The sequence below is a fragment of the Budorcas taxicolor genome, chromosome 11 (genome assembly GCF_023091745.1).
Source record: "Budorcas taxicolor isolate Tak-1 chromosome 11, Takin1.1, whole genome shotgun sequence".
In the NCBI taxonomy this organism is placed as follows: Eukaryota; Metazoa; Chordata; class Mammalia; order Artiodactyla; family Bovidae; genus Budorcas; species Budorcas taxicolor.
The window spans coordinates 104,335,655-104,407,743 of record NC_068920.1 but is presented as its reverse complement, the minus strand read 5'-3'; the positions used below and the strand labels follow the sequence as shown (position 1 = coordinate 104,407,743).

The 72,089-nt window shown below is 41.9% G+C and overlaps 1 protein-coding gene and 1 non-coding gene across 2 annotated transcripts; one reads left to right on the top strand and one right to left on the bottom strand.

Moving 5' to 3' along the window:
- Nucleotides 1-32,093: 32,093 nt before the first annotated feature.
- LOC128057025 (U6 spliceosomal RNA) lies at nucleotides 32,094-32,199 on the bottom strand. The gene has a single exon (XR_008200221.1). It is a non-coding gene; the product is annotated as a U6 spliceosomal RNA (small nuclear RNA).
- A 21,627-nt stretch (nucleotides 32,200-53,826) lies between these two features.
- Nucleotides 53,827-54,319, top strand: LOC128056249 (60S ribosomal protein L21-like). The gene has a single exon (XM_052648963.1). The coding sequence runs from the start codon at nucleotides 53,828-53,830 to the stop codon at nucleotides 54,293-54,295; it is 468 nt and encodes a 155-aa protein (XP_052504923.1). The 5' UTR covers nucleotide 53,827; the 3' UTR covers nucleotides 54,296-54,319.
- The last annotated feature ends 17,770 nt before the right edge of the window (nucleotides 54,320-72,089 follow it).

The following is a 72,089-nucleotide window of genomic DNA, read 5'->3' as shown; positions in this document are numbered from 1 at the left end:
ACACCATATTAGCAAATTTAAAGATTAAAGCCATATGATAATCTCAATAGATGTAGAAAAAGCCTTTGACAAAATACAGCACCCATTTATGATTAAAACTCTTCAAAAAATGGGAATAGAAGGAACCTACGTCAACACAGTAAAGGCCATATATGATAAGCCTACAGCAAACATTATTCTCAATGGTGAAAAACTGAAAGCATTCCCCCTAAGATCAGGAACAAGGCAAGGGTGTCCACTTTCACCACTATTATTCAACATAGTTCTGGAAGTCCTAGCTATAGCAATCAGAGAGGAAAAAGAAATAAAAGGAATCCAGATTGGAAAGAGAAAATAAAGCTCTCACTCTTTGAAGATGACATGATACTGTACATAGAAAACCCTAAAGATAGTATCAGAAATTTACTAGAGCTAATCAGTGAATTTAGCAAAGTTGCAGGATACAAAATCAATACACAGAAATCACTTGCATTTCTATATAATAACAATGAAAAATAAGAAAGAGTAATTAAGAAATCAATCCCATTCACCATTGCAACAAAAAGAATTAAATATCTAGGAATAAACTTACCTAAGGAGACAAAAGAACTGTACACGAAAAATTATAAGACACTAATGAAAGAAATCAAAGACAACATAAACAAATGGAGAGATAGTCCACATTCCTGGATAGGAAGAATCAATATTGTGAAAATGACTATACTACCAAATGCAATCTATAGATTCAATGCAATCCCTATCAAATTACCAATGGCATTTTTCAAAAAACTAGAACAAAAAATTTCACAGTTCATATGGAAACACAAAAGACCCTGAATAGCCAAAGCAGTCTTGAGAAAGAAGAATGGAACTGGTGAAATCAACCTTCCTGACTTCAGATTATACAACAAAGCTACAGTCAACAAGACAGTATGGTACTGGCACAAAAACAGAAATATAGACAAATGGAACAAGATACAAGGACCAGAAATAAACCCATGCACCTATGGGTACCTTATTTTTGACAAAGGAGGTAAGAATATATAATGGGGCAAAAACAGCCTCTTCAATAAATGGTGCTGGGAAAACTGGACAACTACATGTAAAAGAATGAAATTAGAACACTTCCTAACACCATACACAAAGATAAACTCAAAATGGATTAAAGACCTAAATGTAAGACCATAACTATAAAACTCTTAGAGGAAATCATAGGCAGAACACTCAATGACATAAATCAAAGCAAGATCCTCTATGACCCACTTCCTAGAGTAATGGAAACAAAAACAAAAGTAAAGAAGTGGGACCTGATTAAACTTAAAAGCTTTTGCACAGCAAAGGAAACAATAAGCAAGGTGAAAAGACAGCCCTCAGAATGGGAGAAATAATAGCAAAGGAAACAACTGACAAAAGATTAATTTCCAAAATATACAAGCAGCTCATACAACTCAATACCAGAAAAACAAACAACCCAATCAAAAAGTGGGGAAAAGACTTAAACAGACATTTCTCCAAAGAAGACATACAGATGGCTAGCAAACACATGAAAAGATGCTCAACATCACTCATTATCCAGTTCAATTCAGTTGCTCACCAACTCCTGGAGTCTACTCAAACTCATCTCCATTGAGTTGGTGATGCCATCCAAATATCTCATCCTCTGTTGTCCCCTTCTCCTCCTGCCTTCAATCTTTCCCAGCATCAGGGTCTTTTCAAATGAGTCAACTCTTCATATCAGGTGGCCAAAGTATTGGAGCTTCAGCTTCAACATCAGTCCTTCCAATGAACACCCAGGACTGATCTCCTTTAGGATGGACTGGTTGGATCTCCTTGCAGTCCAAGGGACTCTCAAGAGTCTTCTCCAATACCACAGTTCAAAAGCATCAATTCTTCAGCACTCAGCTTTCTTTATAGTCCAACTCTCACATCCATACATGACTGCTGGAAAAACCATAGCCTTGACGAGATGGACCTTTGTTGGCAAAGTAATGTCTCTGCTTTTTAATATGCTGTCTAAGTTGGTCATAACTTTCCTTCCAAGGAGTAAGTGTTTTTTAATTTCATGGCTTCAGTCACCATCTGCAGTGATTTGGGAGCCCCAAAAAATAGTCAGCCACTATTTTCCCATCTATTTGCCATGAAGTGATGGGACCAGATGCCATGATCTTCGTTTTCTGAATGTTGAGCTTTAAGCGAACTTTTCATTCTCCTCTTTCACTTTCATCAAGAGGCTCTTTAGTTCTTCTTCACTTTCTGCCATAGGGTGGTGTCATCTGCATATATGAGGTTATTGATTAGAGAAATGCAAATTAAAACTACAGTGAGATATCACCTCACACCAGTCAGAATGGCCATCAGCAAAAAGTCTACAAACAATAAATGCTGGTGAGGGTGTGGAGAAAACGGAGCGCTCTTGCACTGTTGGTGGGAATGTAAACTGATACAGCCACTATGGAAGATGATATGGAGATTCCTTTAAAAGCTAGGAATAAAACCACCATCCCAGCAATCCCACTCCTAGGCATATTCCTTGCAGAAACCAAAATTGAAAAAGATACATGTATCCCATTTTTCATTGCAGCACTATTTACAATAGCTAGAATATGGAAGCAACCTAGATGTCCATCGACAGATGAATGGATAAAGAAGTTGCGGTACATATATACAATGGAATAATACTCAGCCATAAAAAGGAATGCATTTGAGTCAGTTCTAATGAGATGGATGAACCTAGAACCTATTATACAGAGTGAAGTAAGTCAGAAAGAGAAAGATAAATATTGTATTCTAAGGCATATATACAGAATCTAGAAAAATGGTACTGAAAAATTTATCTACAGAACAGCAATGGAAAAACAGACATAGAGAATAAACTTATGGACCTGGAGAGAGGGGAGGAAAGGGTGAAATGTATGGAAAGAGTAACATAAAAACTTACATTACCATATGTAAATAAATAGCCAACAGGAATTGGCTGTATGGCTCAGGAAACTCAAATAGGGGCTCTGTATCAACCTAGAGGGGTGGGATGGGGAAGGAGATGAGAGGGAGGTAGAAAAGGGAGGGGATATATGTATACCTATGGCTGATTCATGTGGAGGTTTGATCGAAAACAACAAAATTATGTAAAGCAATTATCCTTTAATTTAAAAAAATAAATTAAAAAAAGAGTAAATGCACAACCTAAAAATAAAGAATTATGTGGTATCTGGTAGGAAATTTTAGGACTTTAAGCCTGAGAGGCAACATCTCAAGCAGCCCTGAGAGAATACTCTGAGCCAAAGTACATAGAAGTTTTACAAGAAACAGCAGGTGGTTTGAACCTCAAAAGATGATTGTTAATTAAAGAAAACTAGATAGCCCAAGTTAAGGAATTTTGCACTTTTCTATGTATGAGAAGATGCAAGAGTCTGGACTCACTGAAATCATTTCTTTGATATACATCTCAGCTATCTGGGGCCAGTATCCTGTGTGTTCACACCCTGAGTTTCCTCGGGGCTCACCTTGGGAGAGGCTGCAGTCTGGCGGCTGCTAGAAAGCAGGTATTCTTTCCTTTCCTTCTTGAGCTCCCTTGGGGCTCATCAGTTCACCATTGGTTGTGGCTGCAATCACTGATGACTAGGACATCCTTGTTTACTGATATGGCAGGAAATAGTCCATTTCTCAGTTGATTTGATCATTAGTTGATTAGAATAATTATCTTTTTGCCTGAAATATAACAGAAATTAATGTCAAAAGATGACTTAAGATCACTCACTGCAATATCCTCATCCTAAGCTGGCAATGGCACAGACCCTGAGCACATATGTAGCAGATGGCAGGTCAGTTTGGGGTTACCTGGGGCTTCAGTTATGTATCCAATGGGCAGGACACAAGGATAGAAGTGTCCTCATCATTTGCCACAAGCCTGTTTTCAAAAATCTGAATTTCTAAAAATCATTTCCTTCTGAAATTCTCACCAGTTTATGTTGTTGAATACACTATTCATCCTGATAGGGTTTCCCTGGTGGCTTAGTGGTAAAGAATCCATCTGCAATACAGGAGCCACAGAAGACACAGTTTCAGTCTCTGGGTCAGGAAGATCTCTTGAAGAAGGAAATGGCAATCCAGTATTCTTGCTTGGAGAATCTCATGGACAGACGGGCCTGGCAGGCTACAGTCTATGGGGTCACAAAGAGTATAACATAACTGAGTGACTAAACAAAAACAACATCTCATTCTTATTTTGTTATTTGATATTTATAATCTATAGCATGAGGCCAAGTTAACTGTTCCAGAAGAGGGAATACACTCAGAAATTACAAATCCAGGGAGTGATGAAATGTACTTATTCTGAGCCCATGGTTAAGAAGTATGTGATGTTGTGTATCTAGGAATGACTAGAGCAACTAAGTTCAGTTCAGTCACTCAGTCGTGTCTGACTCTTTGCGACCGCATGAATCGCAGCACGCCAGGCCTCCCTGTCCATCACTAACTCCCGGAGTTCACTCAGACTCGTGTCCATCGAGTCCGTGATGCCATCCAGCACTCTCATCCTCAGTCGTCCCCTTCTTCTCATCCCCCCAATCCCTCCCAGCATCAAAGTCTTTTCCAATGAGTCAACTCTTCGCATGAGGTGGCCAAAGTATTGGAGTTTTAACTTTAGCATCATTCCTTCCAAAGAAATCCCAGGGCTGATCTCCTTCAGAATGGACTGGTTGGATCTCCTTGCAGTCCAAGGGACTCTCAAGAGTCTTCTGCAACACCACGGTTCAAAATCATCAATTCTTCGGCACTCAGCCTTCTTCACAATCCAACTCACATCCATACATGACCACAGGAAAAACCATAGCCTTGACTAGACAGACCTTAGTCGGCAAAGTAATGTCTCTGTTTTTGAATATGCTATCTAGGTTGGTCATAACTTTTCTTTCAAGGAGTAAGCATCTTTTAATTTCATGGCTGCAGTCACCATCTGCAGTGGTTTTGGAGCCCAAAAAATAAAGTCTGACACTGTTTCCACTGTTTCCCCATCTATTTCCCATGGAGTGATGGGACCGGATGCCATGATCTTCGTTTTCTGAATGTTGAACTTTAAGCCAACTTTTTCACTCTCCTCTTTCACTTTCATCAACAGGCTTTTTAGTTCCTCTTCACTTTCTGCCATAAGGGTGGTGTCATCTGCCTATCTGAGTTTATTGATATTTCTCCCGGCAATCTTGATTCCAGCTTGTGTTTCTGCCAGTCCAGCGTTTCTCATGATGTACTCTGCATATAAGCTAAATAAGCAGGGTGACAATATACAGCCTTGACATACTCTCTTTCCTATTTGGAACCAGTCTCTTGTTCCATGTCCAGTTCTAACTGTTGCTTCCTGGCCTGCATACAGATTTCTCAAGAGGCAGGTCAGGTGATCTGGTATTCCCATCTCTTTCAGAATTTTCCACAGTTTATTGTGATCGACACAGTCAAAGGCTTTGGCATAGTCAATAAAGCAGAAATAGATGTTTTTCTGGAACTCTCTTGCTTTTCCAATGATCCAGCAGATGTTGGCAATTTGCTCTCTGGTTCCTCTGCCTTTTCTAAAACCAGCTTGAACATCAGGAAGTTCACGGTTCACATATTGCTGAAGCCTGGCTTGGAGAATTTTGAGCATTACTTTGCTAGCGTGTGAGATGAGTGCAATTGTGCAGTAGTTTGAGCATTCTTTGGCATTGCTTTTCTTTGGGATTGGAATGAAAACTGACCTTTTCCAGTCCTGTGGCATATTGAGTGCAGCACTTTCACAGCATTATTTTTCAGGATTTGAAATAGCTCAACTGGAATTCCATCACCTCCACTAGCTTTGTTCATAATGATGCTTTCTAAGGCCCTCTTGACTTCACATTCCAAGATGTCTGGTTCTAGATGAGTGATCACACCATCGTGATTATCTGGGTCATGAAGATCCTTTTTATACAGTTCTTCTGTGTATTCTTGCCATCTCTTCTTAATATCTTCTGCTTCTGTTAGGTCCATACCATTTCTGTCCTTTATCGAATATGAAAAGGCAAATGATAGGATACCGAAAGAGGTACTCCCCAGGTCAGTAGGTGCCCAATATGCTATTGGAAGTCAGTGGAGAAATAAACCCAGAAAGAATGAAGGGATGGAGCCAAAGAAAAAACAATACCCCACTGTGGATGTGACTGGTGATAGAAGCAAGGTCCAATGTTGTAAAGAGCAATATTGCATAGGAACCTGGAATGTCAGGTCTATGAATCAAGGCAAATTGGAAGTGGTTAAACAGGAGATGGCAAGAGTGAATGTCGACATTCTAGGAATCAGTGAACTAAAATGGACTGGAATGGGTAAATTTAACTCAGATGACCATTATATCTACTACTGTGGGCAGGAATCCCTCAGAAGAAATGGAGTAGCCATCATGGTCAACAGAAGAGTCCGAAATGCAGTACTTGGATGCAATCTCAAAAATGACAGAATGATCTCTGTTCGTTCCAAGGCAAACCATTCAATATCACAGTAATCCAAGTCTATGCCCCAACCAGCAACAATGAAGAAGCTGAGGTTGAACAGTTCTATGAAGACCTACAAGACCTTTTAGAACTAACACCCTAAAAAGATGTCCTTTTCATTATAGGGGATTGGAATGCAAAAGTAGGAAGTCAAGAAACACCTGGAGTAACAGGTAAATTTGGCCTTGGAAAGCGGAATGAAGCAGGGCAGACTAATAGAGTTTTGCCAAGAAAATGCACTGGTCATAGCAAACACCCTCTTCCAACAACACAAGAGAAGACTCTACACATGGACATCACCAGATGGTCAACACCAAAATCAGACTGATTATATTCTCTGCAGCAAAAGATGGAGAAGCTCTATACAGCCAACAAAAACAAGACCAGGAGCTGACTGTGGCTCAGATCATGAACTCCTTATTACTAAATTCAGACTTAAACTGAAGAAAGTAGGGAAAACCGCTAGACCATTCAGGTATGACCTAAATCAAATCCCTTATGATTATAGAGTGGAAGTGAGAAAGAGATTTAAGGGCCTAGATCTGATAGATAGAGTACCTGATGAATTATGGAATGAGGTTCATGACATTGTACAGGAGACAGGGATCAAGACCATCCCCATGGAAAAGAAATGCAAAAAAGCAAAATGGCTGTCTGGGGAAGACTTACAAATAGCTGTGAAAAGAAGAGAAGCGAAAAGCCAAGGAGAAAAGGAGAGATATAAGCATCTGAATGCAGAGTTCCAAAGAATAGCAAGAAGAGATAAGAAAGCCTTCTTCAGTGATCAATGCAAAGAAATAGAGGATAACAACAGAATGGGAAAGATTAGAGATCTCTTTAAGAAAATTAGAGATACCAAGGGAACATTTCATGCAAAGATGGGCTCGATAAAGGACAGAAACGGTATGGACCTAACAGAAGCAGAAGATATTAAGAAGACATGGCAAGAATACACAGAAGAGCAACTAAACAGATCAATAATGTTACTGAGATGCAAGGAAGACATTGCTGTTTACTAAGACAGGGTGACTCCAAGATCATGCAACACAGTCATTTGCCTCACTGGCTGGTGATTCTTGGTGGACACAGTGTTGGTTACTGCATGTTAAATAGTGATCCTTAAAGTTTCTATCACTTGGACTTTATACTAACTCGGGCTTGCAGTCTGCCCCACTTCGTCCAAATGCACAAGCCTTTGTTGCTGTGATAATCGGATCACCCAGCTAGAGCTGTGGACTGAATGTTTCTGCCCCAAACAAGTCTTAGTCCACAAGGTGATGGTGTCTGTGTAAGGGGTCTTCGAAGGTAATTGGGCCACGATGGTGAGACCCTCACAATGGGGCTAGTGCCTTTATAAGAATGGTGGCCCCAGAACGAAACCTGCCTGCCAAACTATGACTTTCAACCTCCCAGTCTGCAGTACTGGGACACAGTTGTGCTGTAGAAGCCATCCAGTCTGTGGTCTTGTGCTCAGTCACCAGAGCTGACTGATGCACAGGGTCAACAGTGACGGGAGGCAAACAGGCTAGAGGGGACCCAGGAGAGCTATCTGTAGTCAGCTCCCCTACCCAAGCCAGAGCCGCCCAGCGGAATTAATAGACATGATTACTTGTGGGTGGATGCACTGTTGCCCAACCTAAATTACAAACATAACTTTAATTAACATTGGTCATATATTACTTGTACATACTCCTACCTAGAAGAGACTGTTGTAATGCAGGGCAGTGAGGAGTGGAGAAGAAGGCTTTTGCTAATAGCCCCACGCTTTTCAGAGAGTTAGCAATTAATCACCCACCCCTGCTGTTTACTAAAGGGCCAGCCATCCATCTAAGGTGGGACAATAATTATAGACCTTAATAAACAGAACTTCTGCGGATGACAACACACTTCTGGCAGAAAGCAAAGAACTAAGAGCCTCTTGATGAAAGTGAAAGAGGAGAGTGAAAAAGTTGGCTTAAAGCTCAACATTCAAGAAAACGAAGATCATAGCATCAGGTCCCATCACTTCATGGGATATAGATGGGGAAACAAAGGAAAGAATGACACACTTTATTATTTTGAGCCCCAAAACCACTGCAGACGGTGACTGCAGCCATGAAGTAAAAAGACACTTACTCCTTGGAAGAAAAGTTATGAATAACCTAGACAGCATACTAAAAAGCAGAGACATTACTTTGCCAACAAAGGTCCACCTAGTCAAAGCTATGGTTTTTCATGTATGGATGTGAGAGTTGGACTATAAAGAAAGCTGAGCACTGAAGAATTAATGCTTTTGAACTGTGGTGTTGGAGAAGACTCTTGAGAGTCCCTTGGACTGCAAGGAGATCCAACCAGTCCATCCTAAAGGAAATCAACCCTGAATATTCACTGGGAGGACTGATGCTGAAGCTGAAGCTCCAATACTTTGGCCACCTGATTCGAAGAAATGACGCATTGAAATGACCCATTGAAATGACCCTGATGCTGGGAAAGATTGAAGGCGGGAGGAGAAGGGGACAGCAGAGGATGAGATGGTTGGATGGTATCATTGACTCAATGGACATGAGTTTGAGTAAACTGCAGGAGCTGGTGATGGACAAGGAGGCCTGCAGTGCTGCAGTCCATGGGGTCGCAATGAGTCAGACACGACTGAGCAACTGAATTGAACTGAACTGAAGGATGAGGTGCATAACTTTATAACACAGGCATCCAAGAAGCTCTCCTTTTCTTTCTTTCTTCCTTTTCTTTCTGTCTGTCTGTCTCTCTTCCTTCCTTCTTCCCTTTCTTCCTTCCTTTCTATATTGAAGTATAGTTGATTTACAGTATTATAATAGTTTCAGGTGGACAAAATAATGATTCAATATTTTATGGATTATACTCTACTTGAAGTTATGAAATGATGACAGTATCTTTGGTGCTTTTATACATAGTAGTTTGTCTCTCTTAGTCACCTATCCTTATCTTGCTCCTTGCCACACCCCTCTCCCCACTGGTAACTACTACTGTATTCTCTACATCTGTTAATATGTTTTCAACACTTTACTCTCGCTTTTCTCTTCCTAGGACTTCTATAACACAAATATTGATATACTTGATGGTGTCTAAGAGGACCCTTAAACTATTCTCATCTTTCAGAATTTGTCTTTCTTTTCGGTATTTTGATTTGTGATTTCCATTATTCTGCCTTCCAGATCACTTTAAGGGGGGTTCTTCTGTATCACCCAGTTTGCTATCAGTTCCTTCTAGGGCATTTTTCATTTCAATTATTGTATAGTTCAGAGGGCTGGGGAGAATCTTCAGGTGAAGATTCCACTAAGAAATGAAAAGTTCCCAAGAGTCATATGTATGACCTTAAAAATCACAAGAAAATACAGAGCTCAGCATCAGATAAACCTTGCAGTATGACCATGGGTTAGATCCAAAATTTTGGCCACCCAATGCGAAGAGCTAATCACTGGAAAAGACTCTAATTCTGGGAAAGACTGAGGGCAGGAGGAGAAGGGGACAACAGAGGATGAGATGGTGGCACGGCATCACAGACTTATTGGACATGAGTTTGAGCAAACTCCGGGAGATAGTGAAGGACAGGGAATCCTGGCGTGCTGCGGTCCATGGGGTCGCAGAGATGAACATGACTTAGCAACTGAACAAAACAAATGGCCATGGGCAGTTTGACTTCTTTGAGCCTTGGTTTCCTTATCCATAAGATTGTGTATCATAATATCAACTTTTCAGGGCTTATGTCCAAAGCAAAGGAAAGGAAATATAAGAAAATGTTGAACTGTGTCTGGAACAATAAAAGAAAAACTGTTTATTTCAACCTCTGCTACCCATCACCTTTGCATCTTCTGCAGGCTGTACCTGCAGGCACCTGAGGCAGGTGATGAAATGGGTTTATTAGACAGTAAATCAGGAAAGTCAGGGGAGGACAAAGAGCCCAGTCACTGAGCTTCCTGCACAAGCCAGTCACCTTGAAAATAACTTGCGGGTGTTTCCAGGAATCACAGAGCCTCCCATGGAACAGGGCCTGCGGGGTCATCTGGCAAGAAATAAAAACTGGCAAGATCTCCTTGCCCTCATTCTCTGACACTGACTAGTGGCATCAAAGAAGGGCCCCTCCGGGACTGCCAATGTCTTCCCTGCAGAAAGAGATGCTTCATCAGAGTCACCTCCAAAACAGTGCAGGTAAGAAGGAAAAACACTGCAGTGCCTGAGCTGGGTTCAGTTTATATTCATAATGTCTCCCTTTCTGCCTGAGCTTCATGACTTGGCAGTGAGAGTCATTTCAACACAAGGTCCTTAATAACATCGGTGTTCATTCCAGACTATCCGATACACCCAATTAATATGTTCTGTGGATGATCTGTCACCCTGCGAAGCTGCTAAATGAATCAAATTCATTACGTGCTCTTCTTTTATTAATAGCACAAGTGGCATCTCTGCAGAAAAGTAGTCGGCAGGGCTGCTTTCTGGTTCTCAATGGAACCCATCATACAGAAAGGAAACGAATCAAGATAACCAGAGGCTGTCTGTCAGCCTGGAACAACCAACTCGGCGCTGGGTGTGGGGGCAGCTGACATGCTGTATCAGCTCCCAGGAAACAGCGTCCAAGGGGGATTCCTGCTGCAGCAGAGCCTGTCCACACGTATGTCAGCCCGAAAAACCATTATTTAAAAACCTCTCCCTAACAACAGAAAGCAAAGAACCAGATTATTACATTAGGAGTGACCCCAAAGGTCATCTAGCCCAGTGGTCCTCGCCTGTTACTGTAAATAACAATCATCTGAAATCTTTTTAGAAGTATCAACCTTCAGTAAAGAGGGTACAGCAAATCCCAAAGGACTAAACGGGCAGAGTCCACTCTGTGACCACAGGTGAATTAAATTTAAAAGAGGGACCAGAAAAGTCCCAAACATTTAGAAATTGTGCAACAGATTTTCAAGTCATCCATTGGTCAAAGAACAAATTATAAGTAAATTTATAAAATGTTTTGAATTGAATGATAATGGACACACAACATATTAATATTTGTGGGATGCAGCAAAAATAGTCCTTAAATGTAAGTTTATAGCCTCAAATGGATATAATAAAAAAGAAAAATTTAAATCAATAACCTGTGTGTATGCTCAGTCGCTTCAGTCATGTTCAACTCTTTGCAACCCCATGGACTATAGCCTGCCAGGCTCCTCTGTCCATGGGAATCTCCAGGCAAGAATACTGGAGTGGGGTCTTCCCTAGTGGTCCAGTGGTTAAGAATCTTCCTTGCAATGCAGGGGACACGGGTTCGATTCCTACTCTGGGAAGATTCCACCTGCCACAGGGCAGCTAAGGCCATGCACCACAACTTCTGAGACTGCGCCCTAGAGCACAGTAACCACACAAGAGAAGCCACCGCAGTGAGAAGCCCATGCCCCACAGTTAGAGAGTAGGCCCTGCTCTCCGCAACTAGAGAAAGCCCATGTGCAGTAGCGAAGAACAGGTACAGCTAAAGGTAAAGATAAATACAAAATTTAAAAGAAGAATACTGGAGTGGGTTGCCATGCCCTCCTCCAGGGGATCTTCCAGACCTATAATGGGGAGAGGTCACTCCAGTGCTGCAAAAGCAATTTTTCGCGGGCAGTGAGGCTGGTCTGAGGCAGAAAGACCACCCACCGCATAGCGTTCCCCCACCTTCACAGCTCAGCAACCCCGAAAGGAATAAGGTCCAGTTTGCAGGGCCAATCTGCTTCCAAACAGGGTTCTTAGCATAAAACCTTTGGAAACTTGTTGTTTTGTTCTGATTTTTTGTGTGATCTAGCATTTTTCAAGGAAAATTGGATGAGGAGGGTAGTTCAGTTGGCTTATGAAAGCACAGGGATTGTCAGAGCCCATTAAGCAGGTAAATTATGATCTAAAACAGGCCAGCTCTTATTTACCGTGATTTCCCAGGGGGGCTTCCTAGGAGGCTGTTGCAGCTTCATTAACATCAGTCTGTGATGAGGCCTCAGGTTGGGGGCGGGGAGCAGCTGCAGCTTTGGAGTCAATCGGAGGCCTGTCTGGAACAGTGCAGCTCAGGGGAGAAGCTGCCCTGACTCAGTGAAGGGCCAAGGGACCTCAGGTTATCTTGCATGAGGTATTTCTTCACAACAGTGTGGTTTGTGAATTCAGCTAGAGGGTAATTTTGGGATCTGATTGCATAATACTAAGGGAATTATTTGTAATCTGACTTTATCGTTGGGCAGTTTGTTTCCAGTCACACCTGATCTCTGAGTTTTAGTACAATCCTACCCACAATTGTTCTGTATTGAGACCTCCGCAGAAAGATAACTTGTTATGTTGTTGGGTACTAGGCTAGCATCTATTTTATAATATGTCTGCACCCAAATTTCTTCTTTACTTTTGCTTTGCTTCAAGGTACTTTTATAACATCAAAGTGCTATTTGTTTTGACTGTGTAATAGCATACATAAAATAATGCATGACTCAGAAATAAAAATAGAGCACAGCAAAGGAAACCCACAAACAAAATAAAAGGACAACCCACACAATGGGAGAAAATATTTACAAATGATGAGACAGACAATTGCTCCAAAATTTGCAAGCAGCACATGGAGCTCAATATGAAAAAAACAAACAACCCAATCAAAACAATGGGCAGAAGACCAAACGAGACATTTCTCCAAAGAAGACATGTGGATGGCCAAGAGGCACATGAAAAGATGCTCCACCTCACTAGCTACTCAGTTCAGTTCAGTTCAGTCACTCAGCCGTGTCCGACTCTTTGCAACCCCATGAACTGCAGCATGCCAGGCCTTCCTGTCCATCACCATCTCCCAGAGTTCACTCAGACTCACGTCCATCAAGTCCGTGATGCCATCCAGGCCTCTATCCTCTGTTGTCCCCTTCTCCTCCTGCTTCCAATCCCTCCCAGCATCAGAGTCTTTTCCAGTGAGTCAACTCTTCGCATGAGTTGGCCAAAGTACTGGAGTTTCAGCTTTAGCATCATTCCTTCCAAAGAAATCCCAGGGCTGATCTCCTTCAGAATGGACTGATTGGATCTCCTTGCAGTCCAAGGGACTCTCAAGAGTCTTCTGCAACACCACGGTTCAAAAGCATCAATTCTTCAGTGCTCAGCCTTCTTCACAGTCCAACTCTCACGTCTATACCTGACCACTGGAAAAACCATAGCCTTGACTAGACGGACCTTAGTCGGCAAAGTAATGTCTCTGCTTTTGAATATGCTATCTAGGTTGGTCATAACTTTCCTTCCAAGGAGTAAGTGTTTTTTAATTTCATAGCTGCAGTCACCATCTGCAGTGATTTTGGAGCCCCCCCAAAAAAGTCTGACACTGTTTCCACTATTTATGGAAATATTTCCCATCTATTTCCCATGGAGTGATGGGACCGGATGCCATGATCTTCATTTTCTGAATGTTGACCTTCAAGCCAACTTTTTCACTCTCCTCTTTCACTTTCATCAACAGGCTGTTTAGTTCCTCTTCACTTTCTGCCATAAGGGTGGTGTCATCTGCATATCTGAGTTTATTGATATTTCTCCCGGCAATCTTGATTCCAGCTTGTGTTTCTGCCAGTCCAGCGTTTCTCATGATGTACTCTGCATAGAAGTTAAATAAGCAGGGTGATAATATACAGCCTTGATATACTCTTTTTCCTATTTGGAACCAGTCTGTAGTTCCATGTCCAGTTCTAACTGTTGCTTCCTGGCCTCCATACAGATTTCTCAAGAGGCAGGTCAGGTGGTCTGGTATTCCCATCTCTTTCAGAATTTTCCACAGTTGATTGTGATCCACACAGTCAAAGGCTTTGGCATAGTCAATAAAGCAGAAATAGATGTTTTTCTGGAACTCTCTTGCTTTTTCGATGATCCAGCAGATGTTGGCACTTTGATCTCTGGTTCCTCTGCCTTTTCTAAAACCAGCTTGAACATCAGGAAGTTCACGGTTCACATATTGCTGAAGCCTGGCTTGGAGAATTTTGAGCATTACTTTACTAGAGTGTGAGATGAGTGCAGTTGTGCGGTAGTTTGAGCATTCTTTGCCATTGCCTTTCTTTGGGGTTGGAATGAAAACTGACCTTTTCCAGTCCTGTGGCCACTGCTGAGTTTTCCAAATTTGCTGGCATATTGAGTGAAGCACTTTCACAGCATCATCTTTTAGGATTTGAAATAGCTCAACTGGAATTCCATCACCTCCACTAGCTTTGTTCGTAGTGATGCTGTCTAAGGCCCACTTGACTTCACATTCCAAGATGTCTGGCTCTAGATGAGTGATCACACCATCGTGATTATCCAGGTCATGAAGATCTTTTTTGTACAGTTCTCAAACTACAGTGAGGTATCTCCTCACACCAATCAGAATGGCCATCGTCAAAGAGCCTACAAACAATAAATGCTGGAGACTGTGGAGAAAAGGGAACCCTCCTACACTGTTGGTGGGAATGTAAACTGGTGCAGCCAGTATGGAGAACAGTATGAAGGTTTCTTCAGAAACTAAAAATAGAGCTACCCTGAAATCCTATTCCTAGGCATATATTCAGAGAAAAACATAGTTCAAAAGGATATAGACACCCCAAGGTTCATTGCAACACTGTTTACAATAACCAGGACAAGCAACCTAGATGTCCATCAACAGAGGAATGGATAAGGAAAATATATACATATATACAAGGAAATATTACTCAGTCATCAAAAAGAATGAAATAATGCCATTTGCAGCAATACAGATGGAGATGATCATACAAAGTGATGTAAGTCAGACAGAGAAAGACAAATATTGTGTGATATTGCTTATATGGAGAATCTAAAAAAAAAGATACAAAAAATGAAAATAGAATAATCTCTGGTTTTCATTAGAACAGAGAGCAAGCTTGTGAGGTGCGGACACCTCTTAAACCTCAGGCTTGTGAGGTGCAGACACCTGGTGTCTTAAAGCAGCCACCAGGATGATAGTCAGGCTGGGGACTTGCCCACACTTGCTCATGCAGCTGCACATCACCCGTTTTCTCCATGAACAAGGACAAGCACAGCCTTGGGAGCTCCCAGAAAGGAGATGGAGGCCACAGGGCCATGACTCTCATGGTGACTGACAGTCCCAGCAGACCTGCAGCTAAAGGTTTCCCAGGATGTGGACTTTTCAGTGCCAAAGTCTTGTTACAGGACTGAACCAACCAGAGCCCTCCCCTGCTCCTGCCTGAGCCCTCTTGTCAGGGCTCCGGGAACCTTCCTTTCCAGATTCCTGCTCCAGAGTACCATCTCTCTTGCTCTTTCCACTGACGAACTATTTGGGGAAAAGTATTACAGTTTCACTGTACTGTGTCTTCTCTTGTTGGTTGTATAAAGATAAATATATTCTTATCTTAAATAGGATAAGTGTTCCTGACACTTGACTGAGACATCTTCATAAAAATAAAATGAAGAACTGAGCACAGCATCTGGTTTTGGGGCCCCTCACGGGTTCACCAGGGGCTGGGTCCATGAACAAGCCCAAATCCAACCACAGGAGCTCCCAGAAAGGAGACCGAGGCCAGGGTCCCACAGCCTCAGATGTCCTGGGAGAAACTCAGAGCTGCAATGTAGCGATTATCTTCTGTGGGTGCATTAGGCGCTTTAGGTGCTAAGGCATTTGACCAGTTACCATTTACATTTTTCACAGGGGCAAACCAAATCCTAGAAAAGGTGAGTAACCTGCCAGAGACCACAAGGTCACCACGTGGTAGAGACAGCCTCACACCCAGGATGTCCTGTTAATGCAGGTCCATGTGCCCGACACACAGTGAGGCCAGGCACACCGTGACCTCGAAGTGCAGAAGAGAGAGAGGTTTACTGCAGGACTGGGTAAGGAGACCTGTAGCTCATGCTCCAAGGCGCCTAGAGCTCCCTGAAGGTTTTTACAAAGCGTTTTTAAAAGCAGGTGAGGTACACCCATGGAGGATTCATGTCAATGTATGGCAAAATGAATACAGTATTGTAAAGTAAAATAAAGCAAAAATTAAAATTTAAAAAATAAATAAATAAAAGCAGGTGAGGGAGGGGGTCTCAGGGTGTGTGATCAGTTCGTGCACAATCCTCTGATTGGTTGATGGGGAGGCAGCAGGTGGTAACAGAGGAAAGAACATCATCAGTCCTTAGGCTCCAGGAGGCCTGAGGCTCAAGGTCGTCAAGTAGTTAACATTTTCCATTTGGTGGAGAGGGGGATGGTTTTTACATTTGCAAAACAACTTACGAAACTATATAGCATCAGATAGTATCAGAAAGCATCAAATACTATTATCTAGGTACTTTGGAGAGGAGCTGCAGCAGAAGATGTGGGGGAAGGCCTGGCTCCCCATGAGGCCCCTTGGGGTCCTGCTCGGTTACAGTCTCATTCTAGAACCTGCGCTCTCACGGGCTGTGTTCTCTTGTCTCCCCTCAAAGACTCTCTTAGATGGGGCCCGTCAGGAGCTGTGATGAGATCCTATGGGCAACCCCATGGAGGACAAACTTTTGTCACCAGGTAGAGTCAGGTGATGGTCACATCACAGGATGACCAAGGGGAGTGGACAGGGCAGGAGAGAGAATGGGGTCGGGTGCTCATCAGCAATACCGGGAGTTCTAGAAATTCTCCACTTTATCAGTGGAAAAGTAAGGAAGTTTCAAGCAACAAATTCAGTAAGAATTATTTCATATGTTTGCTGGGATAAAGTCAAAAATTTGATTGTGTATTAAGTTGCTTCAGTTATGTCTGACTCTTTGCAACCCTGTGAATCATAGCCAACCAGGCTCCTCTGTCCATGGAATTCTCCAGGCAAGAATACTGGAGTGGATTACCATTTCCTTCTTCAAGGGATCTTCCCAACCCAGGGATCGAACCTGCGTCTCCTGCATTGGCAGGCAGAGTCTTTACCACTGAGCCACCAGGAAGCCAAACCACTTCTTAATCCATAGGAAACAGAGGTACAGCGCAGTCTCTTCAGATCTCAGCTGGCAGTGACCGCGGGAACAGATGCAGCTTGGCAGGCAGATGCCAGGACTCATGCGGTGGGTCAGGAGAGCAGCTGCCTGCACAGCCTCACGTTTCTCCAGACAGCAGAGAAACCATGCATGTACAGGCTCTCAGAGCAGAGTCGTCTGTAATGCAATTTTAGCTCATCTCATTGAGAAAGAAAAATGGGCGACATTCACCAGTTGTGTCTGCCTGAGCCTTGCCTGGATCCGCGGCATTTTTATCAATACAGGAAGTCAGAGACATAATTGAATTTACAGACTTGTGAAGAATAAATCAATTTCCCATGGAAAAACCCCAAGACCAGAGCTCATCCATAAGCTTCCTCCTCTGCTGTTTTTATTTTGCACTTGCTCAGAGCATTGTACCCAACAAAGCCTTGTGACAGTCTCAATGACTCATTTTGGAATGAAAGCTTTTGAGAGATTTTTGCTCTGATAGTGGAACTTTCCTCTTTTCACACTGGCCTGATTACATGGCAAGCTATGAAATTCAGTAACACTTGGGGTTTTGTAAAAAAGTCACTCTTTGGATATTAAAAGAGAAGGGAACAGAGGAGAATATTCTTAATCATTTCTCTTTCTAACATCAATTCAAATTCTTTCTTATAATCTCCTCTTTAGATTATATGTTTGAATATGTTGAGAAAAGGTGACATTTTAGAGACACCTGTATGGATCTAAATGACTAAAACGGACAGCACTGATACCTTAAACAAATCAGACATCTTTCCAAGTTGTGCCAGGCAGGGCTGTGGCAGGAAACAGATGGTTGGCTCCAGGGGCTGATTGAGGAAGGGTCAACATCAGGACAGCTCACAGCAGAGTGGGCTCAGGCAGGCCTAAAGAGAGGGCAGTGAGGCCCCCGCCAGCTGAGGGCAGGGGCTGCCTGGGAACAGCTGCGCTGTAGGATGCTGTAGGATGAGGCTGCAGAGAAGGAGCATGGCCTAGTCACAGTCCCCAAGGGGGGGTGGGGTTCAAGAAAAGCCCCCCCCCCCCACCCTCTGCATGTCCTAGATTGGATCTAGGTTTGAAGCAAGTTTTCATCAACTCAACAGACATGAATTTGAGCAAACTCCAGAAGACAGTGAAGGACAGGGAAGCCTAGCATGCTGCAGGCCACGGGGGTCAAAGAGAGTCAGACACAACTAAACAACTGAACAACAACTGCCACACACTAGCTGTGTGAATAGAGGCACGTAACTTATCTTCTTCTCTAAGCATCCATGTTTTCATACTTAAAATGCAAAGTAAGGATGCCGAGAGAATTAAATGAGGAATGTAAGAAACAGTGTGCACAACAGAGCTAATGACCAGGACACACAGTGCAGGAGGCCCCTGCTCCAGCTAACCCATCATCAGGACTGTGTGAAATAACATCTTGGAGGCAGGACCTTGTGAAATACATCTCAGATTACCTCCCCCGGGTAAGAAAGGGGGAAAATTGTCCATTGGTACCCACCATCCAATGGCCAGTGAGTCTGTGGTGACCCTACAGTCCCACAGGATAGAAGCCAAAGGGCACCTGGCCGTAGGGTCAGAGACACGATGCACCTGCCCTGAAGGTACACGGTAGCCGTGAGAAGCTGGAAGGCTAATGCAGCCCCAAGCATCTAATCGTGGGTCTTCCCACAGGAGAGGACGAACCTGAGGTTCCTCTACATGCAGTTCTGAGATACGGCCACAGGTCCTGGGACGTGACCTGAGGCTTCTGCACATCCAACAGTTCTCATCCCAGGCTGGAGAAATTCCCAAAATGCCAGAGCCTGTCAGAGCTTCAGGATTTGCAAAACACCCACCTCACCCTCGTCCATCCTCCTAAAACTTTCTGTGGCGAGAGAAAAGGACCACATCCTTCATATATGTTGGAAAAAATGTGAACACTGACTGAAATATGAACACTACTGGACATTCATTGTGTCACTTTGAACGTGTTACATCCAACTTATGAGTAAATAGATAAAACCCAGGCATCCAACAGTCACCTAGTGAGACTGTTTTTTCTGTTGTCAAATAGAGCTGAGTTTTCATTATTAATTCACAGTCAAATAGTCTCTTTTGTTGAACCATTCCCGCGCAGACTAAAGGAATGCTTAGATTTCTGCTTAAACATCGTTTAGACCAACTTCTTGCTTTGCAGATTGAAGGGAGTGGGGATGAAAAAGATGAAGTAAGCTGTCACAAGTCAACTGAGAAGGACTCAAGCTCAGGTCTTCAGACTCCAGGTCTAACGATTTCTCCATTTCACTCCACCGAGATCATTTTGTCTTCTTGATGTTTCATTTCATGCAGGTTTACTTCCTCTGTTCCATGTGAAGCTCTGCCACCATCATTTCTCTGCAGGACTGCGCCACAGTTTAAGGCTCATTTAGTTTATGGTGTTCGGGCAACCAAGCGCATCTTCCCCAGATGAAATTTTCACAGGAAAGCATGGGGGTCAGAGCCACCCAGAGCGACACCTCCTATGGTTCCCACAGATACCTCTGGGGCTGACCCCTTGTGCCCTTGTGATGAGGGGCACGCTATCGGGGCCAAGCACCTGCAGACCCTGGGGCTCTGAGGTCCTCATAGTGCACGTTCATCTCTGAGGCCCCTGCACCTGCACGGACAGGTAGAAACACAAGTGTGTCAGCCTCAAAAGTAAAGATCCCACATGCAGATTGTGGGGTGAGAAGTGCTTTACAAACAAACGAAAGATCCACCCACAGAAGGCTGAAGGACCCCGGACACCTTGTCTTCCTCTGTGACCTCTGCTCCAGAAATTTCCACATGTAATAGCACTTGCTCTAAACTGGATATAATATTCTAAACATTCACTTGTGAAGTACGAAGTAGGCCCCTCACTGCTGGGTCTGCAGAGTATAGTATAGCTCAGTTCACTGTTCCCTGTCACACAGCAGGGACCAGAGCAGTAATGTTGCAAAAACCAGTGTGGCAGCAAAGAGATGCCAGGACCGGAATAGTGATACAGTATCCACAGAATCCGGAGATGGGAGCGCAAATCTGGTCCCCTAGCCCTAGGGCATCTTCCTCACCGGAAGCATCTGTTTAGATCTGATGTAGTGTAGGCCTCTGAAGACAATGATCTCAGCTTTTTCTAATCTGAAATGTTTTTATCTGGCCTTTATTGAGGGGATGGGGTTAGAATGATTTATTTTTTAAACAACTGGTTATCGCTGTATCCCTATAACTTTATTGCTGGACATTGAAATTTGAATTTCTTTTTTTTTTGCGTGCAAAAATTTTTTATTGGAATATATTTGCTTTACAATGTGTTAGTTTCTGCTGCACAACAAAGTGAATAAGTTATATATTTTGCCAGATATAGAATTCTAGGTTCATAATTTCTTTTCTCTTTCAGCATTTCAAGGGTCTTTCTACTTTCTTCTGAATTACTTCATTTCTGATGAAAGTTCAGCACTGATTGTTGTTGTGAGAATTGTTTGAATATATGCATGTATACGTACATGTGTTCATAGGTAGGTGGACAGATAGATAAAATCAGATGTCCCAACTATTAGATCTCTTCTCTTTCCTCCCCTGTCTTCAATACTAAAAAGACTAAGAATGCAAATTCATATTATACTGGACCGATTAAATATTAGCAAGCTCAAAGGGACAAATTACTTGCCCTCAAGGATTATTTGGTTTCTCACTTTTTAAATGTTTTTATTTATTCAAATAGCATATTCTGCCCAGCTCTACTGAAACCTCAGAACTGTGAACTCTTACTTCAGGTCAACTCTGATTTTTATCATTGTTCCCCTCTTCCTCTGACTGCTTTTAAGATTTTCCCTTTCTCTTTGGTTTGTGTCAATCCAAAATGACCTGGTTTGCTTTGCATCTGTTTGGCCTCCTTTTTAAACCTGTAGGTTGATATTTTTTTTTTTATTAAATCTGAACGTTTGCAGCCATTATTCCCGCAAATATGCTGTTCCGCTGCAACATCCCTTTCTGGCACTTTAGTCACAGGTGTATTAACCCACACGCCCACAGCCTCTGTGCCCTCAGTCACTTTTCTCTCTGAGTTTCCGCTCCCATCACCCTGTCTAAAAACCTACTACCTTTCCTTCTGTTAATCTGTTTAATCTTCTGCTGAGCCTATCAGATGAATTTCCAATTCAGATACTGTGTTTGGCAGATGCAGTATGTTCATTTGGTTCTTTTCTAAAGAACTGACTTCTGAATAGAGTCCCCATCTTGTCACCTTTTTTGTCCCCTTTTCCCTTAAGCCCTTGAACATACTTACAGTTGCTGTACTCAAGCCCTTATCTTTAAGGCCAGCATCTCTGGATGTGGTCATTCTTATGGCTTTCTGAAAATTGTTGATATTATGTTGCAGAATCTGACTTCTGTCAACCTCCTTAGAAGAATACTGAGCCAATTAGCTTTATTCTGTTAGTGTTTATTTTTAGGCTTGTTTAGGCTTCCCTGGTGGCTCAGAGGTTAAAGTGTCTGCCTCCAATGTGGGAAACCCAGGTTCAATCCCTGGGTCGGGAAGATCCCTTGAAGAAGGAAATGGCAATCCACTCCAGTATTCTTGCCTGGAGAATCCCATGGACGGAGAAGCCTAGTAGGTTACAGTCCATGGGGTCGCAAAGAGTCGGACACGACTGAGCTACTTCACCTTCAGGCCTTGTTACTGTACCCTTGGACTGCAAGGAAATCAACTAGGCCTAAAGGAAATCAACCCTGAATATTCATTGGAAGGACTGACACTGAAGCTGAAGCTTCAATACTTTGGCCACCTGATACGAAGAACTGACTCATTAAAAGAGACCCTAATGCTAGGAAAGATGGAGGGCAGGAGAAAGGGGGCGACAGAGGATGAGACAGTGAGATAGTATCACTGACTCAATGGACATGATTTTAAGCAAACTCTGAGAGATAGTGAAGGACAGGGAAGCCTGGTGTGCTGCAGTCAATGGAGTCACAAAGAGTAGGACGTGACTTGGCAACTGAACAACAACAACTCTAAGGCTAGCACACTCTGTGCTCTGGTCTTGCTTGAATCTCAGTGGGATGCCTGCGATGGTTTTTCAGATCATCAGTGTCTCTCAACATCGTGTGACCCCAACACACAAGCAGCAAGAGCAACTGCTCTTTGCCCACCTTCAAGGAGTCCCATCCTGTGCCTGCAGGACTTAGTATTTGGCCAAAGACTCGAGAGAACCCCTGTGCAAACTCCTCCTCATGTGCCTTCTTCTCTGACAGCCAGTTCCTCATATTCCAGCAGCCTGAGTGGTCCTGAAATTTGTTCTGTGTTTGCTCCACCCAGCATCACCCCTGGACCTGGGCTTCATTGCCCTAGGACATGGAGCAATGGGAAGTACCCCCAGTGAGAAAGCTGGGGGCATGTGAGGCTCATCTCTGAGAGCCCCTTCTCCCTGGACCACAGCATTGTGCTCTCTCATCCAGTCCCTAAACAGTGGCCTCAAGATAGTTTGCATTGGGAAGATGCATCTGATTTCCATCACTGCATCATGGTGCAGGCTAGAAGCACCACCATTCCTTCTAACATAATGAAAATAAGCCGCTCATAAGTATGCATCACATTAATGGAGAAATGCCATGGAAGCAACATGTCGTAATTGAATACAGTCTCCTATGGGTTTTAAAAATTTGGGCTTAAGTTCCCAGCTCTGTGACTTCAATTAATCATTTAATCAATCTAAGCCTCAATTTTCTCATTTGTAAATTAAAGAGGGAGTATTAGAATATCTATAAAATTCTCTCTAGTTCTAATATCTTTTTATTCCATGGCACAAAGATAAAACTCATGAATTTTTCATTTTCAAAATAATCCTAAAAAGCATTCCCTTCATTTTAATTCTGATAATATTTCATAAAAGCTTTGATAAAAGTAAGAAGAGGAAAGAAAACTGGGCACTTAATGTACTATCAAATTGTCTTTTATATGCTATGTCTAATGCTCAGCATATCATAGGCATTTAAATTTCCCATAAGAATAAATGTAACCTATCAAATAACTCAGTGAATAATACCACCAAGAATTCACTACTCCCACTCTTCCCGAGGGGAACAGATAATGTGTTCTTTATTAATTCTAAGAATGACTTGAATACTAGCTGCCAACCTACTCATTTAGACTTCCTCTTTCATTGTAGACTGTCCTAGTTTAATGACCATATTTAAACAAAACTGGAATCATTGGTGTAATCTGAGGATTGAAGAATCACAATCTTTACCTTCATTTATTCATTTACTCCACAAATATCTATTGAGAACTTATTATATACCAAGTATGTATCAGGTTCTGAAGACAAAATTATGAGCAAAATAAACTTGATATCTGCTGTCATAGAGTTTAAAGTCTAGTAGAGGAGATAGGCAGTAATAAAATAATAATTTATGAATCAGTGTAAAGTTTCAACTGTGAAATGCTCTGTCAAAGAAGAAACTGTTTATAAGAAGCTAGAATGTGTATTTAATCTTGGGAAGAAAACAGTATCCCAGGAAGAATAGCCTCGTGGTGAGACAAAGGGCTTCCCTGGTGGCTCAGATGGTAAAGAATATGCTTGCAGTGCAAGAGACCCAGGTTCTATCCCTGGGTTGGGAAGATCCCCTGGAGAAGGGAATGGCTACCCACTCAGGTATTCTTGCCTGGAGAATTCCATGGACAGAGGAGCCTGGTGGACTATAGTCCATGAAGTCACAAAAAGTCAGATATGACTGAGAAACTAACATTTTGAGAAGAAAGTGGTGGGCATCCTTGCTTTGTTCCTTATTTTAGATAAAATGCTTTCAGGTTTTCACTGTTGGGGATGATGTTACTTGTGGGCTTGCTATATATTTAACATATATGCAGAGTACATCATGAGAAACACTGGGCTGGAGGAAGCACAAGCTGGAATCAAGATTTCCAGGAGAAATATCAATAACCTCAGATATGTAGATGATACCACCTTTATGGCAGAAAGTGAAAAACTTAGGAGCCTCTTGATGAAAGTGAAAGAGGAGAGTAAAAAAGTTGGCTTAAAGCTCAACATTCAGAAAACTAAGATCATGGCATCTGGTCCCATCATGGCAAATAAATGGAGAAACAGTGGAAACAGTGGCTGACTTTATTTTGGGGGGCTCCAAAATCACTGCAGATGGTGATTGCAGCCATGAAATTAAAAGATGCTTATTCCTTGGAAGGAAAGTTATGACCAACCTAGATGGCATATTAAAAAGCAGAGACATTACTTTGTCAACAAAGATCCGTCTAGTCAAGGCTATGACTTTTCCAGTAGTCATGTATGGATGTGAGAGTTAGGCTATAAAGAAAGCTGAGTACAGAAGAATTGATGCTTTTGAACTGTGGTGTTGGAGAAGACTCTTGAGAGTCCTTTGGACTGCAAAGAGATCCAACCAGTCCATCCTAAAGGAGATCAGTCCTGGGTGTTCATTGGAAGGACTGATGTTGAAGCTGAAACTTCAATACTTTGGCCACCTCATACAAAGAGCTGACTCATTTGAAAAGACCCTGATTCTGGGAAAGATTGAGGGCAGGAGGAGAAGGGGACAACAAAGGATGAGATGGTTGGATGGCATCCCCGACTCAATGGACATGGGTTTGGGTAGACCCTGGCAGTTGGTGATGGACAGGGAGGCCTGGCGTGCTGTGATTCATGGGGTTGCAAAGAGTCGGACACGACTGAGCGACTGAACTAAACTGTCATATATGGCTTTTATTATGTTGAGGAATGTTCCCTCTATACCCCTTTGTCAAGAGTTTTTATCATATATAGATGTTGAGATTTGTCAAAAGCTTTTTCTGCATCTGTCAATGATCAAATGATTTTTATTCTTTCATTTGTTAATAAGGTATATCACACTGATTGTTTCACAGATATCGAACCATCCTTGTATCCCTGGGATAAATCTATGATTTTTCTAGTTTTATGAATATTAATCCTATCTTCTATAAAATATAATATTGTAAAATGACATTTGCATTACCAACAATTCCTCAACATGATATTCATTCATCACTCTGCAAATTTCCACACACTAAAAGTATTGCTTACAGTGACAAAAATTGCAGATGGCCTTACAATCCAGCAATATGAGGTACACAGCCATCAAACATTATAGAAAATATACATAATAAATTAGTAATTTAAAAAAAAATAGGTTGACCCAAGAAGTATGTTAACTAATCACTTAATTTGGAAATACATGTATATGTTAGGTATACACAGAAAAGTATCTAAACATGTATATACTACAGCTTTGGCAATGAGCATTTTTGTTATAAATGTTTTATTTTTCTTTTTTATAATTTTGTACATTTTAGTAGCTTGCGTTAATTTTATAATCAAGATATTTTCACTTTAATTTTAATGGGAATATTTTAGCAGGTTATTTTAAGCATAAAAGTGAGGGGATAAAATTTTCATATTGAAAAATCCGCTCTAGTAGATGTGTTTATGTAGAGTAGATACATGTACACAAGTTAAGATTTCAACAGAAGTCCAGGCTGATGATCATCCGAACTGGGGGTTTAGTGTTGGTGACAATGAGGAGAAAAATTCTAGAAACCATAGAAAAAATTGACAGCAATTGATATTTAGCTACCCTCTGCTCTCAAAATATTACACATTTGGGATAAGGACATGTACACTGAATCGCATTTCCTTGTTGACCATTTCCTTGTTGAAATTATAATCACTTGTGATTCTTTTTCTCATTTAAGTCTTTTTAAGCATTTGAAATATCAAATCCATGTAATTATTTTCCAGTTTCTTAGCAATCCTAAGCTGTCAGAATTGTATTCATGAATAAAATATGTGTATTAAACCCAAATAATATCCTGTTATATCACCAATGGTCACCAATAAAAATTATTTTAATAAATTAATAAATTTAAAGTCAAAATAAGTTTAATTAAATTATAAATTTAGCAATTATAAAATAATTAAATTATAAATGTAAATTTTATTTTAGTAAAATAATGGTCTAAGTTGACTAAAACAGTTATTACCAGCAAAGAAGTTGTTTGTTAAATAAGTTATTTGGAAAAAATCTCCTGAACATCTACCATCCAACTATGTGCAAGATTATGTGTTGGATAAAGATTAAGACTAATTGAATAAGAAATGGTCCCCTCCCCAAAGAATTCTTAATCTCGGGAGGATACCGAAGAAACATCATTAACTATATTCCAATGTAATAAATAACAACAACGAGAACATACCAAATACACATAGTATGTTGAGAGATAAAATAAATAATCCACATATATTATCTCATTTAATTTTCACACCAATGCTATAAAATATTAAATATAAAATTATTAGCTCCATGTCACATATGAGGAAACAAGACTTAGAAGGTTTTGTAATTGGCTCAGTATCAAACAGCTAATAAGGGATAATACAGAGACTCAAATCCAGGCATGACTCCAGAGCACACCTGCTGTTCTGTTACACTAAAAGAATGAACAGCTCCTGCACAGAACACAGGCAATTTATCCCTGGAGAGAAGCTGAGGACCGTCCGACAGAGGAAGTGATTTTTGCTCCAGACTTGAAATTTTCCACGCTTAAAAATGTGCAGGAATTCAAGACAGAGAATTTAGGAGAAGCAGATAGAAATAAAAATGAATGATATACAGTCATGTATGACTAGAGAACAGGATGTCAAAAGCCATTGACAGACGATGAGGCTTCAAAGGAAAGAAAAGTACTTCCTGAATTTAAAGAAGGTCCTTAAATGTCAAAGAGCCAAGAATAACACGCCTTCTATCTAGCCAGTATCTCATTAATTTTTAATGAATAAAGGCAATTCTGATGTGTACATAAAGTTGTAAAATGGCCACAAGGAAATATATCATCAGATAGTTTACATTCTTGCGTTAAACATTATTGGGAATTTAAAGGTTTGAATTTACTGTCACATAAATACATACATGCTTGTCAGCTGTGTTGGATGTTGAACAGTTTTTGAATTTAATAACATGCAAAAAGAAAAATATCATACATTAAGGCATATATGTGATGTCTAGAAAAAATGGTACAGATGAACTTATTTGTAAAGGAGAAATAAACTTACAGATATAGAGAACAAGCTTTTGAATACCAAAGGAGGAATGGGGGTGGGATGAGTTGGGAGACTGGAATTAAGACATATACACTATTGACACTATATATATAAAATAGACAATTAATGAGAATCTACTGTACAATGCAGGGTACTCTACAGTGCTCTGCGGTGACCTAAATGGAAAAGAAGAGAAACGGCAGAGAAGCTCTGGTTGGGAGGTGACACTGAGAGAGAGGATCTGAGTCGAGTGGAGGGTGTGGAAGAGAATCCACTGACCATGTTGCAGAGTTCAAACACCCCAACATCCACGGTCCCAGCTTCCCCGCAGTGACCATCCCTCAGGGTCCTCGTGTCCACACTCCTGGGAGCACATGCAGCCTTAAATGCAGTTACCTCCCCCAGCAAGAACAGATAAGAAGCCAAAACCCCACAGTCAAGAAATCAGGAAAACAGTAGGGAAAAAAGTCACTTAGTCCCCAAACCTGCCATTTTTGTGCATTTTTACTGAATCGAAACGGTAATTAAAGTTGTCCAGATGCTGTCGGTTCAGGGGAGCACTAAAGTAGGAAACACAAAATTGCTTTAATTGCCTTGAGGAGATTAAATTTGGACGTAGCGGGCTCTCCATTAATCTAGCCTCCATTTTGAGCAGAGAAAACACTCACTAGCTTGTGTTTCAAGAATATCGATCTGTCTGAGCTGTGTGTGTATTCTTAAATAACTGTAGGCAGGCTATAAATCTACTGTCTGATTCTTACTGGTGCCTCAAGCTATCCTGTTCATCCCACAAAGACTGTCTGTTTCCCCGGTTCCGTCTCGCTAACTTAGAAGTGTCTCACCTGGGTGCAGACGCAATTGCAAAGCTATAAACGTAGCCTCTCTGGGGCAGAAATTCTTATGGCATCTCTAAAGTAAAAATAGACTAGATTGATGAGGTCTCAAAGCACTGCCTCTAATGAGCTGAAGGCTCCCATCTGTGCCCTTTCCTGACGTGGAGGAAGCCAGGGAGAAGCAATCAATGAGATGCAATGACCTCTTCATCAACATTAAAGTAACAGTGGGATATGCAGAGGGGTTCCTGAAGGCACTGAGGTTTAGCCTAATAACTGAAGACAAACAAACAAAATTAAAGCGTTAATTCAAACAGGGAGTGACAAATGTAGCTGTAAGAAATGCACTCATCTGAATCTATAAACATTAACCAAACAAACAAATCCCACATCCCCAAGGAAGGTAAAGATCAGCTGGCAAGTTAATGTTTCCTTGGAAAGTAAGACACTCCGTGGACCCTTCCCCGTGTGAGTGGCACAAGCCTACAGTGATCCATCACTCTTCTCCAGATGCTAGCAGACTGGCTTCTGAGGCTTCAGTCTGCTCTTGAGGGGAAAGACAAGGCTGAGAGAAAGCCAAGCAACACTGGACTCAGAAAGTGCAGCAGAAAGCGAATGTGCATAGTGAAACGTCTGTTTCTAGGTAAATCATATTTACAAAATATGCTGGAGTGAAAATCAAGCACCTGTGGAATGTTACCTGTGGAAGATCTTGGGAAGATATCTTGTTGAATTAACCAGAACTGTAATGCTTTGAGGCAGATACTTCACTTTGTTGACTAACATTCAGGATTTATTTATTTCACTTGAGTTCACAGAACTGGAAGGAAGGTTCTCAGAGCTGGAAGGAAATGGCTTCCCTGCATTTTCTGCATTTTCTCCATTTTCTCCATTGGAAGTTCAACTAGAGTAGTCTGACTTCACTCTCCACTCCTGTCTAGTGAAGTATTCCAGTGGACATTAACACCTGCTGCAAACTGATTAGGTCCTTCAGAGTAGAGTGCCTGGCAAAATAGTTCATTCAAAGGAAATGCAATTGTTAGGACAGAAACAAAAGGCTGCTTCGCCAATCTGCCTCAGGACCTGTCAACTTCAACAGCAATTGTCCCTGGGATGGAATAAATGCACAGACCAGTATGAGTGGAGGGAAGAAAATGATTTAATAAGAATTCCTACTTACAGAAAGCTTCATGCCTACAGAGAAGGGCATGATTCAGCACCCTTGGAGAAGAATAGTATTTAAATTCAATATGAAGTGTCATGATCAAAATATGCTTCTACTCATCACCATCAAACATGCACAAAAGTGAATTTTTACCATTGAACTACAGCAGATTAATGTTTCTTTTAATTAGCAGGAAATCACAGGTAATAAAATACTTTGAGACATCTATTTTCCAGTCATACAACATAAATGGCACTTTTTCCCTGAGAATGTAACCCTTGAATGACTTCGTCACCTCCTACTTGATAAATGGAAATGTTTTCTTCTACTCAAGGTCACAGCAAGACAAACAAACCTGTGGAAGACAGTGAAGATGAAATGTGCCCAGTGTTTTTTTTAAAAAAAATTGCTTATAGTTTTCTGGTTTAGTTCAATCAAGTAAAGCATCAGAGAAAAAGAACAATGACTACCAGTAAACAAAGAGGGCGAAAGACTGAACTCAGTGTCAGTCAAACGTCCTACCTTCATACATATTTATTATACTGTCTCCAAACATAAAGTTTTTAAAAAGCATCTGTTCTGATATATCTGGAAAACTTTTTCTTGGGGGATTAAATCTAGTGACCCCACGCTAAGAGGCAGTGACACTCATTTTAAGGGAAAGAATTCCCAAACAGTCCTAGTTTGGTCTTTTCTTTCTTCAACTCTACTGTAACATTTAACAGGTGAAAGGGAAATATTTATGAAATAAATAATGCCTTTTTCTTTATATTCCCTATCTTCCTTCCAGAGCATCAGACTGGATGGTTATCACAGGTTCACATATAAAGCATTTCTTTAAATATCTTAAGGTACTAAGTAGAAATCTGCTATAAGTTATAGGAGGAAATATGGAGTCGCTTTAAAAAGCCACAGTAGCTGAAGTGCAGCACATTGTAGCTGAAGCAGGGACTTTCACAAGGTCACAACTAAGGGGTCTCATCTGGAGCTTGACTGGGAAAGGGTCTGTTTCTAAGAGCATGTGGTCCCCAACAGAACCCAGTTTTCCTCCCTCCTGCTGAGAGACCCCTGTGTGTGTCCTGCCTTGCTGTGAAAGTGTTAATCATGCAATGGTGTCCAACTCTTTGCAACCCCACTGACTATAGCCCACCAGGCTCCTCTGTCCATGGGATTTCCCAGAATCCTAGAGTGGGTTGCCATTTCTCCTCCAGGGGATCTTCCCAACCCAGGGATCAAACATGCAGGTATCCTGCATTTCAGGTAGATTCTTTATTACCTGAGCCACCAGGGAACCCCTGTCTTGCTGCAACAATTAGTAATTGAACTCTTCATTGCAGGTGTGTTCCTGGCAGTCCTAGAAGCAGAGCACTGGGCTTTGTCCCTCCTCTGGTTGCTCTCCTCTTACACAGCAAGTGTATCCGCACCCTCTTTGCATCATGTGACTAAGGAGTTCTCATGTGTGGTCAGATCAGCACAGTGACAAGCAGCGTCCTCACATTGTCTAGGCATGTCCCTGAGTTTACATCCTGAGAATGTACTCTGATTGTTCTTTTGGCTCAGAAAATGCAGGAACATCTAACCTCATACACAACAAGCATCTCAAGGCAGGGAGAGCCAGGTGATTGTTTTCCCATAATCAGAAAAGGAGAATGGGGCGGCACAGAATGAGATGGTTAGCTAGCATCACCGACTTCATGGACATGAATTTGAGCAAACTCCAGGAGATAGTGGAGGCCAGAGGAGCCTGGCATGCTTCAGTCTATGGGATCACAAAGAGTTGGACATGACTTGGCGACTGAACAACAATCAGCCCCTTCTTTGAGGAACCATTGAAGAAAAATAAATAAAATATATCTAAAGCATATGTTTTTACATATATGTACATACTTAGGCACATGCATACACACAAACGTGTATATATACACATAGGCAGGCACACCTGTGTATGTAAAGCTACATTTCAGAATTGGCTATGGGTCCATATTAACTCTCCTGAAACAAGCGTTCATATGGAAATGGTCTAACATAAGGAAATTGAGAATCGATACTGAGTAATTTGTCTGTTATTAATTTTATTACATTAGAAGCAGCACATTCATTTCAATTATTGATCTAGCCAGCATATTTAGAGTGGGCAAAGCTTCTTGTATTGACAACCAGCCAAATGGAGTGGGGGAGACAGAGAAAGGGGAATATTCTGTACATATACTGGCTCCTTCAGGCTTCGAACAGGAGAATTTCATTCTTTGCAACCATCAGGAGCTCCATCGTCCTTTTGGACTCAAGCTCTCAGCAGAGTTTCCCCACAGAGTGAGCAGCAACTTTTGTCCCTGTGATTCCTGTGTTCAAAATATTCATAAGGAGGACATTATGGTGTCCAGGCTGTAAATGCTGATGTGCTTAATCATGTCCAACTTTTTGCAACCCCATGGACTGTAGCCCACCACACTCCTCTGTCCATGGAATTATCCAAGCAAGAGTACTGGAGTGGGAGTGGGTTGCCATTCCCTTCTCCAGGGGATCTTCCTGACCCAGGGATCAAACTCAGGTCTCCTGCACTGTAGACAGATTATTTATTGTCTGAGCCACGAGGGAAGCACTCTTCTGTTGATGCACATTTTAAAATACAGAATGTTTCACAAATCTGCCTGTCACCTTGTCCAGGGGCCATGTTAATCTTCTCTGTATCGTTCCAATTTTAGTATATGTGATGCCTAAGCAAGCACACCATAAAGTCTTAAGAATCAAAAAAGTCTTTCTTGAACTAGAATCAGTTCAGTTCAGTCTCTCAGTCGTGTCTGACTCTGAGACCCCATGAATCGCAGCACACCAGGCCTCCCTGTCCATCACCAACTCCTGGAGTTCACTCAAACTCACGTCCATTGAGTCGGTGATGCCATCCAGCCATCTCATCCTCTGTCGTCCCCTTTTCCTCCTGCCCCCAACCCCTCCCAGCATCAGTCTTTCCCAATAAGTCAACTCATCACATGAGGTGGCCAAAGAATAGTATTACTTAAAAATATGATTAAGTGCACAATTTAGATAATGAACAAAAATATGCATAAATGAAATATCCACAAATATGAATGTACAGCCACAAATCCATCTTCATACACAGCTTTCTCTGAAGAAAGACCCAGGTTAGACAGTGCATTTTCCCCACTTCTTTCTAGAGCACACACTTTTTGGAGTCTGGGTTTCCAATAACTGATTTCACTCCCTAACAATTTTCTACATGTAAGCTGAAGTAGTGTTATGTACCAAAGTTTAATATAGAAGAGTTTAAAAGTTGATAGTTTTAATGAAATTTTTTTCAAGTGATAACCTGGAGAGTGATCAGGAAGTCAATCTGCCACCACCATCACTGGACCCTCTTTGACCTTGCTCCAAGGAAACCAAAGGAACAAGCTGTGATGGGTAATTTCTTTTGGAACCAAGGGATGGAGTCATCATGCAAAGATAAATCAAGAGAAGAGTCTTTTACAGTAATGTGATTAGTAGTTCCAGGGTCAGAGGCAGAGTGCCGAGAAGAGAAGCTGATGACGTAAGCTTATAAACTTGACATCCTAGCCAAGTCTGTTACTAATGTAGCTCAAAGGTCATCATTTTTATTATACCAGCAACCAACCAGCTGGGTCAAAAGGGGGGAAAACAAACACATTCAGTCTCAAAGTACCTTATTTGGTTTCCTAGCAATTGAATAACCACATCTCTGGTGAGCTGCTAATGACATCCTCTTCTCTTAACATCTAATCAAAATTCACAGCCAGAAGCAACATGGACTGAGTAGCCCAGTCAAGACATTAATTATTCTGGTGATAAAACTGTCTCAACAGTGGGCTTCAAGCAGACATAATTTCTGTGACCAGAAATGCTTAAAGCATGATGTTTACCCTTTGATATTTTGAATATTTTAAATTAGGCAGGAGGGAGGGCACAGAAGCTAGCCACTCCCTGGCAGGTCTTAGCAGGCAGCTTGAGAATTAGAGGAGAACATGTGTCCATTTGTAGCTCTTGTCCTTCCAATTCCAAGAAAAATGGCACTTCATCTCTGAAAGTCATGCACACAAGAGTTATGGCAAATTTTTTAAAAAAAGAGTTATGTCAAATTAAAGAGTCCAATTGCTTCAGCACCATTAAGATCACATCTTGTTCTGATGCTAAAAATTCATCTAACAAGATACCAGTACTGGTTAACATTAGAACAACCTTGGGCCCCTTCATCCATTCTAATGCATTCTCTAAATGTACAAGTGCCATCGGCAAGTCTATGAACATACAGTGCCAGGGGCGCCATTATCCTCAAGAAGAAAACAGCTTATACACTGAGTGCTGGCAGAGCTCTGGACAGAGCAATCGGAAGAGAAAGCAGATGTCATCTGCCAACCACGTGGCTTGTTTTCCACTTATTTTCTTATGGCAAAAATGCATGACCTTCAACTGTCATTCAGTAAAACACCATTTTGTAAAATGTAAGGCTAAAAAGCAATCATAAGTGATCAAAGGCTGGGTGGGAAAAGATAGTGAGAATCGACTCTGTGACAGAAGCGTCTGACAACACTTTGTACAAGGAGAATATCATTTCAATCTCACATTGACTCTGTGATGCAGATATATTTTGTCATTGCTGTTCAGTTGCTCAGTTGTGTCTGACTCTTTGTGACCCCATGTACTGCAGCTTGCCAGGCTTCCCTATCTGTCACCAAATCACAGAGTTTACTCAAACTCATGTCCATCGAGTTGGTGATGCCACCCAACCATCTCATCCTCTGTCACCCTCTTCTTCTCCCACCCTCAATCTTTCCCAGCATCAGGGTCTTTTCCAATGAGTCAGCTCTTCACAACTGGTGGCCAAAATATTGGATCCTCATCTTCAGCGTCAGTCCTTCCAAGGATTCTGGGTGGATTTCCTTTAGGATTGACTGATCTTCTTGCTGTCCAAGGGACTCGCAAGAATCTCTGTGCTATTTTTCTGTAAAAGAAAATTCCCCAAATCAATTGGCTTAAAGCAGTATGAATTCATTTTTGTGCATAAATCTGTGGGTCATCTACTGATTCACATCAGATTTGGTTGGCCAGAGAAGACCTTGGTCATGCACTCATGGACAACTGGTGGGTTGTCTGGGAACTGGCAGATGAAAGACAGCCTGATGCACAGGTCTGGCATTGCCTACCAGGCCTTAGTGATGATGGAGCCTTGTGTCTTTTGTTGTGCAGCAGGTTGGTTCAGACCTATTGATATGGCTGTAGCAGGGTTCCAAGAGACAGTAAGACTTCAAAGCCCACTGAGGCCTAGGCTTGAAACTGGCACATTGCATTCCAGCATGTTCATTTTGCCAATGCGAATTAGAAATCCAGCATAGATTCAAAGAGTAGATAAACACACTCCACTTCTGGGTGAGAGAAGACTGAAAATCTCACGCAAAGTTATGGTAGAGGGAGGAGCAGAGAACTGAGAGAACTGATGCCATTTTCTCCATGCCTGTCATCCACACCCTTGCTGTGACTTCATCCTGGGCACTTTGTCCTTTCCACTCCTTGACTTTACATTAGTCTTCATGACTTGGTTTGGCTAAGGTGTTGGCTGGAAGACAAAGCGCCCATTCTGATCGAAGGTCTTAAGAGGCTTGCTTGCCCTGTAGTCCCTACATTGCCAGAAGAAACGCAAGTTCCAGAAAGAGGATGACGAGCATGAGCGAGAGCTGGACCTGCAGAACTGCACCATAGGGAAGACCACCCCAACACCACGCCCTGAAGACATGGCCTCCCCACTGACCTGCAGACCTGTGAGGATAAAGGGCCACAGGTTAATTCACTGAGTCTGGGGGTGACGCTACACTGTGTTATTGGCAATATAGGTAATAGCCAAGTGATAGTCAAATGATATTGAAATACAAAAAAGAGAGGCAAGAAACTTCGCTCCTGGAGCTTATAATCCAATGGGGAGAGAAACACCATAAACAAATACACAGAGTGATATCAAGTATAATTAGTGCTATGAATAAAATGAACTTAATAGTTTGGTAAGGAGTGTCTTTCCTTAAGGTGACTGAGAACTAGTGCTTGCATTTTTAAATACACATGGGTGGCAGCCATCTACACTCAGGGACAGAAGCCTGTGCTGTAGAAAATGGTTGTTGCTTTATCACAACTTCTTAAGCTTCTCTAGTTTCTAACTTTCAGCTCTATCCCTGACAGTTATCAATATTGGAGCCTAATACTAGTGCATGCATTAAAGTGACTAATGTTTGATGTGCTAAGTCTCTTCAGTTGTGTCCAACTCCTTGCGACCCCGTGGACTATAGCCTGCCAGGCCCTTCTGTCCATGGGATTCTCCAGGCAGAATACGGGAGACGGTTGCCATGCCCTCCTCCAGATCTTCCCAACTCAGGGATCAAATCCTTGTCTCTTATATCTCTTGCATTGGCAGGCGGGTCTCTTACCACAAGTGCCAGGCAATCCAATAAATAAAGTTTTAGATTATACAAGTTCAATCCACAGCAGTATAGTGGATTACAAGTAAACATTGCTGCTAATTTTACCTTTTAGAGTGAGCAAGGTAGCATTTATGTATGCTCAGTGTTTTACTTTTCTTGTTCTCTGGTGTGCAAATTGAATTTTATTCACCACTGTGCCAAGCTCAAACACACCATTAGGTTTTTCTGAAAATGGGTAATTACTACTTCTTGGCTAGAGGTACAATTCCCAAACAAAGGGACAACATCTTAGAGCACTGTTAGTTTGGTTTCCAATAATAATAAGTTCATGGGGTTCTCAGGGCAAGAATACTGAAGTGGTTTCTCCAATACTTTGGCCACTCGATGCGAAGAACTGACTCATTTGAAAAGACCCTGATGCTGAGAAAGATTGAAGGCAGGAGGAGAAGGGTACAACAAAGGATGAGATGGTTGGATGGCATCACTGACCCAATGAAGTTTGAGTAAGCTCCAGGAGTTGGTGATGGACAGGGAAGTCTGGCATGCTGCAGTCCATGGGGTTGCAGAGAGTCGGACACGACTGAGCGACTGAACTGAATTGATCTGAATAATAAGTATCACAGAAGAGAGTAAAGCTTCCTCACCTGGAGTAACTCAGTTTCACCCTTTCACAGATGCATGCCCAGAAAAAGTCAGCACTTGATAAATGCAGACTGGAATGAATGGATGTGAGACAGACTTGGGACAAACAAGTTGTGCAAACATAGTGCTTGACCACCACTGTTATTCTATGTAGAGCATGGCCAGTCCACATGCAAATGACCCAAAAACCTTGTCATTTCCATGCTCTGCCCTCTACTAGGGGCCGACAGACATTCAGTCCCATCTACTTCCAGCCTCCAGAGCTTGAAGTAAGTGAAAGTTGCTCTGTCATGTCCAACTCCTTGCAATCCCATGGATTATGCAACCCATGGAATTCTCCAGGCCAGAATACTGGAGTGGGTAGCCTTTCCCTTCCCCAGGGGATCTTCCCAGCCCAGGGATCAAACCCAGGTCCCCCACATTGCAGGCAGATTCTTAACCAGCTGTTCAGACCTTGAACTACTTCATTAAAGCATTCCCATAAAAACAGTTCCTGAATCATCATTTTTATTATTTTATCTGCCCTCAGAGATCAACAGCTACCAGAAGCAATGATGTGTTAAATATTAATTTCTGGATAAACATTTAGGAAACTATTTCATTTGCAAATAAATCTCTGGTACCAGCAACTAGATTTTCTTTGCTATCCCCAAATCTTCTGAATTAAGGACATCTGCTGGAAAATAAATCCACAACTTCTTAAGACATCATTTATTGCAATTGCTATTTCATGCCAATCTCACAACCTTTCCTTTGGGTCTAATCTTACAGCTATTGCACATCCTGAAACCCTACCAATAATTATGTTCACAGAAGAGGAAGGCTAACTTGGCTTTGTCAAATCATTCAGAGAAACATCTGTGGCCGGGAGCTGAGGCAGTCACCCAGCAGACTCAGAGCCCAGGGGCAATAGGTGAGCAATCAAATTGTTATTCTCCACCAGGCTGAAAACCATATTTTATTTGCAATATTTTTTAGGTTTGGGCTGTCACAATAATTCCCAAAGGGAGAATAGGCCTCCCCACCCAGACCTGAACAGAGCTCATGCCTGCACAGTTGTTATGTCATCCTGCTTTGATGATGTGTCCCACCAAGCACACTCCAGACCAGAGCGGAGTTTGTCTCTGGTGTCTGCATCTGGCTGGCTCTGATGTAGGGCAGAGGCCACAGGTCCTCTGCTGGCACTGAGTTAGAAATACCTGTTATTCTAAAGAAAATCCTAAGTACCAAAGGAAAAAGAGGAGATAACTGGAAAGCCCCCTTTCAATGACATTCAAGCTAAAGGGCCCGATTAGTGATGGTAGGCAGGTGGTGGAAGAGATGAGGAGAAGGGCGAGGGGGAAGAGAGGCACCATGGGTAGGTCTGCTGCTCTAGCTGTGAACTGTGAGCTACTCAGGGCTGCTGGGGCTCCCACCTCCAATCCCAAAATTTGTTCAGATGCTCTATAGAGAAGGTCACAGCTATGGACCTTGTCAGCTGTTTCTCAGGGCAGCAGGACTCCTCCCTCCGGCCCATGTGGTCTCTTTCAGGGCCTTGCCTGCTGAAATGGGAGTAAACGCCACGTAGAGACAGAGTTATACATCCTATCCCCTTTCGTTTTCTGCCGCTATCACTATTAACCACCCTTCCGGTTCCAAAAAAGAAATCAGACAACTTCCTAAGTATTTCCTGGGTAAAAATCAAGTGCTTGGTGATTTGGGGCCAGGAATTAATGTTATTATGTATTCCAGTTTCAGTACCTGCTCCAGGTGTTGCTCTGAAGGGAAAGGGAGTGAAGGGGGGACACACAGAATATGTCAATGCAGATGTTTTCAGCACCATGGACAGTTCTGCCAAGAGGCCCAGGCTCCTCAGTGCTCACAGTACTGGTGAAAGAGATACTTACAAAGACTGCCACCTACCACTTCCCTTATAATTCTTAGCAATATCTAATAAATCTATCAGATAACACACTAATCCCACTACTGGGCATATACTCTGAGAAAACCACAATTCTGAAAGACACACGTACCCCAATATTCACTGAAACAGTATTTACAATAACCAGAACATGGAAGCAACCAAGATGTCCATCAACATAGTGGATAAAGAAGTTGCGGTATATTAATACAATGGAATATTACTGAGTCATAAGAAGGAATGAATCTGAGTCAGTTGTAGTGATGTAGATGAACCTAGAGCCTCTTATACATACAGCGAAGTCAGAGAGAGGAAAACAAGTATCATATATTAATGCATATATATGGAATCTAGAAAAACGGTGCTGATGAACCTAGTAGAAAACAGACTTGTGGACACAGCAGGGGAAGGTGATGGCAGGATGAACTGAGAAAGTAGCATTGATGTACACACACTATCATGTGTAAAATAGATAGCTAGTAAGGAGTTGCTAAATAACACAGAGAGCTCAGCCTGGTGCTCTATGATGACCTAGAGGGGTGCAATGCAGGGAGGGGAGGGATGGAAGGGATATATTTATAATTACAACTGATTTGAGTTGTATGGCAGAAACCAATAGAGAATTGTAAAGCAATTTCCCACCAATTAAAAAAAATTTTTTTAAGACTCAAAAACAAAGAAAAAAATTTTTAATTGTTTACACCTTACTACATTCAGGGGTCCCTATGTATAAAGGCAACCTGCACAGACAACACATCTGCAGAGCTGCAATGGTGTGGACCTGTATAATTAATCATACTAACTTGCTTCTTCAACACTAATTGAGTGTGGTGTTCTTTCTTTTCAATGTAACTGAATGATCTCTGCAACCTCATTAGCCATGTAACTTGCTTTATATAAAGAAATGTGTACATACATTGCTCAGTTTTCATAATTGTTAGAACCACAGGAACTCTGCATGCTCTGGCCACCGGCTCCCAATCTTAACCTCAGACTAACTGCCTAAAAATAGCAATTACAGTGAGCCGCCTTGACCATTTTGGGCTAGAACTTTGAGATGGACTCCTGGGGGCACGCATGTTTTTAGAAGACCCAGAAGGATTTCTGAAAATTAACATTCTACCCAATTACTTGTTAAGTTTCTAGGTGATTTTTTTAAGATTTTTTTTTTTGATGCAGACCATTTTTAAAGCCTTTATTGAATTTGTTACAATATTGCTTCTGTTTTGGTTTTTTTGTCTAGGAGGTATATGGGATCTTAGCTTCCCGAATCCACACCCTCTGCATTGGAAGGTGAAGTCTTAAGAACTAGGCTGCCAGGGAAGTTCCCAAGTTTCTAGCTGATTTTATTTCAAAATGTGATTATGGGTCACATATTGTTATCTATTAAGGGAATAAGAAATGGATATCAAACAAAGGACGTTGGACAGGACACAGAAGTCTTGGGTCTCTGTCTTGCAACGGAACTAAACAAACATCATTGTGGCTTGGCAAGTCACTTAATTCCTTGGGCCTCAATCTCTTGAAATAAGGTATTTTAGATTAAATTCCTAAGTTCCCTTCCAGCTGGAAATTAGTGTTTGTATGTATATGTCTATTTTATAGTAGTCAAATAAATCATCTAAAAATGAATCACACTCAAAGTTCAAATGATTCCATCATCAACTGGAGCTCAGCAACATTTCAATGTCCTGTTCCAGGTTTAATGTTCAAATTTTAATGTGAATTTTCATCATGACAGTTTTCAATCCAGATATTTCTATTTCTGACAATGAAAACCTAGTCCTGTTTAATAACTTCTGTAAATAGAAAGGGAGGAAGGAAATTTGTGTGTTCAATCTAAGGATTAAGCCTGAAAAAAAATAGACTGGTGGCTCAGCAGTAAAGAATTCTTGTGCAATGCAGAAAGCACAGGAGATGCAGGTTCAATCTCAACTCAGATCCCCTGGAAAAGGAAATGGCAACCTGTTGCAGTATTCTTTCCTGGAGAATTCCATGGACAGAGGAGACTGGTGGGCTACAATCCACGGAGTTGCAAAGAGTTGGACACGACTGAGCACAGTTGTGTTAGCACAGACACAATTAGAAATAGAATTGGCTAAAACAAAAATATCAATCATGTTTTCTCCAAAAGTGTTCATCTTACAACTCAATGCTTGATGGTCTTGCCAGTCTTCTGACATGGTTACTCTACTGTCCCCTTCATCTCCTCCCTCAAATTTCCTTCTTGGCATCAGGTCTCTGCAATTGCCCAAAAGCTACTGGGAAAGAGCTTGTAGGTTTGGCATCTGTTCTTCTTTCCTCAAAAGAGAATATGAAATGTACCAATAGGTATGGCATTCAAGTATAGACGTTATGGCCCTTTGTTCATAAATGTCTTTGCTGTTGTTGTTGTTCAGTCACTAAGTCCTGTCCGACTCTTTGTGCCCCATGGGCTGCAGCACGCCCAGCTTCCCTGTCCTTCACTATCTCCTGGACTTTGCTCAAACTCATGTCCATTGAGTCAGAGATGCCATCCAACCATTTCATCCTCTGACATCCCCTTCTAGTAGAAGTTCTGTTGAGCTATGAGTCACTTTTTAACACAAGCTCCTTCTGTGGCTTCTGCTTGCAGGTGAGAATGATCTTCCCAGTGGAGGACAGAGTCAAACCTGACTCTGTGGGATCCATGGAGAGGAATCTGCAGGGGGAATGGCTAGGAAAATTGCACATAGTAAATCCTCAATAAATGGCTATAGAATTACAAACTGAAACCATAATCTTTTGTGCAAAGATACTGGTTTACAACTTCTACTAAGAATCCCAATGAGCATTAAAAAACACTATTAATGCCCAGCTGAGGAATCTGGAATAGAATTTCTTAACAAAACTTGGGATCTTGATTCATTTTGTTGCTTTTCATCCTTGTTTAAGAGTTTTATTAATGTACTTCCAAAGGCTGTTCCACCAAAACTAATCATGAGCCATACTGCTGTCATTTTATATCTTCTCAATTTAGGAATCAGTTAAAAAGGGGTAATATGACCCAAAAACTAAAGGATACAGCGCCACACCAGAAAAATTCCAAGTGAAAGTCATTCAGTCATGTCTGACTCTTTGCAACCCCGTGGACTGACTATACAGTCCATGGAATTCTGCAGGCCAGAATACTGGAGTGGGTAGCCTTTCCCTTCTCCAGGGGATCTTCCCAACCCAGGGATCAAACTCAGATCTCCCTCATTGCAGGAGGATTCTTTACCAGTTGAGCCACAAGGGAAGCCCAAGAGTGATGGAGTAGGTAGCCTATCCAGCTGATCTTCCCAACCCAGGAATTGAACTGGGGTCTCCTGCATTACAGGCAGATTCTTTACCAACTGAGCTATCATTCCAAGTATTAAATAACACCATACATTTACACCAACTTTCTATTCTGAAAGGCTACTACCACTTTGGTGGGCTAACTTTTATGACTTCTTAGAACACTCCTGTGATAACTATTAAGATTTTATGTTCAGGGACTTCCCTGGAGGTCTGGTGGTTGAGACTCTGCACTTCCAGTGCAGGGGCCATGGGTTCAACCCTGGTCAAGGAAATTATATGCCACATCATGCAGCCAGAAAAAAATTTTTTAAAGGTTTATTTTCTTTGTTACTAAAATTGTCATAAAAAAATGCCCCCATAAATGCATTCTTTTTAAAGTTGAGTAATATTGCATTGTATATATGCACCACAATGTCCATATCCATTCATCTGCCAGTGGACCTCTAGGCTGCTTCCATGTCCTAACTATTGTAAAAAAGTGCCATAACGAACATTGGGGTACATGAACCCCGTGCCCTGTGACAACTTGGAGGGGTGGGTGGGAGTTAGAAGGGAGGTTCAAGAGGGAGGGGACAAATGTACACCTGTGGCTGATTCATGCTGGTGTATGGGAGATACCAACTCAATATTGTAAAGCAATTATCTTTTAATAAATTTTTTTTAAATGTCCCTATATCAACAAGGAACCATCACTACAGACAAAGCTAGTGGAGGCAATGGAATCCCAGCTGAGCTATTTCAAACCATAAAAGATGACATTGTTAAAGTGCTGCACTCACTATGCAGGCAAATTTGAAAAACTCAGCAGTGGCCACAGGACTGGAAAAGGTCAGTTTTCATTCCAATCCCAAAGAAGGGCAATGCCAAAGAATGTTCAAACTACCACACAATTGCACCCATTTCACTGGCTAGCAAGGTGATGCTCAAAATTCTTCAAGCTCGGCCTCAACAGTAAGTGAACTGAGAACTTCCAGGTATACAAGCTGGTTTTAGAAAAGGCAGGGGAATCAAAGATCAAATTGCCAACATCCACTGGATCGTAGAAGAAGCAAGAGAATTCCAGAAAAACACATCTAATTCTGCTTCACTGACTACACTAAAGCCTTTGACTGTGTGGATCACAACAAACTGTGGAAAATTCTGAAAGAGATGGGAATACCAGATCACCTTACCTACCTCCTGAGAAACCTGTATGGAAATCAAGAAGGAACGGGACATGGAACAACGGACTGGTTCAAAACTGGGAAAGAAGTACACAAAAGGCTGTACACAGTCACCCTGCTTATTTAACTTATATGCAGAGTACATCATGTGAAATGCTGGGCTGGATAAAGCTCAAGCTGGAAACAAGATTGCCGGGAGAAATATCAATAACCTCAGATATGCAGATGACACCACCCTTATGGCAGAAAGTGAAGAAGAACTAAAGAGCCTCTTGATGAAAGTGAAAGAGGAGAGTGAAAAAGCTGGCTTAAAACTCAACATTCAAAAAATGAAGATCATGGCATCCGGTCCCATCACTTCATGGAATATAGATGGAGAAACAATGGAAACAGTGACAGACTTTATTTCTTGGGTTCCAAAATCACTGCAGATGGTGACCCAGCCAAGAGACTCAAAGATGAAGAAAAACTATGACAAACCTAGACAGCATATTAAAAAGCAGAGACATTACTTTGCTGACAAAAATTTGTCTAGTCAAAGCTATGGTTTTTCCAGTAGTCATGTATGGATGTGAGAGCTGGACCATAAAGAAGGCTGAGGGTTAAAGAATTGAGGCCTTTGAACTGTGGTGTTGGAGAAGACTCTTGGGAGTCCCTTGGACTGCAAGGAGATCAAATCAGTCCATCCTAAAGGAAATAAACCCTGAATATTCATTGGAAGGACTGATGCTGAAGCTGAAGTTCCAATACTTTGGCCACCTGATGCGATGAGTCGACTCACTAGAAAAGACCCTGATGCTGGGAAAGATTGAAGGCAGGAGGAGAAGGGGATGACAGAGGATGAGATGGTTGGATAGCATCACCGACTCAATAGACATGAATCTGAGCAAACTCCAGGAGATTGTGAAGGACAGGGAAGCATGGTGTGCTGCAGTCCATGGGGTCAAAAAGAGCCAGACACAACTGAGCAACTAATCAACAACAACACAGACTAATAGACTAAGTCCTGCCATTAAGAACACCAAACAGACCAACAGTACATCCATGCAAAGATCCCTGCTTTTATAGGATCTTTGTGCTATACATTCATTCTAATGAGCATAGTCATACTTCTTCATTAGCTTGTTTGTCCATAGGTTTCCAAATTAAATGCAATTACTTAAAAAAGAATCAATAACAGCTAAGACAGCTCAGACCTTGGCAGGCTCTTAAAATAATTCTCCATCTTTTTTACCAGAACAATGTTTAGTCAAGTTGGAAGAATATTTTAAGAGGCCCTAAATCAGATTAAATGATGGCTTTCAGGTCTTGCTATCTCGGAATGCTGCCAGATAGCAATTTCTGTGATTGGCTCAGTGTGCATTAGGAGAGCTCGTTCTGATGATGTCCAGATGACTCATTGCTTCTAATTCTCTTAAAAAGAGCCAGGAGACCTGCAATGTTAATTACATTATGGGACAGAGTGGAGGAGTATTCACTGGAGATGGATCCAAATTATGCATCACAGGCTCCCATCTGCAAAGTCATCTGGGAGTATGGTTTGTCCTCGTAAGGAAGGGATCTTGGTCTCAGGGAATCGGGTTGTTAGTTTTTCACTTTGCAAGTGTATTTTTAACACATAAAATACTAGCTACCATGACCAGAGTCATTAGAAGATGTACAATTTGTTCCTCCTCTGGCGCAGGCTGTGGGGAAAACAACTGGGTTGGATGGCAGCCCCTGGATGCTTAGATTCCATTCTGAAAGGAGTGTATGAGGAAATGATTGCTTGTTTCCTCGGAGTGTGGGTGATAACTCTAGTGGACAGTCTGCTTCAGACAACCTTTGTTTGATGGAAGGAGATCTCGTCATGCCTTACCCAGACACTACCCACATCAGTCAAGGACGGTTTGATTTCTGTGTTCTTAATGGGAAAACACAAAGGAGTTTTGTTTAGTGAGATTTATCTGGGAATACTGATCTTTAGCCACCAGAAAATCTCTTCTTCTTCTCATTGTATAAACTGGCTTTGATGGATGTGTGTCTTTGCTGACATAAAGGAATCAGATTATGTCAATCCAAGATCTATATTCCCTGTTGCTGGCAGGTTGTATGGATACTGGGCTCTCTTCCTCACTTACTAGAATTTGCTGGATCCAAAAAAATCTAAAATCGAAATATATCACTCAGTCATGTCCAACTCATTTTAACCCCATGGACTGTACCCTACCAGGTTCCTCTGTCTGTGGGATTTCCCAGGCAAGAATACTGGAATGGGTTGCCATGCCCTGGGCAAGAATACTGGAATGGGTTGCCATGCCCTTCTCCAAGGGATCTTCCCAACCCAGTGATTGAACCTGAGTCTCCCACATTGGCCGGGGTCTATAAGACTGAGTCACTGCAGAGCTGACAATAATCAGTCCCTCCAGGGCATAAATGGACCCGGAATGCCAGCTGTGACTTTAGCTGCCTTTAGTACCTCCTAGAGGCAGGCATTCCCCCTGCTGACCAGCTCTTGAGTCCAACCTGGAATTCTGGGAATGCTGCTGCTGGTGTGGAAGGCAGTGTCCCACCAGCTTCAGCATCACTGCTTCCCTTCTTTAATTTCCCCTAAGCTCTTGGTCTGGGTCCTGGGAGCAGAGTGCTCTGGTGATAAATTGACCTTAATTAAGCCAGTGTATGGCTAAGTTAAATTAAAGGAGCATTTGGCTGCCAGCAAATCCATTTAGATATTTTAAAATATTTACCTCTTGCTAAATATGGCAGGCTCTGCATATTTAGTCAGAATGATCTATTTTTCTCAAGGAGTTGCAATCCATTGGAGTAGTTTCCATAGTAGGAAATATAGCCTAATATTATAATAGGAAAAAGTTGTGAGGCGTTTATTATTCCATCCCTTACCTTCTAGAAATTTTAAAAAAAAAAATCTATTTTCCAGCTTAGACTCATCGCCCATGTCCCAGGCTAATCCTTACAGGAATTTGTTGACAGTGTGCGCCGCCCACTCTCAGCAGGTCCTCACTAGGCTGCACACTCTGGAAACTTTGCTTGAAGGGCTACTGCTTTCTTATATACCTCATTTTTCATGGATAACAAGTACAAGAATTTATTTTGGGATCAAATTAGAACATTTCAATGCCAGACTCGACATTATCATTGTCTGCAGCTGTCACAACAAAGCCTGATGGGATGACAGATCATCTTGTTGAAGGAGCTTCACTTCAGTGGCCCGGAACCTACAAGCGATTTAGTTTCATTGGCTGCCCATTGCCACTACTATCAGGGCATCATTCAAAACGATTCCTCCGCTCTAAATAAGGCTTTCCTGTGTGAAGTCAAGTCCATGAGTTCATTAACTATGGACAGACACGGTCTCACACAAGTGAAATCATTTTTATTGGATTGTTTTGGGGCAAAATTATCTCATGATTAAAGGATCTTTATACAAGATATATTTTATTTTACTATTGGAAGTAGATATTTGAAGTATAGAAAGGTACTTCATTATTTCATTATTGCCAATTTACTGTCATGCTAACTTAATTTAGAATTTATAGTTAAATATTCAATACATACATTTATTACATGCCAGGTACTTTGCCAGGCCTGGGAATACAAAGATAAATGAGGTTTCTTTCCTCAGTGAGTTCACAGACTAGTGGAGGGAGAAAACAAACACATTAATAGTCACAATACAGTGTGACAAAGACAGTCATATTCATCTTAATTCAAACTTTTCTTCTTATTTACAGCTGTTATAATGAAGTCAAGCAAAGATTTCACAGTAAGACACTGCCTACATGGGCCACCTTCTCTTTTCATGTACAAGTCAAACAGGAGCACTGTTCAAGCCGGACTTCCTGTGATTTGATAAAAATAGGTATTTGTAATCCCACTAAGCAGATCTGCAGGGATGTTCATTTATTCATCCCACAAATACTGACCGTGTGCCAGTTTCCCATGAGAACCATGGATAAAGTTCCATCTGACTGACCAGGGGCAGCCTTGTGCTTTAGATGACAGGGTTTCAGAACCCCTCACCCCTGTCTTCCTACCTCTCTGCCTTCAAGGAGTACTGGAGAGGCCCCACCAACCAGGTGTCTCATACTGTTCCATTTCCCCATCCCAGAGAGAGGAACTGATGGCAGAACCTAAATCCAGTTCTATTGTTATGCATTAAAACATGATTTTATATGAGGATCTCATGGTCCTGAGAACTCGTCTTCCTCTCCCTGCCCAGCAAGTTGCAGAAGACGATTCACATAATAAATAGGAAGGGACACCCCGGAAGCCAGAACCAAGGTCTCTGAGTTGGGGTCGACCCTCTCCCATGGTCAAGAGTGCCTTTTGTCAGGAGCGCTTGGCTTTTGCTGTGGACTGCATTGTGTCTTCCCAAAATGCACGTGTGAATGCCCTGACCCCCAACATGACTGCTATACGGAGATAGGATCTTCAGGAGTCAATTCAGCTAGAATGAGGTCATTGGAGTGAAACTCTGACCCACCAGCCCTGTGGCCTAAGAAGAGGGAGAGCCATCTCCCTGCACCAGGAGAGGACACAGCAGGATGCTGGCTCCCACAGCCCGGAAGAGAGCCTCACCAGGAGACACAGCCTGTTGGAGCCTCACCCTGGACTTTCCAGCCTCTGGAACTCCAAGAAGACAAATTTCTGTTGTTTGAGCCACCCAGATGATGGTATTTTGTTATCCAGCCTGAGACGACTAAGACAGCTTTCATTGGGCGTTTTGTCAATAAGAAAGATAAAAATGTATTGTGAAACTGAAGCAGCCCTGGAGGAAGCTGGAATATTGTACAAAGTGTCCCAACCTGACAAACAATATTAGTTGTCGTTTATTGAGTAGTTGAAGCCAGGCACTGTGCTTTATGGACACACTCATGCACACACTCACTCACACACACAATCACCCTGAGTCCTCAAAGTAACCTTATCAGATTGATAGCATTCCCCCCGTTCTACCAATTGATACAATTGAGTCTCAGGAATACTGATCAATTTGTTAAAATACACTCACCTAGAGAATCCAAGATTTAAAGCCAGATCTCCAAAGTCTAAGCTTCTGGCCATTATGTGACAGATTCTAGGCAGCGCTCCTGTCCTAGGGGTTATTTCAGAATGCCTTTTGTGCTCTGTCCCTTCAAACCAATCAGAACCACTCGACCCCAGGTCCCTGTCAAGCCCAGAGGTGTCCATTTCAGTCAGTGTTGGGCCCTGAAAACAAGAAAGTCCCTCAAACTGGGGTGTATAGGAAGCTTCAAACCCACCCTGCATACATTCTGTCTTTTTACTAATCACCAACAACAGAACCTTCTGGAGGGAAATTTCTGGGGGACCTGCACAGAAGCATCTGAAAGGAGCTGCCAAATCATGCTTTTATGACTTTTTCCTTTTTCCAGACTCTGTAATCATCACATGGACCATCACATCAGCCACACAGTTGGCACACGACCCACAGTGGCCCTTCTCTAGCCTGAAGGAAAAGCCCTCAGCACAGAGTCCAGTGCACAGAACCAGCGAACTCAGCCCCGCTTAGCATTGCAAGAGCCAGCCCCTTGTAGGCTGTGAGCGAGGTACCATCCATTCTGTCCTGAAGCAACAGAGCAGGGATAGAAACTTAACATCATCCAGTTAATGCAAAATATGTCCTCTGCCCCTCGCTGAGCTGCTCTGAATATGTGCCAAAATAGCTATTAGCGGTGATTAAAAGTGAGACGCTGAGCTGAGATTCCCTCAGGAAAGAAAAGAGAAGTGCCTTTCCATCCACCCTGGCTCATCAACACTGACGATGGCTCAGCAAGAAGCCGTAAGGTGTGGACAACAACCTGAAAGAAGATGGTTCCGGAGCATTTGTTCTGATTAACCCACCAGGTATATGTGGCATGGAAAAATCAAGCAGACTATTTTGTCTTGTCGCTGTTTTTGAGGAGGGGCCAGAGACAAAACAAAGCAAAATCTTAAACAGTATTATTGAAAGGCAAAGATCTACAGAGTTGTTGTTATTCAGTCGCTCAGTCGTGTCCAGCTCTTTGTGACCCCGTGGCCTGCAGCGCACCAGGCTTCCCTGTGTGTGCTGCGTCACTACATCCCAGAGTTTGCTCAAACTCATATCCATTGAGTCAGTGGTGGACGCGATATCTTCTATCACTCCCTTCTCCTTTTGCCTTCAGTCTTTCTCAGCATCAGGATCTTTTCCAATGAGTCAGCTCTTTGCATCCGGTGGCCAAAGTGTTGCAGCTTCAGCTTCAACATCAGTCCTTCCAATGAATATTCAAGGTTGATTTCCTTTTGGATTAACTGGTTTCATCTCCTTGCAGTCCGAGGGACTCTCAAGAGTCTTCTCCAGCACCACCGTTTGAAAGCATCAGTTCTTTGACACTCAGAGAGAGTAGCCAATTATAAAATGAACAAAATGTAATGGACAGCCTGGCAAGTAGGTAAACTAGTGACAGAAAAATAATGAGGAAGAAAGGGAGGGAGAAAAATAACAAAAGAAAATTGAGGAACTAAGAATTCTTTCCGGAAGAAAACTTTCCCCAGGGGATGGGATAAAAAACCTACAAACACTTTAAGCTATACAGCTTAAAAATACAAACTTAATAGAACTTAAAGAATTCCAAATCTAGAAGATCAAAGAAAAGAGTAAGGTAAAAAGAAAAAAAAATCATTGAGAAGAAAGCAAGTTGACCTTAAAAGGCCATTAGAGATTTGATTGTTGTATTAGAAAAAGCAAGAATATAAATAGACTTGCTTCAAATCCAATTACTGGAATTCGGGAGAAGCCTAAGATAATATTAAAACCAGGGAAGGTAGGAGAAACATTGAAAGGAATCAGATAAAAGATGACAGGTACATGGGGAATCTCAGATCTGGAGAATAATGTCAGATCTTATTTTTCATTTCCCTTTCACTTACCTCCTCACAAAATACATGGCATCAACAAGAAGGACAAATTCAGCATTTCTACAAAACAGAAAATGCAATCATCAAATTCCCTATGTTAAAGAATCTGCCTGCCAATGCAGGAGACATAAGAGATGTGGGTTCGATCCCTGGGTCAGGAAGATCCCCTGGAAGAGGAAACCCACTCCAGTATTCTTGCCTGGAGAATCCCATGGAAAGAGGAGCAATTTATCTCTGTGTATGTTTGTCGGGAGAGAGGAGGGTGCGCACATGTAGAGGGAAAGAAAGCTTTCAAACAATTATTTACACAATGAATATAGGATTTTCAAAAGCAATAAAAATCAGGTGATAAAAAGAAATAAGAATAATCATGGAATTTACAAGTGTCAGATGATAAGACAAAATCATATGTTACTCAAAATTAATATGGATTTAACATTTTTAGAATTTTCCTAATTAGCACTTACTTGCAAATTCTCTGTGCTATATTTGGTGATTCTTGGATCTTCCAAAGGTAGTTCTAACTAAAATTCTAGAATCCACCAGTTTTGACAACACGTGAACTGGATTTGTCATAAGCCAGTTATGGAACTACAGCTGTGGTATTATAAAGCATTTGTTGTTGTTTATTTTCTCAGTTGTGTCACCCTCTTTTCAACCCCGTCCTGTGGCCCACCAGGCTCCCCTGTGCATGGGATTTCCAGGCAAGAATGCTGGAATAAGTTTCCATTCCCTTCTCCAGAGGATCTTTCCCAACCCAGGGACTGAACCCATATCTCCTGCATTGCAGGTGGATTCTTTACCGCTGAGCCACCAGGGAAGCCTGCATTATAAAGCATATCAAAATTTAAAGATATACTTGTGTATGTGTAAATTTGACAAACTCTTTGTGGGTGAAATCTCTATCAAAGACTTGAATATGCAGAAACCATAATTACCAAGGAATACTGTTTTTTGTTTTCGAGGTATGAATTATTCATTTTACTTACTTGAGTGCTGCAGAATTCATATTGAAAAGTTGCACTGTAAATTCAGTGTATGGCATCCAGGTAATTTGCACAATGACAGATTCATGGATAGAGGAACAACTTCCTCTGGTGTAGTGGTGGAATAACTAGTTTCAGAAAGAAATATAAGCAACTTGAGATAAAATAACAAAACCTGAAGCAAAACAAAATGCAATGCCATCTGCCACTCTATTTTCGATTCCCCAGCACAGTTCATTTTATTCATCATATATCATAACTCAAGTTAGTGAATTTCAACAGTACTTGATAAAGCCACACTCTCAACACCAAACTTCCTTTTCTATAATGATACACATATATTCTTTAGGTTCAACTACTGTCAAATTGCAATTGTGTCTTCCTGTACAGAACTGAAAAAGACTTCAGACTGCCCTTGGTAACGTAAGGAAAAGTACCTTAATTTACCAGCTGAGAGTGTTCTAAAAAATAGGACAACATTTCTGGCATGTTTTTGAATGACCTTAGATGACAGGACATAATTTTCTTCCACTGCTTAGCTCTATGGTCCTAATTTTTTAATAAAAACACCAGGGGTGATGTCATCAGTACAGAGATGTAGGTCATTCTTAACTCAAGTCCCCTCACAAGCTCAGCTAGAAGCTACCCATAGATAAACACCCCAGAACCCAAGAGTGAGCATGCCCTGGACAGCAGAGACTAAGAAGAACACAGGAGGAGAAGAGGAGCTGCTACTCTTTGACCCCATAGCCCACCCTCTAGGCTAGCACAGGATCACACTGAGAAAGCCCACCCCCCCACACACACTGGTTTCCTCTGGTTTGTCCAGAGGAAAAACAAGGGCCCAAGGTGGGCAGCCAGTTTCCCCATTGTTGCAAGAAGTTTCCCAGGAGCGCACCCATGTCTCACCTTACAGGAACCCCAGGGGAATCTGCAGAGCTTGACCACCAGGGGTCAGACAGAAAGAAGGGAGGTCGGGGCTTACAGCCCCCAGTGCTCAGTTCTCAGCTGGCTGTGTTCTTGCTGGCAGGAGTGCTTGCAAAAATGGAGCTAGCAGCCAGCAGAAGACATAGGGAATAAGGTTCTTGACATCAACCTTGACAGTGAGGTTTTGGATATAGTATCAAAAGCACAAGCAAAAAAAGAAAATATCAACAGGTGGGACTACCTCAAATCAAAAAGCTTCTGCCCAATAAAAGAAGCAGTCAACAAAATGAAAAGGCAGCCTACAGAATGGGAGAAAATATTTGCAAACCATTTGACTGATAAGAATTATACATTAGTTAATATCCAAAATATACAAGGAACTCATAGGACTCAATAGAAATAATAAAATCATCATCATCCAAATAGAAAACAGGCAAAGGATGTAAAGAGACATATCCCCTCCCCCAAAAGGAAATGTACAAATGGCCACTAAGTACATGAAAAGGTGCTCCACATCCTTAAACATCAGGGAAATGCAAATCAAAACCACAGTGAGATATCATCTCACACCTGTTAGAATGGCTGTTATCAAAAAGGCAATAGATACCAAGTGCTGGTGAGGGTCTTGTGAAATAGCAACACTTGTTCAGTGTTGATGGAAATGTAAGCTGGTGCAGCCACTATGGAAACAGCATGGAGGTTCCTCAAGGAATTTAAGGTAGAACTATCATGACCCTGAAATCTCACTTGAGGTTTATATCCAGGGTGAATTATGCTGCAGTGAATATGGGGGTGGAGATATCTCTTGAGAGTAGACAAGGAGATTCTTCAATTTTTTTGTTTGTTTTTGTTTACAAAATTATTGGTGTCTATGGGCACAATGTTCTATATGAGATCTCTAGAACTTATTCATCGAGCATAACTAAATTTTACACATTGATGAAGAGTTCCCTATTTCCCCCTGACCCCAGCCCCCAAGAATCACCATTCTATTCTTTGCTTGTATGAGTCTGAGCATTTTAGAAAACTCAAAAGGTGAATTCAGAAACTGGGACACTTATAGAGGGTTGGTAGGAGCACAAAAGGTGCAGTTGGTATAGAAAACAGTATGGGTTTCTCAAAAAAAAAAAAAATTAGAACTACTGTATGACCCAGGAACCCTATTTCTAGGTGTCTATCCAAAATACTTGAAATCAGGATCTCAAAGAGATATCTGCGCTCCCAGATTGACAACAGCCAAGACGTGGAGACAACCTCAGTGTCCATGGACAAGTGAGTGGATAAAGAAAATGTGACCTATTCATAAAATGCAGTACTATTTAGCTTCTAAAAAAGAAGGAAACCCTATACTACACAGAAACACAAATAAACCTTGAGTTTTGTGAATGAATCTCATGTTTCATGAGATAAGATTTCCCTACTTTTTCACAGAACTTTTCCATCTCTTCCTCCTCCTCCTTGCACCTCCATGTTTTATTTTCTCTTTCTCTTTCCAGCCCCAGTCCCTACCACACAGGGAAAGCAAGTAAGACTTTTAGATGCTGAGATGTGGGCCCAAGGGCCACCCCTGCACCCACATGACCGATTCTGCTAGTGCTCTCAGAGGTGGTGCAGGTGAGTGAGAAGCACAGGGCCTTGGAGTTCCGAGAATGTCCATCCCACCACTGTTCTTTGTCCCTGAGTGACTTCAGTCCTTCAAACACAAGAGGTGTAGCAGGAACCTTGCAGAGGCTTGTTCCAGTTCTAACCTCTCAAAGTGCAATGCTTCTGACACCAACAGGTCTTTAAAATGCAGACGCATAATACTCATGGAAAAGACCCTGATGCTGGGGAAACTTGAGAACAGAGAGAAAGGGGAGCAACAGAGGATGAGATGGACATCATCTACTCAATGGACATGAGTTTAAGCAAACTCAAGAAGATAGGGAAGGACAGGGAAGCCTGGCATGCTGCAGTTCATAGGGTCACAGAGAGTCAGACCCAACTTAGTGACTGAACAACAAGAGCTCATGGTGGAGTTCCTTGGGCCAAAGCTCAGCTTTCTGATGATAAAATCTTTCAGTTTTTCGGCTGGAACCGCCATCTTCCAGTGATTCGCCAAGATGACCAACACAAAGGGAAAGAGGCGGGGCACCTGCTACATGTTCTCCAGGCCTTTCAGAAAACATGGAGTTGTTCCTTTGGCCACATACATGCGAATCTACAGGAAGAGTGATATTGTAGATATCAAGGGAATGGGTACTGTTCAAAAAGGAATGCCCCACAAATGTTACCATGGAAAAACTGGGAGAGTCTACAATGTTACCCAGCATGCTGTTGGCATCATTGTAAACAAACAAGTTAAGGGCAAGATTCTTGCCAAGAGAATTAATGTGCGTATCGAGCATATTAAGCACTCTAAGAGCCGAGATAGCTTCCTGAAACGTGTGAAGGAAAATGATCAGAAAAAGAAGGAAGCCAAAGAGAAAGGGACTTGGGTTCAGCTGAAGCGCCAGCCTGCTCCACCTAGAGAAGCACACTTTGTGAGGACCGATGGAAAGGAACCCGAACTGTTGGAGCCCATCCCCTAAGAATTCATGGCCTGATGGGTGTAAAAATAAAGACCTGGACGTAAAAAAAAAAAAAAAAAAGAATCTTCCAGTGTTGCAACTACACTTATAATATAATCACAGACCCTTGTGATTCTCTTATTTTTTTTCAAAACTGCACAGAGGCCACTAGAGTAAATGTTAAAGAAAAGAAAGGAATTATTAGCAGCCCCTTAGAATTTATAAATTCAGCATAAGAGATCTTAATAATTTAAGCTCTATGCCTGTAGAGCTTTCAGGTTGAGCTACCTCAAATTTATAAACCTTAATTCCCTTTCCAAAGTAAAAGAAAAAAGTATTTTTCTTCTAATCTACTGCAGCAAAAAAAAACCTCCCAATTTCCCACCCGCATTACTCATCATCCACTCTAGCTGTTGGAAGAGATACAAATGTTTGATTATTTCTGTCAGCCATACACACCTCTTGAGACAATCACATACATAATTCTCTTAAACCAATTTCTTTTTGATTACAGAGGGTATATTTCTTGGCACTGTACAACTGTAGCCTAAGTCACCACTCAGCCTCCTCACTAATCCCTTCGGCCATCTTTATCAAAATAAACTTCCTAAACCCAATTACAAAAAATAGCCTCCAGTAAGCCTGTACTTTAACATCTGTGCACATCAGGTAACTATGTTGATATATGGTCATGGTTATGCTTTAGACAAATGGTACAGCTGCATCTTCCATAATAAACATCCAGGAATATGGAGAGAATTTCATTTCAACCAATGTTGCCTTGAAAATCACCAAAGGAGATGGATAACACACAACTTTAGACACTTAATTATTAATGGTGTCGTGGCTAAAATAAAACATGAAATCAGGATGAAAGCCTAGAGTGAAGTTGAGTTTACAGGAAGTATTACAAAATTAAGAGAAGAGAAATACAGCATCAATAATTCAACAACCTGGTAGATTAAATGTGCAACCCAATAAGCCAGAAAAATCGTACCAGGTTTCTGGCTTTCGGGGATTTAGGCAAATGATTCTTCTTATTGGAAAGGGCAGCAAGAATATTTTCTCTTAATCTTTTTCCTTCTGCTCTGGAATTAGAGACAATGAGAAGAGAAAGCAGAGAATTTAAGAGGCACAGAGAAGGTCATTTTATGTGTCAAAACTGCAGTAGCTTTGTTGAAAGTCAAAAAGATAAAATGTGTAGAAAATTCTGACTTTCTACCCCCAAACAGAATCATCATTTTGTTAGGAATAACACAATTATTTTTGATCTCTAAAGAAGAGTGAGCTCTGAAGGGAAAATGCAAGAGGTGGTCAGCAAGGATCCCATTAGTGTAAACACTAGATATAAATACTGAGATATTTAAAAATTCTCCCTGGACAATCAAAGCCAAGAAATCTATGTGCCCTCTGCCCACTCTGCTTAGATGGAAGGCCGGGGCCCATGCTGTGTGGCAGCAAAGCCAACGGGGCAGCTGCCTCCTTGTGGGGGTTTCCCAGGGCCCTCCCATTGCAGGACGGTCACTTTCAGTTTCCTTCCATGGGCAGGACCTTGGGCAGCAATGGGTTACAGCCTCAGCGAAAATAGCTTTCCCCTCCTTGGTAGTGTGGGCGGACCGTGTGAATTTCTGTGCATCCATTTGGCATGAGTTTTACAGGTTCCTGGGCACCAGGTCTGAACCCACAGGCCCGGGATGTCCGATGCCTTCACTCGCTCTGCAAGCTTAGTCGCTCAGTCACATCTGACTCTTTGTGACCCTTAGGACTCTAGCCCACCAGACTCCCCTGTCCATGGGAATGTTCAGGCAAGAATACTGGAGTGGGTTGGTTGTCATATTCCTCCTCCAGGGGATCTTTTTGACCCAGGGATTAAGCCTACATCTGTGTCTCCTACGCTGGCAGGCAGTTTCTTTACCACTGTGCCATCTGCTCATGACACAGGGCCAATGGCACCCCACCCACCCCCCAGACTCAGGAACTCTCCACACCCCCCTTGCTTTGTATTTGGTCAGACATGAGCTCCTCTCTGTCATAGATTAATTGACCTTAGGTGTGTGGGTTTATCTCCAGGCTCTCCATTCTGTTCCATCATCCTCTGTGCCTATTTTTGTGTCTGTGTCGTGCTGTTTCATGACTGTAGCTTTGTAGTATAGCCTGAAGTCAGGGAATATGATACCTCAGCTTTGTTCTTTTCTCTCAAGATTGCTTTAGCAATTTCGGGTCTTCCATGGTTCCATGTGAATTTTAGGATTATTTGTTCTAGTTCTGTGTAAACTATCATGGGTATTTTGACAGGAAGTCATTGAGTCTGTAGATTGCTTTGAGTGGTATGGACATTTTAACAATATTAATTCTTCCCGTGTGAAAGATATGTGATCTGTTTGATAACAAACCTTTGGAATTAATGACAACAAAAATTCTCTTCATTCAAAGCTTCCCTTATTCTACTTTGTCAAGGTAATTCAATGCCTATTTATTCAAAACATGGCCATCTACCTAGAGAAAACACTAATAGCTCAGAAGTAACCTCACTATTTGGGTCCTGGTGGAATTTCTCTCCCGCTTGTGTTTCTGTGTAAAACAGTAGTGAGCCCAGAGTGAGGCCACTGTAAAAACTGCCGCATGTTAACCTGTGATGCTGCGTGTGCACGCCTGGCTCCATCCCCTCTCTATGTAGACAGGATGGACACACAGGAGTGCGCTGGTCCACAGCTCGCCCACATGGGCTGGCTGAGTGCCCAGCTGAGGGCAAGAGGGAGCCTGTTCCACCAGAGCATCTCCTGCAGGGAAGCACTATTTATGATGGAACATTTCTGGTCCTCACAGAGCCTCCTTTGCGGCATCACAGTGCTGAGTTGCTCTTGTGCCTAAAGACATTTTCAGTGCTTTCAAGTGATGTCTCCAACCCAACTTTTGCTCTTGCACACATTTTACACATCCTTAACTCCAACCCTGAGTTTCCCACTGTCCTCGCTGGAGCCTTATCCACAGCCACCTTTGGCATCAGCATCTTGTCAGGGGCAGAGGAGAAAGGAGGGCAGAGTTGACACAGAACAACACTTCCACAGGGGGGAGATTTTCAGAACCTATCCACCCACCCACCCAAAACCAGTACTCAACATGGAAGAGGGACTGTGTCACTCCTTGCAAAAATATTTTCACAAATTGCATCAGCCCCTTTTGTCAATGATACTAGTACTTCCCATGGCTGTGTCTTAAAAGAGAATTATTAGTTAAGAATAACCTGCTTAGTTGTTTGGAAGGCTCTAAAACATAAAGCTGCACATATTGCACACATCTGTGTGTACATACACAACAGCACACACACACACACACTCATTTTCCCTCCAAACGAAGCACACTTTCCATGGAATGGGATTCGAGATGATTTTGATAATTTCTCTACTTATGGTTTTCTATATTTTCCAAATTTTCTATAGTATAAGAAAAAGAAAGGAGGAAATAAAGAGGGAGGGAAGAATGAGAGAGAAAAGGAAACAAAAGGAGAGGGAAGGGGAGGGATGAGGTGACAGGGGCAGGGGGAGAGAGAGAGATGCACTGTCTTAAAGCTGCTCCTTTCAGAAAAAGAAGTCAATTGTGATAAAAGCCCTCCTCTCAGATGCCTCGAAGGAAGCTTCTAGGAAAACTGGGCAATGTACTTCCACGGGCCAGCATCCCCTCTCTCATGCCTGTTACTAAATCAGACATTTTCCCAGAAGAAATGGTAAAGGTCATGTTTCCTTTTCACTCACTCAGGACAAAAGACATTTAAGATCCTTCTAATACAGGTTAGCAACGGTCCAGCTAGAGGCTCTTTTTTGGCACCGAGTTTAATGCTGATTTTCCAGGTCAACCTTCAGATGCTCAATGGTAATCACTGTGAAAACAACAGCAACAAAATTAATAACCAGCTCTGCTTCATTTCTCCCTTCCTTCAGACACACGAGGATTGTTCTATGGCCACTGAAAAATCAATGCTTTCGAGAAGAATACTAACTCACACTCTAGTGAGCAACACTGTTAGCAGGACAAACAATGCTCTGAAATTCAGTTCACCTACATGTGGCGCTTCCTAGGTGGTGCTAGGGGTAAAGGACCTGCCTGCCAATGCAGGAGACATGAGAGATGAGAGTTTGATCCCTGGGCCAGGAAATCCCCTGGAGGAGGACATGGCAACCCATCCCAGTATTCTTGCCTGGGAAATTCCATGTGCAGAGGAGCCTGGCGGGCCACAGTCCACAGGGTCGCAAAGAGCTGGATATGACTGAAGCAACTTAGCACACATGCATGTATCTTGGGCTTTAAAAACGCTCTTAGTGTCAGAATCTGCATCGTGCACCACGTCCTGCTGTGTCGGCAGGACCAGCCATCTCATAAGGAAAACAGGTTCACAGTCCAGGAGCCTCACCAATACAGACGGGACCCAGGGACTGAGCGCCGGTTTGCGCTGACGGATACTCTTTGTCACCCAGCCCTACAGGCTGTGGCTGTACGAAACTTAACAGTGGATGAAGCCAAGCATGAAAGGTGCTTTCATTCGATGAAGCAGAGACAGAGCGGGAAGCCGACTGGTCTGTCAGAAAAAGAGAATGTTCTCCCCAGACTAATCCATCAGCTTTCACACCTCCTGAGGCTCACATGCAGGCGAAACCATGGATGGGGTTTCTCTTACATCAAAAATATACTGCCTTTTAAAAAGCCCATATAAAATCACTCGTATATTAAACACAGCTGCTTCCATATACACCCACTGATAGCACGGGGAGAAAGGACCGATAGCTCCTTATAACAGGATTTAAGCATCCCAGAGCCTGCTGGCTTCACCAAGAAACATAAATTTCCTGCCACTTCTACGTTAGTTTTTCATGTTGTCGTATTTTCAATGAAATAGTTATGCCAAACAATATTTCACTCTCACACACACCTTCTTCCTTCTCTAGTGTATATATTAATATGTTCACATGCTTACAAGAGCTAATAGTCCAGTACTGCATCTAGCCTGGACTGGGATCTGTAATAAATCACACCAAGAGAGCAGCAATCTTAATAGTGCGACCTAAATGGGCTTCCCAGGTGACACTAGTGGTAAAGTACCTGTCTGCCAATGCAGGAGACAGGAGAGACATAGGTTTGATCGCTTGGTCAGAAAGGTCCTCTGGAGGAGGGCATGGCGACCCACTCCAGTATTCTTGCCTGGAGAATCCCATGGATAGAGGAACCTGGAGGGCCACAGTTCATGTGGTCACAAAAGAGTCGGACACGACTTAGCACACAAACATGACAATATGAATACATATCTGTCTCCTGAAAAAAATTGTACAATAATAAAGATGATACAGAAATAGTTGTAGATAGGTATCCGTCTGACTTAGTTACTGTCTAAAGATTCCTGTTTTTCTCTTCTGTCTGCACGTTTTCTCATATGTATGTTTTTAATATGCCTCCCTTGTTTTGCAGAAGTATACATAGTCAGGTTAGAAAAATGATAAACCAACATAATGAAGAGTGTTCATGCTCAGTCTTGTCTGACCCTTTGTGACCCCACACACAGCAGTTTCTCCGGGGAAAAGAGTTAAACTAAATATGTTCTCTTGTTTTGTTGTTTAGTCACTAAGTCATGTCTGACTCTTTTGCAACCCCGTGGACTGTAGCCCACCAGGCTCCTCTGTCCATGGGATTCTCTAGGCAATAATACTGGTGTGGGTTGCCATTCTGTCCTCCAGGGGAACTTACTGACCCAGGGATTGAATCCACATCTCCTCCATTGGCAGGCTGACCATCCAAGATGGTCAGGCCCAAATCCTTGACTCCTTGGTCCACCTGCAGCCGTCCATGATAACAAGAGTAGTGTTGACTTTGGAGGGAGGCACAGGTGCTCCCCCTGAGTGCAGAACAGGTGCAAAGTCAGCGTCTCTTCGTCCCAAGTCCACACTCTTGGGGAAGGACCCCGATTGGCTCAGATTCAGGAGGTTGCTCTGGCGGGGGATCAGGCTCTTGATTTGTAATCACTGTTCCTCCTTCTGGGAACAGGAGGAATAGAAGCAAGACGATTCCCAGCAAGAAGCAGGATGGGAGAGGACAGCTGGAGAACTGAATCATTTGGGTTACATGGACATTAACTTGATAGCTTCATTAACCTCAGTGACTATATTAAGAAAATCAATATGTGTGAAACACACTTTCCCAGCTATACAGAGAAACTGGAATATTCTGTGGGGACTTCCCTGGTGACTCAGTGGCTGAGACTCCAAGCTGCCAATGCTGGGGGCTTGGGTTCGATCCCTGGTCAGGAAGCTAGGTCCCATGTGCCACAACTAAAGATCCCGTGTGCAGCACCTAAGACCCAGTGCAGCCAAATAAATATGAAGAAAGAGTATATTTTGTGTTCTAATGCCAAAACCCAAGCAGCCAGACTGATTTCAGAAAATGAAACAGATTCTTTATTTTTCTGTTTTCATTCATTAGCCTCTGAGCCTGTGTTTCTCAAAAACCTGAGCCTTAAGTGGATAGTTTATGAGTCACTGTTTTTTTTTTTTTTTCAGTGTTAGTTCATCTTTATTTATTTTTTTTTCTCGATTGTTTGTATATAGTCTTTTTTTTTTTAATTTTAAAATCTTTAATTCTTACATGTGTTCCCAAACATGAACCCCCCTCCCACCTCCCTCCCCATAACATCTCTGTGGGTCATCCCCATGCACCAGCCCCAACCATGCTGTATCCTGCATCAGACATAGACTAGCAATTCAATTCTTACATGATAGTATACATGATAGAATGCCATTCTCCCATATCATCCCACCCTCTCCCTCTCCCTCTGAGTCCAAAAGTCCGTTATAGACAGCTGCGTCTTTTTTCCTGTCTTGCATACAGGGTCGTCATTGCCATCTTTCTAAATTCCATATATATGTGTTAGTATACTGTATTGGTGTTTTTCTTTCTGGCTTACTTCACTCTGTATAATCGGCTCCAGTTTCGTCCATCTCATCAGAACTGATTCAAATGAATTCTTTTTAATGGCTGAGTAATACTCCATTGTGTATATGTACCACAGCTTTCTTATCCATTCATCTGCTGATGGACATCTAGGTTGTTTCCATGTCCTGGCTATTATAAACAGTGCTGCGATGAACATTGGGGTACATGTGTCTCTTTCAATTCTGGTTTCCTCGGTGTGTATGCCCAGCAGTGGGATTGCTGGGTCATAAGGGAGTTCTATTTGCAATTTTTTAAGGAATCTCCACACTGTTCTCCATAGTGGCTGTACTAGTTTGCATTCCCACCAACAGTGTAGGAGGGTTCCCTTTTCTCCACACCCTCTCCAGCATTTATTGCTTGCAGATTTTTGGATCGCAGCCATTCTGACTGGTGTGAAGTGGTACCTCATTGTGGTTTTGATTTGCATTTCTCTGATAATGAGTGATGTTGAGCATCTTTTCATGTGTTTGTTAGCCATCTGTATGTCTTCTTCGGAGAAATGTCTATTTAGTTCTTTGGCCCATTTTTTGATTGGGTCGTTTATTTTTCTGGAATTGAGCTGCATAAGTTGCTTGTATATTTTTGAGATTAGTTGTTTGTCAGTTGCTTCATTTGTTATTATTTTCTCCCATTCAGAAGGCTGTCTTTTCACCTTGCTGATATTTTCCTTTGTTGTGCAGAAGCTTTTAATTTTAATTAGATCCCATTTGTTTATTTTTGCTTTTATTTCCAGAATTCTGGGAGGTGGATCATAGAGGATCCTGCTGTGATTTATGTCTGAGAGTGTTTTGCCTATGTTCTCCTCTAGGAGTTTTATAGTTTCTGGTCTTACGTTTAGATCTTTAATCCATTTTGAGTTTATTTTTGTGTGCGGTGTTAGAAAGTGATCTAGTTTCATTCTTTTACAAGTGGTTGACCAGTTTTCCCAGCACCACTTGTTAAAGAGATTGTCTTTACTCCATTGTATATTCTTGCCTCCTTTGTCAAAGATAAGGTGTCCATATGTGTGTGGATTTATCTCTGGGCTTTCTATTTTGTTCCATTGATCTATATGTCTGTCTTTGTGCCAGTACCATACTGTCTTGATGACTGTGGCTTTGTAGTAGAGCCTGAAGTCAGGCAAGTTGATTCCTCCAGTTCCATTCTTCTTTCTCAAGATTGCTTTGGCAATTCGAGGTTTTTTGTATTTCCATACAAATCTTGAAATTATTTTTTCTAGTTCTGTGAAAAATATGGCTGGTAGCTTGATAGGGATTGCATTGAATTTGTAAATTGCTTTGGGTAGTACACTCATTTTCACTATATTGATTCTTCCGATCCATGAACATGGTATATTTCTCCATCTATTAGTGTCCTCTTTGATTTCTTTCATCAGTGTTTTATAGTTGTCTATATATAGGTCTTTAGTTTCTTTGGGTAGATATATTCCTAAGTATTTTGTTCTTTTCGTTGCAATGGTGAATGGAATTGTTTCCTTAATTTCTTTTTCTACTTTCTCATTATTGGTGTATAGGAATGCAAGGGATTTCTGTGTGTTGATTTTATATCCTGCAACTTTACTATATTCATTGATTAGCTCTAGTAATTTTCTGGTGGAGTCTTTAGGGTTTTCTATGTAGAGGATCATGTCATCTGCAAACAGTGAGAGTTTTACTTCTTCTTTTCCAATTTGGATTCCTTTTATTTCTTTTTCTGCTCTGATTGCTGTGGCCAAAACTTCCAGAACTATGTTGAATAGTAGCGGTGAAAGTGGACACCCTTGTCTTGTTCCTGACGTTAGGGGAAATGCTTTCAATTTTTCACCATTGAGGATAATGTTTGCTGTGGGTTTGTCATATATAGCTTTTATTATGTTGAGGTATGTTCCTTCTATTCCTGCTTTCTGGAGAGTTTTTATCATAAATGGATGTTGAATTTTGTCAAAGGCCTTCTCTGCATCTATTGAGATAATCATATGGTTTTTATTTTTCAATTTGTTAATGTGGTGAATTACATTGATTGATTTGCGGATATTGAAGAATCCTTGCATCCCTGGGATAAAGCCCACTTGGTCATGGTGTATGATCTTTTTAATGTGTTGTTGGATTCTGATTGCTAGAATTTTGTTGAGGATTTTTGCATCTATGTTCATCAGTGATATTGGCCTGTAGTTTTCTTTTTTTGTGACATCTTTGTCAGGTTTTAGTATTAGGGTGATGGTGGCCTCATAGAATGAGTTTGGAAGTTTACCTTCCTCTGCAATTTTCTGGAAGAGTTTGAGTAGGATAGGTGTTAGCTCTTCTCGAAATTTTTGGTAGAATTCAGCTGTGAAGCCATCTGGACCTGGGCTTTTGTTTCCTGGAAGATTTCTGATTACAGTTTCAATTTCCGTACTTGTGATGGGTCTGTTAAGATTTTCTATTTCTTCCTGGTTCAGTTTTGGAAAATTGTACTTTTCTAAGAATTTGTCCATTTCTTCCACGTTGTCCATTTTATTGGCATACAACTGCTGATAGTAGTCTCTTATGATCCTTTGTATTTCTGTGTTGTCTGTTGTGATCTCTCCATTTTCATTTCTAATTTTATTGATTTGATTTTTCTCTCTTTGCTTCCTGATGAGTCTGGCTAGTGGTTTGTCAATTTCATTTATCCTTTCAAAGAACCAGCTTTTGGCTTTGTTGATTTTTGCTATGGCCTCTTTTGTTTCTTTTGCATTTATTTCTGCCCTAATTTTTAAGATTTCTTTCCTTCTACTAACTCTGGGCTTCTCCAATTCTTCCTTTTCTAGTTGCTTTAGTTGTAGAGTTAGGTTATTTATTTGACTTTTTTCTTGTTTCTTGAGGTATGCCTGTATTGCTATGAACTTTCCTCTTAGCACTGCTTTTATAGTGTCCCACAGAGTCACTGTTTTATTGAAAGGATAATCCTGTCAGGGTGGCAGAGTCAACACAATGAGCCCACCCAGCTCTCCTCCCTGAATGTGACTGACAGCTTGATCCGGGGAGACACACTGGAAAAAGCCTCAGTTATAACATGTGGGAGGGGCCCTCCAATGGGGCAGAAGGAGGACAGTTCATCCACAGTTTTCCCACTCCCTCTGGCTGGAGGTCTACCTCCTACAAGATCAGCTTCCCATGCTTCCAGGCTACACACCTGGGCCGGGACGCAGAGGTGTACAGCAGGGCTGCAGGTGAGGGACGGCCGGATGGGACCTGCAAGAAGGCAGAGCTGGAACCAGAGGATGGGAGGGTCCAAGGAGATCCAGCGGAATCTGATCCAAGCCACTTGCCAGGTCTAGAAAAAAACATGTGGTTCCTGCAACTCTTGAAGGCAAAGTCAAGGACACATTTAAATATCAGCACCATCTGCTAAATCTTGTCCTAGAAAATGTAACATTCAGTCCGTGCAGATTTATCTCAAGTCTGGGTGGGTTTCATCTGAGCATTCTTTTTGTGTGAAAAAAATCAAAAAACAGAAACAAAATTAAAGTCTCCCTCTAGCGTCCAAACTGCTATCTCATGATTCTGTTGGATATTAAGCGGAGAAATAAAATCAGATGGCAGAGTATTGTTTAATCTTCTAGAGAAAAAATTTCAAGTTTCTGGGTGATGATGAGTTGTTTAAAGTAAGGCAGGGACAGTGAACATTTTCTGTAAGGGCAGAGGGTAAATATTTAGGTGTTCAGAGAACATGCAGTCTGTTATATGTTTTCCTCTGTTTTTTGTTTTGCTTTAACAACCCTTTAAAAACATAAAAATTACTGTCACTTCATTGACCACACAAAAGCAGATCACACCTGGTTTACTGCTTGCTGATCCCCAGTAGAGGTGCCTCCTATTATTAAAAGATATAATTATTTATTTTATATGTTTATAATAAATATTATTTAGTTAATGCATTATATGTTTTATATACATATGCTTATAACACTGATACAGTTTGTCTTTAAAGGGAAACATATATAATGCCAAATGCTTTGCAAGCATTAATTTATAATGTTTATGCTTGTGTTAGCATTCTGAAGAAGATTCATGGTATTTTGGTAGATTTCCAAGATTTAGATGAGCCTATGTCTCAGAGCAGAAATTCTTAGCAAAATTTCCCTAAAAAGAAGGTCTTTTAGCTCTAACCAGAATGTTTCCATTAGACTTCTTTTTAAGACTTCCTGCCTTATAGCCAGATGGTGCTGTTTTTGAATTACACAGTCTGTTGAAATTTATTTAAAATTTTAATCTACATGTGGCAATTCTGCTCTTTGGAGATACAAATACTTACACACAGCACTATTCACAATAGCTAAAAAGTGGAAACCACCCAAATCCACTGAAAAATGGATTAACAAAGTGTGTGCAGGGACTATTACTCAGCCATGAAGAGGAGGGAAGTACAGATGAGCTTGGTCAGCATTGTGATCAGTGAGAGAACACATGCTCCAAGTCCACAGAGATATTGATAGAAGGTAGGGTCAGGGTTTCTGGGATGAGGGGCCAAGTGTAGTGACTGCTGGTGTCTATAGGGTTTCTTTCTGGGATGATGAACCATCCTGTATCAGATGATAATAGTGGTTGTACAATTCTGTGAATGCTTTAAAAACACTGAATTGTACCTTTAAAATGGTGGATTTTATGAAACATGAAGTACAGTTGATCTTTAAACAATACGATGGTTGAGGACATCAACCACCTCCTCCCCAGCATCTAGTCAAAAATTGAGTATAACTTTATGGTCAGCTCTTTTGCTACTGAGTCCAGGCTCATTTTGGTCAGCCCACGACAGGGCAATAAATTGAGATGAGTTGTTGGGACAAGGAATAGTGACATTATCCAGAAGACCAGTAGACCCAGGAGATGGTGGGCTTGTGCGTCAGAACCATCATGTCTGAGTTAGGATTCAGAGCCCGTTTATACTAACGGGGAGGGAGGAAAGTCAGACACTTCTGGGTTCCAATCAGCCTCCAGGAGAACAGGTTAATTTCTTCCACCTGCAGGCACTCACAGGTGGGCCTCATCAGGAGGATTCTTGGGAGCTAAACAGAGGTGTTTTAGCTTAATGCTCACTACCTGGGAGGCAAGGGTCCCCGAGATGGCCACTGTGTAGAATTTAGGCTGACAGGCAGTGTCTCTTTAGTGACTCACCTGTAATGGGTATGAAGGTTCTTCCCTGTTCACTTCCTGCCATTGCTTCCTGACAAAGTTTCACACCTACCGGTCATGTGGTGCTGCCTTATTTACTATTAAACAAAATCCAGGAATAAAAGGACCATCCCCCAAACCTGTGTGGTTCAAAGGTCAACTGTATATCTTAATTAACTGCTACTTAAAAATGGATGCACACTAAACAATTGACACCAAAGAATTGACGTCTTTGAACTGTGGTGCTGGAGAAGACTCCTTGAACTGCAAGGAGACCAAAGCAGTCAATCCTAAAGGAAATCAACCCTGAATAGTCATTGGAAAGACTGATGCTGGAGCTGAAGCTCCAATCCTTTGGACACCTGACTTGAAGAGCCAACTCATTGGAAAAGACCCTATGCTGGGAAAGACTGGGGGCAGGAGGAGAGGGGGGCAACAAAGGATAAAAGTTGGGTGGCATCATTGACTCAATGGACATGAGTTTGAGCAAACGCTGGGAGACAGTGAAGGACAGGGAAGCCTGGTTTGCTGCAGTCCATGGGATCGCAAAGAGTCAGACATGACTGAGCGACTGAAAGACAACAATTTAACAAGAAGGAAAGAAACAAGACACACAAATCATAAGTGTAAGATAATGAATCTTAAGGGAATACATCCTCATCATCAGCACCCAGATCAAGAGATAGAATATTTCTACCACATCAGAAACAACCATCCTCTTCAATATTCCCCACTCTCCTGACACTGTGCATTAGGTTTTTTTACCCCTATTTGGCATTAAATTATTATCTTTTGTATAGAATTACGAAAGATATACCCATTTGTGTCTGACTTCAGCATAATATCACCCAACATAGCATACATGAGATTCATCTATATGGTTGCATGGCCCATTCATCCTCAATGATGGATATTATTCCATTGGGTAAATATAACCAACTTCACACATTCTACTGTTGATGGATATTTACGTGGTTTCTTGATTTTGGCTACTGCATAGCTACTGCACTGCTGTGATCATTCCTATAAATATATGTATACTTTTGATGAATGTGTGTGCCTTTCTGTTGTTTATATTCTTAGGAATGGAAATGCTGAAATCTGAATTATGCAAATGCTGAAATTTAGTGAACTCTGCGTTTTCTGACAAGAAGTATATAAAAATTCCAGTCACTCCACTCCATCCTTGCAAACGCTTTTACACACCCACACGTGCCTATGCATGCACGTGAGCCTCTGCCAAGATTTTGATCAGGACAGCGCTGAGTCTATAGATCAGTTCTGAGGAACTGACATCTCAATATTTCATCTTTCAAATTATGAACGTGGTGTATTTTCCCATTTGTTTAGGTCTCGTTAATTCTCCCAAAATGTCTTATAGAAATTAACATTAGTCCTGCATGTCTTTTATTAAATCATCCCTAGATGTTTCATGCTGCAGGTAATAACAGTCCTGTGTATTAGGCAAGACACCCCCAAAAAGAATGAGCGTGCACCCTTGAATTAGAGACAAGTGGGTTGTTTTCCACATGCCTGTTCACAACAGTGGGGGTGAGTGGAGGGAACCCCAAGAGGGCATGCGCAAAGAGCAGTTATGCAGCCCAAGAGTAATGAGGGGAGGGGCTCCAAGACCCCCAAACAGACCTTTCCAGGAGAAGAGCAGAGAGTGCGGTCCAGGGACCGAGCCGGCGACCTCAGTCCGTGGGGAACTGTTCCTACATCCCTCCCCCTGAACCTCTCTCCATTCCCTTTGTTTCATCTGGTGGAGAGTTTTAGCTTCAAACCAGTGTCTCAGTTCAGCTCAGGACTTCTTCAAAACTTGCCCTTTGAACTCCATCCTCACTGTGCAGTCTCTGTCCTCCTCTCAGGTTTTAGTCTCACTGGGGACATTTCTGCCCAGAAAGCTCATCACTGCCCTCTGCTGGCCGCCATCCCAGACTTGAGCGCTGAATTTCTGAATTGTCAATCTAACTGCCTACTTAGGTCTCCGCTTCTACATCTGACAGTTGACCCCATCGGCAAAGGAATGAAACGGGACCACTTTCTCGCACTGGACCACTTTCTCGCACTGGACAAAAATCAACTTCAAACGGATTTTAAAGACTGGAATGGAAGACCTGGAACCATAGGACCCCTAGAAGAGAACACAGGCAGTACACTCTTTAATATCAGTTTCAGCAATGATTTGGGGTTTTTTTTGGATTTTACATCAAAAACAAAAATAAACAAGTGGGGCTACATCAAACTAAACAGCTTCTGCACAGCAAAGCTGTGGTGCAAAAACCACCAACATAAGAAAATGGCAACCTAATAGAAGGAAATATTTTCAAATCCTATATCTGATAAGGGGTTAATATCCAAAGTATATGGAGAACTCATATAACTCAACAGGAAAAAAAAAACAAGCAATTTATGGCTCTGTCTATCAAAATTGTGAACATACCTTCCTGTAGCCTCCAATTCACAGGGCAGACCAGTTTACAAAATTTTCCAAAACAATTCCCCGCCCCCCCCCAAAAAAATAAAGACTTTATAGCAGAGGAGGCTCCTTAGTTATGGTGAATCTATGCAATGAAATAAAGAGTCATCGTCCAAAAGAAGGGGTGAGAAGGAATAGATTGTGGATAGATAGATGGATAGATTGCGAAGAACAGTGAGGTGAAAAACCAAAAAATGAAAAAGCAAGTTACAGAGTAGTGTGTTTAGAATGAACTCTTTGAGTAAATAAAATAGTAAGAGGATAGATGATAGATGGATGATAGGTCAATAGACAGACAGTAGACCTATGCATAAACATGTATAACTTTTTAAAGGAAAGATATACTAGAAATCTAACAACTTTTTTCCCTTAAGAGAGAAGAGCTGATAGTAGGAAATGAAGGGAGAAAGACTTTATTTTCCATCCTATATGACTCTGTGCTTTTAAATTTTTTCTTACTTTCAGTTTTCAATTAATGCCAGCAAGTTCATCAAACCATTTAACTGTGTCCACTTTTTTTCCCGTGTCCCAGAAACTTCAGTAATTCTGAAAGAATCTACCAAGGAATTTGACCCTGGGGGAGTGAATTTCCAGAGGGTGGGACTCTGTGTCTCAGAACAAGTTTATTTTTCTCCCCTGGAATATTTTTTGTTCTGTTTTGTTTTCAGATACAGACTTACCCAAAATTATAGTCCTGGCCTTTGTGAGAGATGAATTTCACTGCATTCTTCCTCCTCACCTGGCAAGGAAGGAGAAAGCTGAGGGTTGGTCCAGACAAGCCCTCTCCCCATGGCCCACACACCTGCTCTCAGGCCCTGCGTGCACTTGGCCCCTTCAAAACAGTAAACACACTCCTAATCCTTTTGTGACTGCACACGATTGAGCTTATGTCCACCAATGATGAGATTCCGTTATGTCCCCAGGGAAACTGAGCAGTGAGTCAGGCTTTCCCTGAAAAGATTTCTATTGTGGAGAGAAATGAATGCCCGCTGCAGGGGTCCAAACAGTAAACCAATACACCCAACAGGTGTTCAGGGTGTAGGGAGCTGGCCCTGGGACTGGTTCTTTCTCCAAGGACAACACAGGTCTGTAATAATATCAGCCAGGGCCCACGTTCCCACAGCCACTGCCAAAATCTACCACCCAGGACATGCATATAAAGTGCACACCTTTTTAGCACTGTTCCAAGGCTGAATAAATCCCAGTGGGCAGTGGTTTGAGTGCAGAAGAGTTTCTGAGCTGCTCTTGCTGTTGGCATCCTGCCCCCCACAAACCACCCTCTAGGACTAGCCAGTGTGCTCTCTGCCCATGTCAATCAGAGCCTGATGTGAACAGGAGATGTAAGCCCCCCAGAGGGGCCCTCTCACGTTAGAACAAAACCCAAACACTTCCAGACCCAAAGCATCTTGACCTGACCCTCGCCTACCTGTCTGACCTTGCCCCTGATCATCAAGCTCGGAGGCTCAGGCTCCTATAGTTCCAAGAGCTACTCCAGCCCCTAGTCTTAGGACCTGCGGCTCCTTCTGCCCAGAATTCCACTGCCAAGTCTCCAAGCCAACCTGGCTCCTTCGGGTCTAAACCCACTCCCCTGGAGAGCGTGCTTGTGAATTGTTTCTTGGCCAGCATCCTGCTGCATCCCACCACTAACTCTCCTGGTCTTCCTCATGACAGAGCACCTTCTGTAACCTTGCGTCCTGTTTTGTTACTATCTGTGTCACCGTACCAGAAAGCTTCATCCTACAGCGCCACCTCTTCAGCAGGGCCTCGCACATGGGAGGTTCTCAGTGACTCTGCTTTGGACAATGGATAGATGAATGGGTAGAAGGATGGAAGCATGCATGCATAGATGGATTTGTACAAGGATGGATGGATGGAGGGATGAATGGATGGATGATGGATGGATAAATGGATAGAAGGATGGAGGGATGGATGGAGGCATAGGTGGATGCACAGATGCATGGATGGAATTCACACATGAACAAATAAGTACCATCTAGCTACCTAGTGCATTCAGATAAAAAGCTCCATTGTGACCTAGTCCTCAACTATCTAAGTGCTTGTACCCTGTATTTCACTCCAGTGGATCCACAAACCCACCACCATTTTCAAATGCAATCCAGACATGAACAGCACTTCTCTGGCCACTTCCTCCTGGGGAATTCACCATCCTTCCCATTGACTAGTCCAGCTAGAAATCCTAAGGCATTTGAACATCGGTAACAGAAGCAATATAACTATTTAACATTTTAGCTGTGATTAACAATTAAACACACATCATGCAGATAATCATGATTTAAGTTCTGGGTGTGCTCCTCAAGAGGTCATGAACATTAAGTGTCACTGAAAGTCCAAATCAAAATTTCAGAAATTATCATTCCTTGTAAAGGAATGTTTCTTGCATCTCACTCTTTTCCTCCAGAACAAACAGAAGCAAACAGACCTCATAAACTTTAAGTTTAATGCTGCAGATTAGAGCAAGCATCTTTGGAAGACACTTGAAAGTGAAAGTGTTGATCGCTGGTATTCAACTCTGTGCGGCCCCATGGACTGTAGACAGCCAGGCTGCTCTGTCCATGGAATTCTCCAGGCAAGAATACTGGAGTGGATAGCCATTCCCTTCTCCAGGGGATCTTCCTGACACAGGGATGGAACCCAGGTCTCTGGGAACGCAGGCAGATTCTTTACCATCTGAGCCACCAGGGAAACCCAAGGAGACACTTGGTTTAACATTTTTTTTTAATGTAGTAACATACACATATGTAACTTGGTACACTTTTTAGATGACCATTTTAACATATAATAATGTTATAGCTTATTTGGACAGTTAAAAATTTGCTAATCTAATTTCATAATCCAATTCACCAGTTGCTCAGTCATGTCAGACTCTTTGAGACCCCATGGACTGCAGCACCCCAGGCTTCCCTGTCCATCACCAACTCCTGGAATTTACTCAAACTCATGTCCATTGAGTCAGTAATACCATCCAACCATCTCATCCTCTGTCAAACCCTTCTCCTCCTGCCTTCAATCTTTCCCAGCATCAGGATCTTTTCAAATGACTCAGCTCTTCACATCAGGTAGCCAAAGTATTGGAGTTTCAGCTTCAACATCAGTCCTTCCAATAAACATTCAGGACTGATTTCCTTTAGAATGGACTGGTTGGATCTCCTTGCAGTCCAAGGGACTCTCAAGAGTCCTCCAACACCACACTTCCAAAGCATCAATTCTTTGGCACTCAGCTTTCTTTATA

Excerpts from the sequence above, each read along its gene's own strand:
- LOC128056249 (XM_052648963.1), top strand. The coding sequence starts at position 53,828 with ATGACCAACACAAAGGGAAAGAGGCGGGGCACCTGCTACATGTTCTCC.